General features: G+C 47.7%; 1 protein-coding gene and 3 pseudogenes across 8 annotated transcripts; all 4 read right to left on the bottom strand.

Moving 5' to 3' along the window:
- The window catches only part of Zim2 (zinc finger imprinted 2), a 983-nt pseudogene extending 865 nt beyond the window's left edge, over window positions 1-118 (bottom strand).
- Window positions 119-2,897: 2,779 nt separating this feature from the next.
- LOC110346106 (zinc finger protein 215-like) lies at window positions 2,898-7,451 on the bottom strand (annotated as a pseudogene).
- Window positions 7,452-13,574: 6,123 nt separating this feature from the next.
- Window positions 13,575-42,132, bottom strand: Peg3 (paternally expressed 3). 8 transcript variants are annotated; one of them, XM_087201062.1, is made up of 8 exons: window positions 42,003-42,118; window positions 39,147-39,207; window positions 26,748-26,885; window positions 25,671-25,775; window positions 24,007-24,116; window positions 21,988-22,090; window positions 21,075-21,167; window positions 13,575-20,929 (listed from the first exon to the last, which is right to left on the bottom strand). In XM_087201062.1, exons 3-8 carry the CDS (start codon window positions 26,761-26,763, stop codon window positions 17,184-17,186), a joined length of 4,173 nt encoding a protein of 1,390 aa, XP_087057188.1. In that variant the 5' UTR covers window positions 26,764-26,885; window positions 39,147-39,207; window positions 42,003-42,118; the 3' UTR covers window positions 13,575-17,183. The 8 variants fall into 8 exon arrangements, with proteins under 8 accessions (XP_087057188.1, XP_021101864.2, XP_004866644.2 ...); XM_021246205.2 differs by lacking the exon at window positions 42,003-42,118 and adding an exon at window positions 40,644-41,265; XM_004866587.4 differs by lacking the exon at window positions 42,003-42,118 and adding an exon at window positions 40,499-40,612.
- Window positions 42,133-44,493: 2,361 nt separating this feature from the next.
- On the bottom strand, window positions 44,494-45,533 carry LOC101716480 (CBY1-interacting BAR domain-containing protein 1 pseudogene; annotated as a pseudogene).
- Window positions 45,534-57,839: the final 12,306 nt, after the last annotated feature.

A 57,839-nucleotide genomic window follows, 5' to 3' on the forward strand; every position in this document is an offset into this window, starting at 1 on the left:
CCACTATTCCTGCCCCACAGGATGATTTTTCTTTTCTTTTTCTTTCTTTGTTTTTTTTGGTACCGGGGATCGAACTCAGGACCTTGCGCTTGCGAGGCAGGCACCAGAACCACTGAGCTAAACCCCCGGCCCAGATGATTCTTCTATAAGCAGGCTTTGCTCTCAGCTTGGCTCTTTGGTTTGAGGTCTCTTTTCCTGGTCTAAAAGAAATATAAAAGTTCCTGTACTCTTTTTACTCTGCGAGACATGCCATTGCAACAGAAACAGAAGAAAGAGACAAAAGACAGTTTGAACAGATCTTATGGATGTTTAAGTGCTCTAGAAACAAACCCTCAGAGAAGAAAATCAGAAAAGAATGGAAAGGACAACAGGCAAGAAAGTGTGGGAAGAGCAGAGAAGAAATGGTCCAAGTGGACTTCATGTTGACAAAGATGACAGAGACATAGGGAGTAGAATGAGAAGGAAACCAAAATGAGATTTGAAACTGCGGTTTGACAGCATTTTCCAAACCATGCTTAGTAGATAACTAATATTCTCAAAAACTAATAGCTGTGTGTCAATTTGGGAAACTATACCAGTTAAGCAGGCTGCATTTCTCTAGGATTCTTCAGAACCTTTGATATGTACCTCAAATCTCAAAAGGGGAAGCATTCAAGAATGTCACACTTCTCAAACTGATTTTACAATGGGACATTTTTAAAGAATGCCTATTACCATGGTACTTCAGGACCTTTAAGGCAACAGTGGAATGAGCAGGTCAACAGCTTCTTGCTTACAATAAAGTAGCAGGATTCTAACTTTTTCTTGGATCCCAATCTCTCATTTTATCCAAATCTATACTGCCAACCAACTACTTGTCTTCGATTTGCCATTTAGTAAGCCTATTTTGTGCAAAGCATTATCCAATTTGATGATCCTCAAAAGTCTATAAAAAGGACTCCAATCAGACTAAAATCACTACAGAAGCAGAGACAGAATACCTGATTCCATGAAAAGATTGGAGGAGGGGACACAATTTGGGCTTAGTAAGTAGTGAAGGAGATGGCAACATTAGAAAACAGCCCAAGCAAAGACACTGGATCATAAAAATAGTCCTAGGAAGACAGAAACATGATATTTTAGTTGGGAGATGTGTGGGAAATGAGATTGGTAAATGAATTTCAGTCTAGAATGGAAAGAAATGAAATATTTTGCTGAAAGTTTAATTTTCTTATGAGGGTATTAAGGAACTACTAAAAAATTTGGGATTTACAAAGGCAATTCCCTGAATGGGAAAGAAGCCAAGGAAATCAAGTATAAGATTGTGGATTGGAAGAGGCAGTAATGAACACAGGGGTATATCCCAACAAATACTCGAAATGTGAGCAGCATAGCCAGAATGTAGCTTAGAAAGTTACCAAGCAAAGAGGGACAACTGGACCCATCACAATGGATTAGATCTTTAGGAAATGGTCTTTAACACATTCACATTGGGCCGTAACTCGTGTGTCTTGCTGCCAGGCTGCTCTGATTTGAACATGTAATGTTCCCACTGGCTTGATCCACTGGGTACCCCCAGTGGATCAAGCCAATGGGAATGTGTTAAGGGAAGAGTCAAGGGTGGAACACTAAGAGACAATCCAGTCCTAATTCCTGTTTCCACCACCTGCTGGATATCCATTAATTCACATGTTCTACCTTCAAAGAACACCCTGAATCTCACCATTCTTCAGTCGTAGCACCAGTGTCTATCATGGAGCCAGATGGACTTCAGAAGACCTCTGAACCAGTTTCTCGGTTATCCCACCCATTATCTATAGAACAACCAAATGGATCTTTCTAGGATAGCACTGCCCAGCAGAACTCCCTGCCATGATAAAAAAAAAAAAGTCTGCATTTCTGCTGTCTAATACAGTAGCAATGAGCCACAGCTGGTTATCAAGCTCTTACAATGTGGTTGGTGTGACCAAGACAATATATTTTTTGTTTGTTTGGGGGTTTTTGGTTTTGTTTTGTTTTGGGTACTGGGGATCGAACTTGGGTCCTTGCATTTGCGAGGCAGGCTGCGGAACCACTGAGCTAAATCCCCAGCCCAAGACAATATATTTTTAATTTTATGTAATTTTAACTAGTTTAAGTAGCCACAAGTGATTAGGGACTACCATATTGGACAGCACAGTTCTAAAACGTCGATACTGCCACCTCACTGCTCTGTTCAATACCTTGCACTACCTCTGCAACTCACTCAGAATGAAATCCATGTTCCTTAACTAGCCATTTGTGGGCTGTGCTTGTCTATTCCTGTGGCCTCAACTAGTATCTTTCCCCACCTCACTCAGACTATACAGCCTTTCTCTCTCTTTCTGGGACACTCAAGCTCATTATTGCCACCCTTGTATGTACTGATCCTTCTGCCTATAGCACTCTTCTTCAAAATTTCTATGGGCCAACCCATACAGGGAAGAGAATAAAAGTGAAGGAAGTCCTTGGATGTTCACAAATCTGAGGGACTGGCTGGATGGGGAGGAGGCAGTGGGAAAGAGAGGTGGTATCTTGCCAAGGTTTTTCCTTTATCTCTGTTAAAGAGGAAAGATATTTTATTCTAGCTGCAGGGAAAAAGGCACAAATGAATGCAAGGGTTATGACACTAGAGAAAAGGGAAATCAGCCTCCTTGGAGCTAGGCATGAGAGGAACTCCTGCTGCAGGGAGATGAGCTCTGGAAAGGAAATGAGGGAAAGTACTGAAAAGAGAGAGGCCCTGAAGTGAGAGCTCCTCCCAGCTGTCTCCTCAAGCTAAACGGGCTTTGAGGAATGGCCCTGACTAGCATATCCCAGGCCCCCTCCTAATTAACTGCATGGGGTTACTGACCTCCCATGATGCCTGTCTCCGTAGGCTTTCCCCTCCTTACTCACTTTGACACATCACGTATTGCTGTCCTCTTCTATTGCTCTTGACACCTCTTCTTCCAGGTATGAGATAATGCCAGGTTTAGGGAACTGATACTCTGTTGAAGAAGGGAGACTCATAACTTGGGATTCAAGAACTCTCAATTCTGGGTCCTCACAACTTGGGAATAATTTTTAACTAAGGTTAGTAGATACTAACTAGTTTCTGTTGCCTAAGTATGGCTCAGGTCTGAGGTCTTCTCTCTTTGCCTAAATGGAAGATCAACAAAATTCAGAGACATTCCAATACCAAGCTTACACTTCCTACCTAACATAATCAGAAGGTTTGGGAAAAATTAGTGTCTTTCAGGCAGCACATCAGAGTTTAAGAAGGCAGATTCTAGACTCAGGCCACAAAGGGTCGAATCACAGCTTTAAACAAGTAATCTACCTTTTCCCTGAGTCTGTTTCCTGGTACAGATAAAAAATGGCAATAGGGCTGGGGATTTAGCTCAGTGGTTCCGCCACAAGCACAAGGTCCCAAGTTCGATCCCCAGTACAAAAAAAAAAATGGCAATAATAATAACAATAATTAGTATACCTCCCCCTCATAGAACTTGTATGAGGCTTAGAGTTAAAACCTGTTAAATGCTTAGACTGCTGCCTGACACATGATAAGTACTCAATAAACGTTAGCTACTTTATCATTATCAGTGAACCAGATATTAAAATACTGCCTCTGATCTAGGGGCAATACAATGAGCCACCACTGCAGATGGGGAGATGCAGAAGAGCCACCGTGAATCTAGTGGGCAGAAATGAAGTTCTGTGGAGAGAATCCATTTACCTAGGGAAGCCAGGTTCTGGTAATTCTCCAGCATCACCTCCCCATAGAGCTTCCTCTGAGAAGCAGTAAGGTAGCTTAACTGCTCTAGGGTGAAGGTCACAGCCACATCTTCGAATGTCACTAACTCCTAAAACAGCAGAAACACTCCATTAAAGCCCGGGAATTATCCCAGGGGGAAGACAGCAAGCCTAACGAGAGAGGACTGAACATGAAGCAGGGGCGCAAATCGCCAGGAAGTTCTAAGTGTTCTAACCCCAAGGCCACAGGGACTTAGCACTGCACCTTTCGGAGAGAAGTGATAACACTTCTGACAGTCCCTAAACAATTACTAAAGGTTCGGGTGGGGGAAATAAAGCCTTTCAAGAGACTTTGTGGAGAAAAAGCAAGAATGCATATACTCAACGGCTCAGCAGTACACTCTGTGCCAGGAACCAGGGAGGTACGTTAAGTTCTGGCTTTGGTTCTTATGAACTTAGTGTGAGTAGGTTAAGCCTCCATGTCTTATCTGTAAAACTCAGAGAACTGACAATTATGAAGAGATATTACAATCTTATTAATATGAAAATGCAAATCAAAATGAAAATATTCCATACTCATTCAATTAACAAAAATCAGGAAGCTGACAATAGCAAATGTTATCCACAAGATCTCTTATAAAATGCTAAGGGAAAAATAAATGATAAACCACTTTGAACCCAGACCTTCAATTCCTAGCTATGTTTGCTCCTGTGCACTTGAACACATGTACAGGCCTATTTATAATGGGGCTGTTTGTAACAACTAAAACCTGAGGCACAAGTTCACATGGCCAGACTGGTGGTGACAGCAAGTGACGGACTCTGATACATGCACTGGAGGAAAGCAGAGAAAATCAGAGTCAGGCAAGAAATCAGAAAGAGAAACTCCCTCACTGAAATTCAGCACCAGAGGGTTTGGAAAGGGAAGCGGGGCAGCTCCTGACTGCAGCATGCCTTACACCCCCGCCTGGCACACACTCCATCTTGGGAGAGGATCAGACTCACCGGGACCGGGAGTCAGCATGTCAGTGGTGGCCTGCCTGATGGAATAGGCCCCCAGTCACTCTAACCTCCCCACTGGGAAGAGGAACACAGCCTGTAAGACACTCGAAAACCAAGGCTTCAGATAAACAGAAAGCTGTTTAACATGATCTAACTGAACAGGGAAGGTCCAGAAACAGGTGAGAATCAAGTCCCCAGAAAGCAACCCTTACCTGGGACCCAGCAGAGGGTGGTTTGTCTAATGCCTCTGTATTCTTCTTTTGGTGTTCTTATTTTCTGCGAGGATGGAGTCCTGAGCAGGGGAAGCTACAAAAGAGGAATGACCACAGAGTTGAGTTCTGTCTGTCTGCAAGCACAGACATAGAACTGCCTGCTGCCTCCCACTACCCCATCTTGCCACAACGGGCTTCCTATGGTGAGAGAAAGACCACCAAAGTAAATTCTCTTTTCAACATAGCAAAACCCCAAAAGGGACTCTGGTCTTTTCCCAGCTCTAAATCTTTCAATGGCTCCTCACTGTCTTCCAATAAAGTGAAGGTTCTCCCTATTCAGTATTAGTGATTTACAGTTTCAATTCCCAATCAAAATTATCAGGCAACCTCAGTTTTTCAACTATAAAACATACTTCTACCTATGCCTCCAAGGACTCTTATGAGCCTTGAATATTACAAATGTAAGGCACACAGTAGGTAATTTTTAGTGGCAGCCTTATTGAACCTTTCCTACATCCTTTTCACTTACTGATCTAGAAGACAGCCTTTCTTCCAGAAGTCTGAACCTGGAAGACCCTCCTTGCCTGTAGTCTTTTTTTCAAGTACACTTTTCATTAATCTATTGTTTCTTTCTCATGTAATGGCTACTCTTTAGCACCACCCCCACCCTCCAATCTCCACCCTCAGCTCCAATGGTTCTGGACCTTTGGTCAAGTCTTTAACCACTGGGACATACTCACTAGGTCCACCGGAGGTAGTACAGCACTGTGATTAAGAGTATAGATGGGGAGCAGGCAGCCTGATTACCAGTTAAGAATTGTGGAACCACAGGCAAATTACTCAGCTTTGTGCCTCTGTTTCCTAGTCTGTACAGTGAAAGTAATTTCACAAAGCTGTTAATGAGAGCAAATGAATTCATATGCAAAAAACACCTACAATAATACATTGTAAGTGTTCAATATGTACACTATAAAGCCACACGGGATGGCACATGCCTGTGATCCCAGCACTCTGGGAGGTTAAGGCAGGAGGATCGCAAGTTTGAGCCCAGCCTGGGCAACTTAGTGACTTAGTGAGACCTTGGCACAAAATAAAAAGTAAAAAATAGGCTGGGGATGTAGCTCAGTACAAAGGTCCTGCCTTCAGTTCCCAGTATGGCACCACACACACACACACAGCGTCTTAAAAATTCTTTTAAGGAATGTAGGCATACAGGACTGGACAGAGCACAATCCTTAGTTCATGACACACTATCAGCATTGAGCCAAGCATCATCATGTTTAAGCTCACTCATTTTCATTTCCAAGTGTAAATAAGACCTGTGAATTTACCATTCAACCCCAAAACTAGAACATTCCTAGTAACTTAAACCTCCCTTTGTGCTTCTTTCCTGTGTGCGCCCCAGCCTTCGTCCCAGAGACAGCTATCATCTTTTGTATTTATATTTCCTCTCTCTCTCAACATTATTTTTAGTATTATTTGTATTTAAAGAATTGTAAGAATTGAGCGGCTTTCTTCTTTCCTTCTTGAAATGCTCTCCTTAGTTCCAATCTAATACTTGAGTTACCAAGAGACCGGTAAATTTTGGCAGAGGTTAAACTTCCAAGCCTGCCACATTTTGTGCCCTCTTGCACAGAAAATTTAGCCATCCATTAAAAAAAATTCATTCATGTCCTTGAATGGAACAACCAAATAAAGACCAATTTCCCCAAATTTACACTTATTAGTATCATGGGTAGTCCTAGAAGATTTTTTTCACAGTATGTGTTTTGTTTTTGTTGATACTAGAACAGGCTGGGTAAGTGTGGGAGAAGGGGACAAAGCTGATACTCTCAGAGAAATAATAAATTTTAAAGCCAAAACCAAAGCCCAAATTTCTTCCATTTCATATGAGATTATGCAGATTAGACTGGATGTATAAAATGCATTCTTTTATTCAGCTCCTAATACATACCATGCATACAGCAGACATTCAGCGGACAGAAACAACCAGTTGCTTCCTACCTGTCTCACCTGGATCCTCACATGCCTGAATCAAGTTTGCCACCAGCATGCCTGCCTCGCTGCTGTTCTCCGGCTGCTTTGACCTCACCCATTTCTGAATCTCCTCTGGCAGGGTACTCAGAAACTGCTCCAGCACTAGTCGCTCTATTATCTGTTCCTTTGTGTGGGTCTCTGGCTGCAGCCACCGTCGGCAAAGCACCTGGATCTGGCTCACAGCTTGGTGAGGCCCAGTCAGTGACAAATACTGAAAATGCTTAAACTGTTGATGAGAGTTGTCCAGAACTCCCGGGTTTCTTGTGGGACTAGTTTCTGGATTCTCATCTTGACTGCATAGATGAAAGATGTGGGCTTTCTTCACAACATCCAAAAGCTCTGTCACATGCAGCATCTTCGCACCTTGGTCCTTTATAGGATACAGGCACTCTGCAAGGTAGGATGCTCTAGTATATGGTTTGTGGAAGATGGTGGGCAGAGTTGTATCAGATATAAAGACCCAAGACCTCAGGACCTGCAGATATTACAGAGACAAGTACAAAAGAAGTGCATAATATTTTGTGGACAGTATGGTGGAGGCTGTCTGAAGCAAAAGGAGTTAGTTAGCTCACATCACACAAATCTCTAAATACACCTATATAGAGCTTTGTGCACAGGCACACAGGTGATTTCTCAGCCCTATTCCCAGAAAACCCACAAACAGGCTGGAAGTCTGCCAGAAATGGTCCTCGAGGGAAAAGAGACTTGAATTCCAAGCACGATGAACTAAAGTAAATTGATAAGCCACAAAAGAATGCATTTCATTTAAAAAATGAGTTAGAGGGCCGGGCATTTAGCTCAGTGGTTTCACCACTTGCTGTGCAAGCGCAAGGACTGGAGTTCAATCCCCAATACCAAAAAAACCCCCAAAAAACAAAAAAAAGTGAGTTAGAACAACTGTGTTATATAGAATGAGGAAAGATCCTAACAATATATACATCCCACAAAGAACTGCATTCATATGCAAAATAGATTAAGAACTTATATAAATTAGTAAGAAAAAAGCAGACAAAACAGGAGCAAAAAAGATTTAAAAATTTTAAGAGATACTACATAAAAGTGATAATTAAATGACTAATATACAGTGGGGCACAACTTCACTAATTATCAGAGATATACAAGTTAAAAGTACAATAAGATATCAACAAGTACCCTTCAGAATGTCCAAAAGTAAAAGTCAGAGAATACTAAGTGTTGCCGAGGAGACGGAGCCCTAGTAAAAATACACAGTATATACTGGAAATCTAAATAAAAATGAAAACATGGATGTCCTACTGCTGAAAGAAGAGGCTCAAAAAATACAAATTACACGATTCCGCTGTATAAAATAATTCTAAGATGTTAGAAGCCAGGGAGCAGTGAAGGAGAAACAGGGCTGAGGGGGAAGCCCTACTGAGGCAGGAGGTGGCACAACCAGAGCAAGGCTGAGGGGCTCCAGGACCAGAGGCAGACTGGAGTGGGAGAGAGCATGGGCTGAGGAAGGAAGAGGGGTCAGCTGGGCGGGAACGGGAAGAGGAAGGGGCAGAGCCAGGAGGGGCAGCTAGGGCAGAGGAAGAGGGAGCAGGAGGCGGGAGGAGGGCAGGGCTGACTCAGGGCCGCTGAGCCCGCCCGTTGTTTCCCCTCAGCCTCTCCATCTTTGTCCCTGTCCACCGTAGTCGCTGCCTGGCCCTGCACGGTCACTCTCCACAGCAAGGCCAACACACATCCCCCTGGTGGGGCCCTAAGGCCCTTTCTCCCTCGTCTCGTGCCCGCACGTTCCTTCTTCCCGGATACCTGCAACTTTCCGGCTCTGGTAGCTCACCTCGGCCGCGCGACGCCCTCGTCAGACAGAACTGCTGCTGCGAACTGCTCAGCACACTGGTGGGCACGCACGCGGGAGGGTATGCGACTGCGCACTGAACTGGTCTCCTGCCCATTCCCAGCCCCGCCCCTTAGGGGGAGAAGAGAGGTGGGCGGAAGTGGTGTCTGTAGACTTCCTGCCTCAAAAGAGTGTGTTAAGTCGGTGAAGAAATAAGTGGTTTGAGAATTTTGAAAATAAACATAAGACAGTGATAATGATCCCTCCCCAAATATGCACCATCCACCAAGTATTTACTCTCCTATACACACATACAGGCAACCACTGTGCTTTGAAGTGTCCTTCTGGAGGTGGGGGACCTAAACAAACCTTCAAGCCTTGGCTGCTTTTAGTTATTTGAGGTTGACTTTAAAATAACAAAATTTTTAGGCCAGGCAATAGTCTCTAGCAGAGTACTAGTACTCACTTTGTTGAAAGCACCCACTCTTCACCTGGGTGACCTTTTGATGGCAGCAGATCCAAACTCCACCCTTAGATGACACTGATGCCACCATTTTGTACACGGGTCCGATGAAGAGTTATGAGGTTTGATTATGAATGTGAAAACTGCTGATTAGTTCACCTTCAATCGCCTTTCCCAATGCCTCCAATCACCCTGCTTCTTTGTCTCATAAATGTTCCTAAACTCTATCTTAGGGAAGGTAGATTTGAGACGTGGTCTCCTGGCTCCTTATGCTTGGCCATCTCATGAGTAAATTCTTTAGAGAAAGTACATATATGTATATATGTGTGTTTGTAGTTACATGTGTTGATAAATCTGTATGTGTGCACGTATTTATACATAGGTTGTGCTGCACAGGTGTATATGTACGAACATTATACATATGCATACAAATACATACATCTGTGCAATTACATGTAATCAATATTACTATACTGTATATTAAATGGATAGTTATAAATTTAATCTGAAATATAAAACATTCAAATATTTTAAAACATGGGCTGAGTGTGGTGGCAATGCCTGTAATCTCACCACTCAGGTGGCTGAGGCAGTAGGATCACTCATGAGTTCATGCCAACCTGAGCTACATAGTGAGTTCAAGGCCAGCCCAAACTATATATCGAAAACCTGACCCTGTCTCAAAAAAAAAAAAAAAAAAATATATATATATATATATATATATACATATAGTAGGATATTAAACAGAAGTGTGTATAGTATGTGATATATTACATAAATGACATTATATATATTGCATATTGTGTTCCATTGTGACAAAACACCTGAGATAAATAACTTACAGTAAGAAGAAACGTTTACTTTGGCTTCTGGTTTCAGCAGCTTCAGCCTATGATCATTTGTCTCCATTGCGTTAGGCCTGTGGCCTGGCATATATCAGGGCAGGGAGTGTGCGCTGGAACAGAGCTGCTCACTCATGATGGCCAGGAAGCAGGAAGAGAGGCAGGTGCCAGGGTCGCAACGTCCCCTTCAAGGGCACGTCCCCAAAGACCTAACTTCTTTTCACTAGGCCTCACCCCCTAAAGGTTCCACTGCCTCACACCAGTATCATAGGCTGGCAACCAACCCTTTAGCATGTGGGCTTTTGGGGGACATTTAGGATCCAAATTATATCACACCAGTCCTTTGCTGCTATAACTAGTGCTAAATGCATACTCTTCACTTTCAGTGACTTTGTTTGTATGCAACCTATGGGTAGGAAAAACCCTCTGAAACAGAATTGCCAAGGCAAAGTGGACACACACATGGCACTTTGGCAGATTTTGAAACTGCCTCCCGTATCTAATGCAACCAGCAACTACATGAACATGCCAGCATCCACACTGTTAGATTGAGCTATTTTAATTTTTCCAGAACTTGAGAAATAATAGCAAGGGTGACTCTGGGTCTCTTTTCATAAACAAGATGGAATGTGTTTTTCTGGTTTTAGGAGCCATTTGCAATTTAACTGAAGCACTTTTCAAGGAGTCAAGATGTGCAGGTACGATGTACTGAAACATGCGCAATAAATATGTTTATGTATTGTGTTTATGGTGACATGCTTGTAGGAGTGCAGAGCTTTCTGGAGTCAGTACAAGAAACTGGAAGCACTGCCTCTGGGCAACAAACTAGGTAGCTGAGGCAGGAGAGGCAAGGTTACTTTTAACTATGGAATTTTCTGCACAACATATTCCAACACACAGGCAAGTTGGACCTGCTCAGGGAACTGCCATTACCTGGCTTCTCCCATGGATAGCCTGGTGTCTTCTCTGTGTGTCTCTATCCAGCTGTCCATCCATCTGTTCTTCTGCCACTCCATCTTAGTGTCTGGGCACATTTCATCGTAAATTGCAGGCTTCTATTCATTTCCCTCCTAAGTATTTTCATATGCATGTCCTTAGGCAGAGGGCTATTCATTTAATTCACTGAATTGTTTTTAGGCAAAGTTTACCTGCAGGGACCAGGACACACTCAGTGCATCATGTGAAGGAGTGTTGACATGCACATACCTGTGCAACCAGACACCCACTAAGGTACAGACTGTGGCCATTGCTCATGATATGTCAACTTGGCTAGATTAAGAAACTCCCCGAGAATTAGTAAAGCACACTTCTGAGCATGCCTGAGTGGACCGTGGAGGTATGACCTTGGGGGCTGGATACCCAGCTGGTCCTGGATGTGTGAGCAGTCAGCACCTAGTTTGTGCCAATGAAGCTTTATGGCTGCTCATTATACAGCATTATCACAACAAGTTACCGCTATGTGTGGCATGTAAGTGTTATATGAGGCATGCAGTAAGCTCATAGATGTTGATAAGAAGCTGGCAAGCAGAGGGAAAAAAAGCTAAACCTAGAATGAGTCTCTCCTTCACTGAGAACACAACACTGCCCTATGATGAAAGGGTCTTGGTGCCATCAGCCTGTCACCAGGTGTCTGGCTGGTGGGGGGATGTAGTACTGGCCTTGCCTTCTCATTCATGGCTTCCCAAGGGAGGAGCTGGCTAGCCTGCCAATAGCACAGCTTACTTCTGCCTCACCTTGTAATGTTCCCATCCCTGAGAATTAGCATTTGTTTGTATTCAACATTCAGTAGCTCTTGGAAGTTGTTTCTTTGACCACTAGATGCATTACCCATGTTCCATATGGCTTGGAAGGTCACCTCTACCAATGGCCCATATGGAAAGGTGTGGTCCCCAGAGTGGCACTGTTAGGAGGTGGTGGAATCTTGAGAAATGAGGCCGACTGGGAAGTCTTTATGCCAGCTGTGAAGGGGATTTCGGACCCTGGCCTCTTAGTCTCACTTCTGCTTCCTGGCTCATGTTGAGCAGCTTACTCGGCCACACACTCCTGGCATAAGGTCCTGCTCTAGCCAGAGGCCCAAAGTGATGGGGCCACTTCATCTTGCACTGGAACCTCTAGAACCATAAGCCAAAATAAACCTTTTCTCTGTGTGGGTAAATTGCCTCCAGTGTTTCATCATAGTAATGGGAAGGACAGCAGTGCACTCCACAAGGCACTGCTGTGGATCAGACACCAGGAACTAAGATTCTTTCAGGTCACATGGCCTTATCTCCTCCCAGATCTGCTTGTTCATCAGTACAACCAGCCCTGACCAATCAGCTAGTCTTTAGCGTCTTTTGAGTCTGGCTGAACACTGGAAACCCATGAGCACAAACCAGTTTATGGCAGGGAGAAGTCCAATCTCATGGAATGAACATAGCAGCAGAAGAGTTAGCTGCCTCTTCAAATGAGATGAGTGTGTCCCTCAAGGGGATAAGGGCTGGTCAGGCAGCTCCCCGTCACCTACTTCATCCCCTTTTACTACCTTCTATAATATACTCTGCAAGAAACCAATCTTACCCTCACCTTGACCTAGGCTGATGCCCCTTTACACCAAATGACCATCCAAGCTGTGGCCAAAATAATTCAGATGTCACAAGAGATAATCACAATTCAATGGGCTTTCATTTTAGTGTAAATAAATGTTAAGTTGTAAGTTTGAAAAAATGCAGACTGCTCTCAAATGCCAGAGTGGTTACAACTAAAAGTATGCTTTTATACCTGAAGCGCAAAATCCAACTGTGCCATGTGCAGGGGGACCAGAAAGGAGAGAAGTAGATGATCATTTCCTTTAAGTTCCATGAAATCAGGGCACAGCGGCTGCAGCTGAGTACTGCATCACCCCTGTGGTCACGAGCCGTGTTCCAGTGGGCAACTAGGCTGAAGACCTCTGGTCAACATGGAGTCACAGGTGTGTTTGAAAGTTACCTCCCAAATTGTGGTTATAATCTACTAATTTTTAATGGGATGTTCCTGATGGTGAAGTTGGGTTAAAGTAGGGATGATGAACTGAAATGACTCCCCTGAGGATGAATGCCTTTTCACTGCAGCAAGACTTACGAATAGACACCTCACAGACACTCTAAACCCTAATATTCATATTTTTATGTTAAAAATTCATGAATCTTTATGTTTGAGAGAATCTCATATTTCTAATAAAAAATGCCCAGCCAAGTAACTGAAATACGTTTGTGGTTATTAGCAAATTTAAAAACACTATTGGAATATATTTTTTAATTTTCTAAATGCAGTCAAAAACATGGAGGCAAGTAGTATGAAATGATCCTTTAGGAGTTATTTTTGAAATATGCAAAACTTTAAAAAGAGTGAGACTGGCAAGCCAAACACATTTTTAAGCCTAAGGAGGCTCTGTTTTGGGATTTATAACTTTAACCAGAAAACACATATTCAACAACTCGAAACACTTAAAATGAACAGAAAAAGGGACGGAGAAATATCTTAACTTTTATTTTTATTGTTGACACAATTACACATAAAAATGACCACAACCATATTAACAAATCAAAAACCTGTGCACAGAAACAAGATGAAAAAAAGATGTCAAGATGTTAACCACAGTCTTTGGATGGTGAAAATATGGGTCAATTTCTCTTCTCTATTTCTACAACTTTAAGGTTTCTATAATGAACATGTACTGCACCTATTATGGAAATAGATATAAGAAAAGAGGGCTACCAAAGCACTATGATAAAGACCAAGGAAACCAAGACAAAACATTTAACTATAATCCCACAATGACCACACAACCGCCTCTCTGTCGTTTTCCATATTTCTTCCCATCTTTGACACTTATCATTAACATCCTAATAGTTATAGACCAGCACACAGATCAAGATGTTAACAGTAGTTGTTGGGAAAATGGGTGAAATTTTTTCTTCTGCTTTACTGAATTTCCAAGCTTTTTATGTGTATATACTGTATTTGTAATGAAAAAATACATACATAAAATTCATTACCAAAACACCAAAGAATATTCAAGAAATTTGAGACAAAATATTTTAACCATAATCCCACAATGACAACACTATTTTAATTATTTTTCACATTTCTTTTCATTTTAAACTTTATGCACAGATATTTAACACTGTTATAATCACAAGCTTGTGCACTCAAACAAGATGGAAGAAATAGATCAAGATGTTCACAGTAGTGTCTGGGTGTTGGGAATATGGATAAACTTTTCTTCTCTAGTTTTACTATATTGTCTAATTATTCCTCTGAACACATATTTGCTTTTAATGGAAATATACATAATGAACTTGGTTATCAGGACACCATTACAATGAACACTTGAAAAAATTAAGATGAAAGTATAATTTCACAAGAGTAATCTGATAGTTGTCTTCAATGTACATTCTGACACAGTTATAATCATAACCTGTGCACAGAAACAAAAAAGATACTAAAGAGTTTATATCTTCAGATAGTGGGGATATCGATTGTTTATTATTTTTCCTCCACTTTTATTTTCCAAGTGTTTGATAATGAGTTCAAATTATGTTCACAAAGGAAATGTGGCCATTAACACTACCATGAATATTCAAGAAATTTAAGAAAATAATGCTGAACTATAAGCCCACAACAACACAACAGCTTTTGACTATAAGCATACAATTTTAAAGTTATAATTGTAGTATAAATATAATTTTGTGTCCTGCTTTCTCCACTTAATATTCTGTAAATATTTTTCTTCACTGCTATGTAATTCTTTATGATTATCTTTTTTTTTTTTTTTTGGACCGGGGATCGAAGGCAGGTCCTTGCGCTTGCAAGGCAGGTGACAGAACCACTGAGCTAAATTCCCGGCCCAAGATTATCATTTTTAAACAGCTGCATATGAATCCAAGGATGCTGAATCATTCCTCTATTGTTTGGCATTTAAATTGCTTCCACATGCAGTCAAGGCTGGAAAGACACCCTGTCTTCTGGCAAGCTGCTTTCTGAAAAGGGCCTAATGATTAACAGTGTAACAGTAATGGTCCCCCCAAATAATCTGCCCTGACCACATCGACATGGACTCCCACTCCAAGGGTCCCTTTCTGGTGCACCTCACTGCCCCTCAATTCACTGGATGCCCATTCTAACCTCGGGTTTTGTATGCAGCTGCCCTTTATGAACACCGTGCCATCAAAAAGACACCTTCCTCCCATGACCCAGGACACCCCACTTGACTCATCCTCGCCACCCTAGCCTTACTTCTGGTGCTTCCTTCTGCCTGTCTCCTTGCCCTCCTAGTCTGGTGACAGATAGGTCTCCCTGCTTGGCATATTCGTTTCTGCATCTTCCCCTCAGTCCTGCTCTCCCTGCACCCTGGCATCCCTACAGACTCCCCACGAGCCCCAGACCAGCAGCTCTAGAGAGGAAGATTCAGACAATTTCCCCCGGCAGATATTTTGTTTGCTTGAATGATCTGCCTTCAGCTTTTGCTCACTTCATTGAGAGATTTGCTTTTTTTTTTTTAAGTTTTTAAAAAAATTTTTTCCCCAGCCAACTCAAGACCAAAAACTTCTAGTACTGTATAGCTGTTATGCAATAGGAGGAGGCAAAGGAGCACAAATGGTCCACAGGACAGGACACGGGGCCACCTGGAGCTGTGAGGTCAGCTTGTGATCAGAGGGGATGAGACCAACATGACACGAGTGGACACCTCACAGATAATCGGGGGGCTGAAAAGAAGGGACAGAGGGGAACAAAACAAATTAAGGCTGCTGGGGAACCTGAGTCCATGTTAAGCTTGGGCTGACTGTAAAGAAAACTTTTTGGTTTTTAATATTTTTTAAAATATAAATTAGACAAGGGATGAAAGTCTGACAGGTAAAGAACAGGTAGATGAAGTTTAGGAATGGAAAGATTTAAGGACATGTGCTCCTGGTCACCCAGGGAGCAAACTGACTTGTGCAGCACACAGCGATGCCGCCACGGTGCTGCTTGTCTCTTAAGGCCGGAAGCGCGGGAGGAAGTGACGTACGATCACCGGCCGGCCTCCTTATTTACAGGGATAGGAGAGAGCCTCCCCTAGTTCTCAGCCTCCACCAAGCAAAACTCTGGTCTAGTGGTGGTTGCAGCACATTTTTTGGTTTTTTTGGTACCGGGGATCGAACTCAGGTCCTTGCGTTTGCGCAGCAGGTGGCGAAACCACTGAGCTAAATCCCCAGCCCTGCAGTGCGTTCTTTAAAGGCAAAGGCATAAAATTTACAGGGAAAAGCTTCAGGTTTTATGAATTCACTATTGAACACACACTGAGTTGCTTTAAAAAAAAAAAGTTTAAAAATACCCCAAATTGTAGTATTTCTGCCTGAGAAATACTACAAGGTACAGACAATGTGGCAACAGGTTAGTTTGGGTCACAAAAGCCAATCCACAGATTACAAAGGCTCACACACAAACATTAGGTCCCAAGGCATTGGTACAGACAGACGGCTATAGGAGAAAGCCAAAATTACTTGTCTTTTCAAACAGCAAAGAGTAAAAGACATATTATCCTTTGTCTACACCTTCACAAGACTGAGAATTAGGAATAAAACACAGTTACTAAAAAGATACTGACAGGGCTCGAATAATGCACAATAAACCTTTCTCAGGATCTAAGATACTTACAAATAAATATGAATTTGTTGCTCTCTCCTCCTCCAAGAAAAAGAAAAAGTCAGAGTACCAGGTAAGGTAGCTCCGCGGAGTAAACTGGACCTGTGCATCGTTAGACCCAAGCCTATGCGGTCAGCCTCTGGCTGTGACCTGGTTGTTTCTCCGCCTGGAAGGAAACGACGTGATACATGATACGCAGCGGCACCCCTGACAGTGGCAGGCGGTCTCGGTGTCCGGAATGTTCACAGGGCCTCTCGGTCTGCTCACACAGATGAAGGTACTGTACATGCTACTGCTCTCCCACACGCACATGCCAGTGCTCTGAGGGGGAGCCGGGACTGCAGGGGTCTCCACACTGGACCTGAGCTGCCCATGTCAGCTCAGGTCTACACGCTGTCAGCTCGCCACTCCTGTTCTGACAGCAGCGAAACGTCTCGGGGCCCACTGTGGGCCAGGTCCTAGGTGAAGGCCCTCCATCCCCGACACTCACGCCTGTGCGTGTTCTGGTGCCTAGCGAGGGGCGGGAAGTGGCCAAAGGGCTGGCCACAGACCCCACACCTGAAGGGCTTCTGGCCGGCCTGCCGGGCACGCGCCATGTAGCCGGAGCAGTGGCCCAGGGCATTCGCAGGCTCCAGGATGACCACGCGGGCGTGGATCTGCAGGTGCTCACCGAAGGCCGTGCTGGACAGGAAGATCTCCGCGCACTCGGGGCAGCTGTAGTACGACCCCTCCACCCAGACCTCTGGATCAGCACCTCCTTCTTCTGGGTCCGCTATCCCCGCGCCGTCGGGCTCATCAGCATCTCCCTCTGGCTCTCTGCTGCTTTCTTCTGGGTCTTCAATCCCGGCCCCATCTGGTTCGTCAGCATCCCCAGTGGGCTGGGCCTCGGCCTCCCCGCTGGGCTCAGTGGCCTCTTCATCTGGCCCTTTGGCCTCTCCGCTGGCCTCAGCAGCTTCTACCCCTGGCTCTGCCACCTCCATGCCTGGCTCGGCAGCGTCCGCATTTGAGCCCTGAATCTGCAGAGCTTCTTGTGGAATGAGGACATCAGCTTCAGCCTCCTGGGCAGTGGTAGCTTCCTCAGGATAAAATCCGTGGTGTCCAGTGAGGTCTGTGTCAGGAATAAAGGGCTGCCCACAGTCCTTGCATTCAAAGAATGGTTTGGGTTTTCTGAGGGGCCTGGTGAGAAGCGAGGCCCGCGTGTCAGAGGGCTGGTACTCGTGGGGCTCATCTTTGTGAACCTTCCTGTGGTGATCCCCAAGCTCTCTCGGAGTGAAGACGCTCTCCTCACACAACAGACACTCCATGAGTTTCTCTCTGGTTTCACTCCCCGGAAGTTCAGTGAGGGCGTGGCCCTGACAGAAAATCTCAGGCCTCTCACTCTGCTCCACTGACTTGTCATCCCTGAGATGCCTTGTGTGCATGTCCAGGGTGGAGCTACGGAGGAAGCCTTGTGTGCACTGACTGCATCGAATGGCCAAGCCGGGGTTCCTCCCAATGGCACGGTTCCTCTGTGGCTTCACAGGTGAGAGAGAGATGAAATTGTCATCACATGCCTCCATGGTGCACGACTGGTCTTGTTCATGAATCCTCTGATGCTTGAAGAGGAAGGAGCTGTGAAGAAAAGGCTCCCCACGCTTGGGGCATTCGTCGAGCTGCTCACCGCTGCACACTTTCTCACATTTGCTGACGGAATGCGTGTGAACTTCCGGATGTCCGGACTCACAACTGTCAACATGGCGCTTCCTGCTCTGGACATCCTGGTGGCCCCTGAGGTCTGAGAGGGCTGCGAAGTCCAGCCCACAGTCCTGACGTTCATAGACGGTGCCATCGGGCTCATCCAACTCAGAGGCCTGAGCGGCAGGGTCTCCCCTGGTCTCCTGCCCATGGGGCTCCTCGCCGTGGGGCTTCTCTTGGGCGTCAGCTGTCTGATGTGCATCGAGGTTGCTGCTGGCAGCAGAGCCCGGCCCCAACTCCCTAGGTTTGTTGCATGCTTGCTCCTCAGTACAGTGCTCTTGGGTATAACTTGTCTGAGGGTCAGCAGGGGAGAAGTTGTGAATGGCAGATCGCTCATAGTTCCTGCTTCCACAGGGCTTCTCTCCGTTGTGAATCTTCTGGTGTTCAGCGAGGTCGGAGCTACAAGCAAAGGACTCTCCACACTCCTGACGTCCACAGAGCTTCTCTCTAGCACAAACTGTTGGCAGCTCCCCAGATAGCAGGGAATGAAGTGCAGAGGTCTCGTTGCTCTGGGGCTCAATGTATTTCCTTTTAGCCCGAGCCTTCTGGTGTTCACGAACATTTGAGCTGGGAATGGTCAATTTGCCATCTGGCTTAAATTCACCAGCTCCCCCTCCAGCACGACTTCTTTGAGGCTCAGTGTGGGGTGCACTCTGCATGGTGTAGCCCTTGTAGCTGGTATTCTTATCCCCCTCACATGGGTGCTCTCTGGTGGGAATCCCCTGCCACTTGTTATGAAGGTCTGAGAGATACATGGAGGATTCTCCCTTCTCACCACATTCAACCTGTTCATTCCCTCTGGGACATTTCAGAGGTGTGGGGGCAGCCCAGCCATGGACGATGGGCCTCTTGTAACCTTTGCCTTCACAGGCGTCCCCTGGAGCATAGACTTTCTGACAGTTAATAACATCAGAGCTCTGAAGGGGAGACTCTGCCGGTAGCTTTGGTCTTCTGAGCCCCACTGTGGGCCGTTTCTGAGCATCAGCAGAGGCCGTGCTGAAAACAACAGACTTCTCGTACGGTTTCCCCTGAAGGACATTTTCTTCCAAGGGAAACTTCCGATCTTCATGGGGACTGGAGCTGATGGTGAACGCCTCCTCCTCGTCTTTGTCTTCGTCTTCAGGCGGTCTGCTAAGGGTATGGCTCTTCTGAGACTCTGAGGAGGGCCCTCTGTGAGTGACGGGTTTCTCGTAACCCTTGCCTTTGAAGAAGTTCTTTCGAGAATGAATTTTCTGACCCTCACCAAGGTCCGGGCTCTGCACCAAGGCAACCCTGCCCTCGGTAAAGTCGAAGAGGCTGTCCTGAGGGGAGGTGTTCTGCCGCCTTCTAAGGGACTGCCCAGGAACGGGGGTTTCCTCACACAATTCACTCTTATTTTCAAATGGATTTCCTCCCAAGTGTATTTTCTGATGCTCTTTCAGGGGTGAGCTGTGAAGGAACGACTCCCCACACACCTCACATTTGTGGATTTTCTCTTTGCCATCCATCTTCTGAAACCCATGCAGGCTCGAGCAGGGCAGAAGTGATTCCCTGCGCTGGCCTTCACGCTCGGGCCAGCATTCGCCATCTCTGTCATCGGTGACGTCTCCTCTCCCATGGGTTTTCTGGTGCTCCATCAGGGCCGAGCTGTGAAGGAAGGTTTCCTTACACACCTTGCACTCGTAGAATTTGTTTTGCCCGTATATCTTCTGAAGCGCACTGAAGGTCGGGCTGAGCACTTGGGTCCCCTCACTGTCCTGACCCTTGCACTCCTTGAAGTACTCTCTGGCGTGGGTCTTGCAATGCTCGGCCAGGGCAGAGCTCGTAGCGCAGGCCTCCCCGCACTCCTTGCACTCCAAGCACTCCCCTCCACTGCTCCGAACCTCGCTGACAGCCACGCTGTGCATGAAGGACTCACCATACTCATAAAGATTCTCCCTAGTGTGCAGGATCTGGTGCTCCACAAATTCTGAGACGACAGCGAACGACCTCCCGCACTCTTCGCACAGATACGGCATCACCCCCAAATCGACGGGCTGTGACTCCGAGGCGGGGGCGCAGCTGAGGCTGCTCAGGTTGCTCACGCTCACGGCTTCCCTCGTCTCACCCCCACACTCCAAGGGCTTCTTCCTGGCACAGCCTCTGTGATCGCGAACTGGGGCCTTCCCATCAGCGTCAAAATGACAGCACCTCTTTCTTTCCAGGACTTTCTTTCTGGAGACAAGGTTTGAGGTGAACCTGAAGCCTCCCCTGAATGAATTCCCTTCAAAACCCCTCCCCTGGATCGCCGAGTCTGTCTTGCCACACGAAGCGTCCTTCCAGTCATCACCGAACTCCTGAAGCCCCTCACTGGACTCCCTCGCTCTTCCTGCCTTGGGGCCATGGGACATTTCTTTGATGAGGTTTTCCATGATCATTCCACAGGAAGATTCGTCTTTGCAGACTCCCTGCTGCTGGGCTGACTTTATGGCTTCCGGCACAATGTGGAGACCTGGAAAGAAACCGCACAGGTAAATACCCCAGCCCCAGACATGTGCAAGAGGCAGAGGGCCTTGGCAGGGTCGGGACAGTGCAGGCGACTTCTCCGGTGGGTCTCATGGGTGGTTGGCTCCTTGTAGGATCCGCCTGGTGCTCACCTTGGCTGGTGCTGGGGTAGGCATCTCTGTTGCCCCACAATGAGTGGCCCTGTGTCATGTGGGAGTGCCGGTAGTCTTCGGCAAGCTGCATCCCTGGTCACAAGAACAACACAACAGCTCACATTCAGACTGGAGACAGAGCCATCTGCACACGCTGATCTCCACCTTCCTGAGCCACTAAACAGGAAGCAGCCCATATCCAGTTCCCTGGATGTCTTTAATTTCCTACTCTCCGTTCCTTAACCCATTCCCAGCTACATTTTAATTAATCCTCTCGACTGCACCTGGAAATCTGTTCAGAGACCTGCGTGTTCATGAGCTCACCTTCTCCTCCTCTTTGGCCTTCATCTTCTTGCAACCGCCCCTTTCTCTACGGCCTCCGTGGTCTTCCTCCAGCTTCCTGATGCCCTTTCCCGACCTGCTCTCCAAACACCAGAGCTCTTGGAGGGCAAGAGTCTCACAGACCAACACAGCCAAAGAGCAGCTCAGGCTGAGGTCTTCAGGGAAGTCCATGTGAGAACTCAAGATCCCATTCTACATGTGCTTAAAAATCTGCTTTCGGGCCGGGGATTTAGCTCAGTGGTTCTGCCGCCTGTCTGGCAAGCACCAAGTCCCGAGTTTGATCCCCAGTACCAAAAAAAAAAATGCTTTCACTACGCTAGGAAAAGTGTCAACTTTGTGGCAAGAGCCAGCCCTGTTCACCCCACTGCACAATGTACTCCTCAACCTAAGCCAGGCAAGTTTCTTTGAAAAACAAATCCCATCATTTATTTCCCCACTTGAAAATTTTCTAAGGCTCCTTATTAAAGTCGAATTCTGTCAACCTGGACTCATCGTCCTGCAGCCTGAAACAAGCAGGGGACCGCACGCTCCACAGCTGGTCGGAGGGTGGCTGGGGGAAGCAGCTGCTTACCCAGGGAGAGCAGCTTCCTGTAGCTCTCCATGTTGTCCTGGATCGTGTTCTGCGGTTTCCTGTCCTCATACAGGCTCATGACATGCTGGTAGAACTGGGCATTCTAGAAGAACAAACACAGACCTCTGGAGCTTGAGAGAAGCTATAGGTGAAGTGCTCACGGCGCTTGGGGTCTGAGTGAGCCAAGCATTACTAGGCCCGACATTGTACCTACCTTGGTGCTGCACTCTGAGGCAGATCCCAAAGCCACATGACACATATTCCTTGCCCTCATGCAGCTTACAATTTGGCTGGAGGGGAAATGACTGATGAAACAATTAGAGAGCAGCAGTAAACAGTATGCTGGGATGCAGAGAGCAAAGGCTCAACGGCCGTCACAGAGGGGTGGCTCGGGTGGCCTGAACAGTGGGCAGAGGTTGGGGATAAGACCTCGGGTGGGCCCTGTGCAGGGTAGGATTGCAATACGCACAGGCAGGCTGGCAGGAAAGCTACCCAGTGTGGCTGACGGGGAGCTCCCAGGTGCAGGGTTTCCAAACAACACAGCAATGGCAAAGCCCAGGGGCCTTTATGTTAGAAATGCCTTTTCCATCTTAACACATTTCCCCAAAAGAGGACTTAAAACTTCACATCACTCAGGAGAATCTGAGGTCTGCCGACCACAGAGGCTGTGCTGAAACTTCCTGGGCACGGCAGGTGCTGGTTCCAGGACAGAACAGCACTGAGGCCTGCAGAGCTGGACGGGGCTGTGGCGAGACCACGGGCTCTGGCGCTGGAGAGAACTGGCAGTGGAAGGGGTGGCGTGACTACCAAGGGTGCGAAGCTGTGGCCTTGCACGGCTGCGGGGGAGGAGTTTCTGCTTCTGTGGGCTGGTGAGTGTTTACATAGGAAGACAAATTACGAAGGAAGAGACAGGTCTTTGACATTAAGTGCGTTGCAGTTCTGCTGGGAAGCGGTACAAATACTGTGGCAACATGAAAAATGTAGCACCAAAAAAGGCAGCGGTTTTTTTTCGGAGTGGGGTGCATCTCCTGGGGGGCTCCCTCAAGCACCCTGGGGTGCAGGCATTGAAACACAAAGCACTCTGAGGGAATGAAGAAGCCAAGCTGCAGAAACCAATCTCTTTCTAGCTCACACCTGAGAGTTTCCAGGACAACAAACAAAAACGCAGGAGGCACTGGGAACTGAATGAACGAACACAGCCCCAGCCCCGTGACCACCTATCTTTGCTGGGTCCCGGTGCCTGCTGGCCAGTGGGTTTCTCGGGCAGCGGGGGCTCGTTTGTATCACACTGGGCACAGAGGGTGTCCGTGGTGACACAGGGAGGGAGCCAGAGCTCCAAGCAGGGAGGCTGGCAGAGAGCGCAGAGTGGAGAGAGAGGCAGAGGGGTCACTGCTGGGTGGGGGTGCAGAGCCCCCCCCAGCAATAGCAGAAAGGTCGCTCTTCCCATCTTATGGCCACCTGTCCAGTCTGAATAAAGTAAGTGCGGTTGATTGTGTGTGTACTACACTGCTCCTATGAGACCAAGGGCACTCGGACTTCGACTCGAGCTCACCAGCGCCGTGGCAGTGCCCAGACAGCCGTGCCCTTGGTGCTGCCCAGGCTGTGGGCAGAGAGGCCTGGCGACTGCTGACCAGCCTGACACGCTGCCCCCGTGGCCTGCCCAGGAGCATGCCAGATACCGACAGGGATCTCAGAAGAGGGAACTGCGGCCCCGAGCCTCAGAGGCCACCTGCACAGCCTCCCCACCACGCCAGTCCGGGCGGGAGCAGCCGGTGACTCTGCGGGTGAGGGGCGTGGGCCCCAGCTCTTTGCCCACAGCTAGGAAGGGCTCTTAATGACACCAAACGCGACCGAGTCCGATGACCAGGACACCGGTGACCAGGCCACTGCACCTCAGCCACCTCCCGGGAGTGACTGGGGGCTCGTGACCACTGCAGGGCTTGGGGGCAGATGGGGACAGAAGGGCATCTCTGCGGACAGGAAGACAGCTTTCTGACAAGAGTGGAAGCCTGCACGTACCTGCAGTTGGGCCTCCCAGTCCATGCCCATGGTGTCCCTGCCGTCGCTGCTGTCCACCTCAAAGCTTGTGTCTGCCATTTCAGGAAGGGACAGGTCCTGCGGGGGCAGCCCTGGGAAGGAACAGTGGTCAGGAGGGAGCAGCCCAGGCCAGCAGCGCCCACACCGCCCGCAGTCAGGGAGCCCCAGGCTTGACCACGAGGTTAACCTGAGGCAGTGGCCACAACACGAGTCCCAGGAGGGCACTGCCAGCCTTGCTCTGCCCCTCGGGGGACCAGACAACCTTCTCCAGGTCGTTAAGGTAGAGCTCCCGGTGCCCTGTGGCATCCTCCATGTCCAGGAGGAGCAGACACTGATACGTCCAACACGTGGTGTTGGTCAGCTCCTAACTCTCACCAGTGCAGAAGCCTCAGGCCTGGCCTTCCCACACCTGCTCCCGGGTTGAAGGCCACTCCTAACTAGTTACCACGGTTAAAATTCACTCACTGTGCATGACTACATCTTCTCTGTGGCACTTTGTACAGGATTTTAATTTTGTAGCAGCATGGTCTTTTATACAGAAACTTCAAGTTTAAAAAAAAGCACCAGTGTAAGAAACATCTTCAGTAAATGAGTGGTGAAGATGGCGGAAAACACACAGGTGGCCCTACTGAGAGGGCTGAGGAGGAGGAACCTTGAACTAAGCTCTGGAAAAACTGGAGCACAGCCCACTGAGTGCTAGGGGCCCTGAGCACACAGCAGGTGTGTGGGGTCCAGGTGCATGAGGGCCAGGTGCGTGGGGTGCAGGTACATGAGGTCCAGGTGGGTGAGATGCAGGTGTATGAGGTCCGGGTGCGTGGGGTGCAGGTGTTGGAGCTCCAGGTGTGTGAGGTCCAGGTGTATGGGTTGCAAGTATACAGGGCACAGGCGTGTGGGTGTGGGCCGGCAGACAACTTATTTCTGCCAGAACTCCTGGAATGCAACTGGCAGCCTTGAGACTCCTCGTCTCTGCTTCAGATTCTCTGGACCCAGTCCCAGCTTCAACCTTGGTCCCAGTGTCCCAGGCAGGTCAGACAGTGGAGGAGTGAAGGAAGTGCTCCCCTCATGGGCACACGCCCTCCTCCGAGGGGAGGCACCCTTGCTCCTCAGTGGAGACAGATTCCCACCCCGTCCTGCAGCACGGTTTCTGGAGGCTTTGCCCAATGGGCCTTGTTTCAGAGAAGTCCCAAAGGTCTGTCCAAAGCCAGCTCCCCATCAGTCCAAACTCCGGAAGTGGAGCCCAGCCCCCGAGTCTGGCTCAGACCAGCCAATCCCGAGGCCCACATCATTCCACCCCAACCAAACAGGACCCAGTGAGACAAAACACGTGCCCTCCCTAGGAGCAACACACACTTGTGAAGGTCACTGAAGAACCTTTAAGGACCTTTCCTAGGGAGGCAGGGCACATCTTGAAGCAGACGCCCAATAGCTTCACCTATGTTAGGGCTTGAAAAGCCCTGCATTTCACTCTCTATTGGGGTCTAGTTCTCACATAAAAATGTCTCCGTCAGTTTACTCTCCTCTCAGATCTGAGTGACGCCACACATGCTGCAGGTGGTGCACCATCTCCAAAGAGGCCTCGTCCACCTGGCGCCAGAAGCGCCCTCCCCTGCACGGGCGGTGCCTGGTGGGGCTGGCGGGCTACTCACTGCTGAAGGAGCCGACTGGCTGAGGTGACGGCGCTCCTTCTCCGTTGGGGCTCACGTCGTTGTCGTCCTCGTCATCATCACTGGTCATGTCACTGCTGGTGTCGTCTGAGAGGTCAGCAGATACCAGCTTGATGCTTTATCGGCTCCAACAACAGCTCCCCCCACCCTGTTCTCCTCCCCGGGGTAGCTGAGTGATCTGATCCTTCATTCTCACCTCAAAGCCCTTCAGTGGCTTCCAGCCGCTCCTGCCTCTCTAAGGCTGGGTGCGGCCATGCCCACAGCCACCTATGCTTGACCCTCAAGAAGAATGGCCCAAAGGGGCCATGGGGGTGCACACCTGTAATCCCAGCACTCAGGAGGTTGATGCAGGAGACAGCCTGGGCTACATAGCAAGTTCAAAGCCAGCCTGGACTAAGCAACGAGATCCAGTCTCAAACAAAACAAAACAGCCAAGAGATAGTTCACTTCCTGTGGGTCGTGGGGTTCCCTCCCCATGGGACCCCTCTCACAGACAGTCTCCTTTCCCATGCAGACTCAAGTGGCATCCTCAGCCCGGGATGCTTGTCCCCCAGGGGTCATCTGGCCCAGACAGACATCCCAGTGCTCAGGGCAGCCCCAGCCCCTGCCCCCGACAGAGAGACCCGCGTGTGTCTGGATGTCCCCAAGCCGCATGTGGTCATAAGCGGGCCATTCAGAAGTGGCTGGACTGGGGCGTGTGGCGCTGGGATTAAGGTGGCCCACCCTGGGTGGGGGGGCAACCTGGATAAGCTATAAGGGACAGAAAGAAGGCTGCTTGTTGTTTGCTGCTTGCTACTTCATTGCCTTGCTGCCTTCTGCCTTCCGCTTCTCCTCTGCGATGCCCCTCTGCCGCGCCACCCTGCCTTCGAGCCAGTCAGCTATGGACTGAAACCTCTACAGACTTGAGCCACATAAACCTTTCCCCTTCTAACTCTGGGCATCGGGTATTTTGTCTCAGCAATGAGAAAAGTAACGAAGGCGGGCCCCGGACAGCAGCATGGCGGCCAAGACTCTGGGCTGCTCTGCTGGCCCAGCTGGCATTGGCCTCCCAGGTCTCACCTTCCCGCGGGCACATCCCTGCTGTCCTCTTGCTTTTTCACTTGCACCCAAGGCTTGAGCTGCAACCAGTCGAGGCAGAGGTCCCAGAGTCTGGGCAGGGTCCCCCAAGGGCCAACACAGGGACTGGGCTCCCAAAGCCTTGAGGAAAGAATTCTGAGTCAGCTGGGGCCTGGTGTTTGGTGTGGACTCCTGCATGGCGCCAGCACTGCCCTCACACAGCTGTTCCTGAGCACCCAGCTGGGAGGCAGCAGGACAGAGACAGTGGCCTGCGACGGTCGGGACCGTGGGGCCCGGGGATCATCCTGGGGCTGGGGCCAGGCAGCAGCGCAGGGCCGCCCTGCTGGGACATCAGCAATGCTCAGGACGTGAAGCGCCCTGAGCACAGACACAAACAAGGCCCCACACAGCCGGCCTCAGTTGCTGCCTTTGCATGGCCTTCACCCCAAGGCGAAGCACAGGCTGCAACAATGAGGTGCAGACACACGGAATGGTAAAAGGGCTCCAGACAGCAGCCAACGCGTTCTCTCCTCACCAGTGAGCTGTCCACTCCCACGCCAGGGCGTAACCCAGCCGCATGGACATTCCATTCCCCGTGCAGTGACAACACTCAGCCCCTCAGGAGAACCAGCCCATTTCGCAGCCCTGGGTACACGTGGCTGGTGGCAGCCACACGAGACAACGAGGGACATTTCTGTCAGGGGAGGTGTGCAGTGGCCAGGGTCCCTCTCGGACCCCTGCGGGCGGCCCGGGCTCACATGAGCACCACTTCCTCCTCCCGACCCGACACCACTAGGGCTCCCACCCTAGTCCCGTTCGGTCCCAATCTCTTAAATACTCACCTGGCTCCACTTGCCTGTCTCCAGGGGTAACGTGTAAACCCCAGTAAGGAATAGACCAGACCGACCCCGGGATCCCTGCCTGACCTCTGGCTGCACCCCGTGCCTGACACCCACACGACACTCTGAACAGCATGTGAGCAAACCTGCTGCGAGCTGCTTTGGGGCTGGACACACAGCAGGGGCCGGTGGCAGCACAGCAGCTTCTGGGGGAGGGGCCCTCCTGGTTTACTCAGGTCTGCACTGCAGCTTCCAAAGCCACCCTCAGGGTGACAGCTCGGCGGGCGTCCTCTACCTCTTCTTGGTCCTCGAACACAAGGGAAGCGCTGCCGGGTGTGTGTGGCGCTGGGCCTCGCACCCTGGGCAAACGACTCAGGAGCCGTGCAGCCTGACAGGTCACCATCAAGCCTCGGCGCTGCGAGCCTTCCCATGCCCGAGACTGTCTGACACACAATCCTCTCTTTCTGTCCTGTCTTTTCACCACCAGAAATCTAACCCAGGGGTGTTCAGCCATGAGCAGCACCCCTAGCACTTCTTATCATTTATGTGAGACAGCGTTCACTGAGTTGCCCAAGTTGGCCTTGAACTTCCCTTAAACTACTTTCCCTGCATTTTTATTGCTGGCCACCACAGCGGGAGCGAGAAAGCAGAGCAATGCGGGTGAGAAGCCTCGGCTCAGAAGTTGGAGCTAACCACACCACAGTCCTGCAAGCTGCATGAACTTCCAGAGAAGAACAGAACATCCATAGCAGGGCTTCTCTACCTTTGCTTTAAGGAGAAAGCCAGTGTGTTTAAAATAACAGGTTTTTATTTAAAAAGGCCTTGTAGCCAATCTCCCTAATGAACATAGATGAAAAAATCCTCAACAAGATACTGGCAAACAGAATACAGAGGGTCATCAAGAAGACCATACACCCTGACCAAGTTGGATTTATGGTTCAGCATACGTAAATCAATAAATGTAATATACTATATAAACAGAGTCAAGGACAAAAACCATATGATCATCTCAATAGATGCAGAAAAGGCATTTGACAAAATCCAACACCGATTCATGATAAAAATCCTACAGAAAATTGGAATAGAAGGTCTTTATCTCAACCTGATTAAGGCTATCTATGAAAAACCAACAGCCAACATCATACTAAATGGTCAAAAACTGAAAACCTTCACGCTAAAATGAGGAACAAGACAAGGATGTCCACTATCACCACTCCTGTTCAATATAGTTCTGGAAACATTAGCAATTAGACAAAAGAAAGAAATAAAAGGAATAAAGATAGGAAACGAAGAAGTTAAACTGTCACTATTTGCTGACAATATGATACTTTACATAGAAGACCCAAAAAACTCTACCAAGACTTCTAGACTTAATTGACAGATTCTGTAGAGTAGCAGGATACAAGGTCAACACTCAAAAAACAATAGCATTCTTATGCACAAATAGCAGACCCACTGAGAGAGGAATTCGGGAAATAATTCCTTTTACAATAGCATCTTAAAAAATGAAATATCTAGGAATCAATCTAACAAAGGAAGCAAAAGACCTCTACACTGAAAACTACAGCTCTCTGAAAGAAGAGATTGAAAAGGATACAGGAAAATGGAAAGATATTCCTTGCTCCTGGGTAGGAAGAATCAATATAGTGAAAATGGCCATACTTCCAAAACTGCTATATAGATTTAATGCAATGCCGATTGAAATTCCAACAATATACTTCACAGAACTAGAGAAAACAATCCAAAAATTCATTTGGAACCAGAAGACACCTAGAAGAGCAAAAGCAATTCTAGGCAACAGAGACATGGCAAGGGGTATCACAATGCCCAACTTGAAACTATACTACAAAGCTACTGTGATAAAAACAGCATGGTAAAAACAGCATGATAAAAAACAGACCCGAGGATCAGTGGAATAGATTAGAAGATGCAGAAACAACTGTAGACATACTCAGCTACCTCATCTTTGACAAAGGAGCCAACCACCCTCATTGGAGGAAAGACAGGCTATTTAACAAATCCTACCTTATTTTTGCACTGTCCCATCTGAAATACATACTTTGTGGTGAGAGGAATATTTCTAGTCTATTTCCTCATTGCACTTTGCCAGCTTCTGAAATATTGCTGGTGTGTAGTTTGCATTTAATAAATATGTTTTGAAAGAATAAACTTATTTCAATGAAAAAATACTGTGGACTTGGCTGTTTGAATGAAAAAGTTCCAAGTTGAATCAGTTCCTCTAATTTTGAACATAGATATATGTAATAATATATGTCATCCACTAAAGAAAATCATCGTGAACTCTGTGCTGCTCCTGTCACTCAATACAAATATTTCTCCAAACACTGGAAATGAATAAAAATTTATTTGGCCACAGAATAAAATGCACAAAAATATATTTTATTTATCTATGGCTCAAAGTGATTTGTATTCTGAATTTCCATTGCACTTGAGAGTAGAAAAAATAAAATCTCAATTCTACTTAAATTGATTAGCATCATTTAAATTTCAGGTAATTCAGAATTTCCCCCTGGTTTTCTTTCTTCCTTGAAACATCTATAGTCCTGTAAACTTATGGAATTTTATAAAGCCTGGTGCTGCATTGGCATCTTTCCATACTGAATTCTCCAAGGTCAGCCAGTCTGGTTCTTGGCTATCATTACTCTTCCACCTTGGCATGTGTCAAGATGTCTTCATTCTCATATAATCCACACACCTCCATATAGTGTTCCCTTGTTTCAACTATAATACTCCTTCAGGTCAACTTGTTCTTTTCTTTCAGCTATCTTCAGGTATCATGAACTTGGCCTCTCTCCTTCCAATTTAGGTTTGAGGAAATCTCAGGTGCTGTCTTATCATGTACCAGTCTTCTGACCTCCTTATCAGATGTCGATCAATCCTCTGACTGCCTAGAAAAGGGGAAGGTGAGGCCTAAAAATAAAAAAGTTAATAGAAACTTGCATAATTTCAAAGTATACGGGGTGCCAAGAGGTCAGTGCCTCAGAGCAGGCAAAAACAAAGACACTCCAAGCTCCCCATTATTTACTGGGTTCAGTGGGAAAATCAGATGGCTCAGAGGACAGCAATAATCCTAAATTGATGAGTATCTCATGATTGAGAAAGTATCAGGTAACTAGGAGGGTGGCGTATTACTTTTTGGAAAAACTGGATTTCAACCTGCCAAAGATTAAAACTAGACCCATACCTATCACCATGCACTAAACTAAGATCAAAGTGGATTAAAGATCTAGCTATTAAAACAGAAACCCTAAATGTACTGGAAGAGAAGTTAGGTAGAACTCTTGAAGACATTGGCATAGGAAAAAACTTTATGAACAAGACCTCAGTAGCACGGGAACTAGCACAAAGAATCAACAACTGTGATCTCATCTTATTACAAAGCTTCTGCACTGCAAGAGAAACCACCAACAGAGCTAAGAGACAACCTACAATCTGGGAAAACATTTTTAGCAGCTGTACCTTAGACAAAGGACTACTATCTAGAATATATAAAGAACTGAAAAAATCAGACCCCCCAAATTCAAAGACCCAATTCATAAATGGGCATCTGAAATGAACAGAAATTTCTCAGAGAAAGAAGTAAAAGCAGCAAATTGATATATGAAAAAATGTTCAACATCACTCATCATTCGAGAGATGGAGATGAAAACAACACTGAGATTCCACCTCACCCCAGAAAGAATGGCTGCTATCAAGAAATCAACCAAGAACAAATGCTGGCAGGGGTGTGGGGAGAAAGGAACCCTTCTCCACTGTTGGTGGGAGTGCAGACTGGTGCAGCCACTGTGGAAATCAGTGTGGAGATACCTCAAAGAACTAGGACTAGAGGTCCCATTTGACCCAGCTATTCCTCTGCTGGGGATCTTCCCAAAAGAATTAAAAGAATCATACCACAGCGATATATCCACACCCATGTTTATAGTGGCACAGTTTGTAATAGCTAAAGCTTGGAAACAGCCCAAGTGCCCATGAACTGGTGACTGGATAAAGAAGATGTGGGGTTTTTTATAAAATGGAGAACTACTCAGCCATAAAGAATGAGAAACTAGACATTTAAAGCTAAATGGATGCATACTGAGGCCATCCTCTTCGGTGAAATAAATACATGTGTAAATACCGAATAGTTTCTCTGGTGTGAGAAAGTGAAAGTGTGAATAAGGATTAAAATGATTAAAACGAATAATTGATAATTTGAAATAAGAAGAAAAGTTCCAAAGGGGTAGGGGAAGTGGGAGGGGAAGCGGAAAGGAAAGAAGGGAAAGGAAAAATTATGAGAAAAGGAAAAAATGGAAACAAAGTCTACGTAAATAGGGAAGGGTGGAGGGGTGAAGGGAGGACAGGGAATGGGGAAAAAATAAGAACTAAGATACACCGTGTACAAGTAAAAGCACCCAATGGTAAATGTAAACGCATTGTATACCTAAAATGTACCAATAAAGAACTTAAGCAGAAAAATAAGTAAATACATAAAAAGGCCCTGCACCCCACAAAGATGTCTGCGTCATCTGCCTCCATAAAACACGGAGCACGGCCTGCAGGAGGCCAAGCGTCTCCGGCTGCACCTTGCAGGCTGCCGGCCACCCTCCCGCGCCTTTGGCACCAGCCCACAGAAGCCTGGCCGAAGCTGACGCAATGGGACTCAATCCTGAAGTCCTTGGTGACCCGGCCACCCGCTCTGCCCTCCTGCACTGGGCACACTGGAGGGGTGACACACCCCGAGGGCCAGAGGCGCCCCAGGGACAGGGGAGAGGCAGGCCAGCGTTCAGCTCCACGGGCTGGTGCAGCACCTGACGCCCAGGGCCTGGTGACTGTGGCCACCTCAGGGAAGGGCAGGGAGAGGAGCACAGAGGGCGCCGGGCTCTGAGGCAGCCAGACGGAGGTCACCGCCCTTGCTCTTGGGAAGGAGACGCCTGCGGTGTAAAATCACCTGTGTGGGAGCAGCGGCCTCTCAGGAAGTTTTCGCAGGAAGTGAGTCAAGACCCAGGCACCTGCGGCCATCTTAGGGACTCGGACGCATGGACTAAGAAGCGGCAAGAAAAGAAATACAGGAGGCGTGGCGGGGAATGGGCTCCCTAGAGGCCGGCCTTAAGAGTCTTCAGGAAAAGGCCCTTCCCGTGCCATCTAACCAAGCCACTCACGAAGAACAGAAAGCTTTCAAACTGAAAGTAGAATAATTAAAAGACTTAAAACAAAGACTAATATACCACAGACCAAACTCATTTATACAGGCAGAAATCAAAGTCTTAATGCTGTTATTACTGAACATTTGACAGAGTTCCATCCAATTATGAGACGAGAAAAATCTGAAGCACAAAGAGAGAAAGACGTGTAAGACTGCAGTATATGCTTCTGTATTACAGGGATTTCTCTCTCCATTAAATGTGCATTTGATGCACAAAGCATTATGGTAAGGGAAAACTGTCTATAAGAACTACAGAATCCAAAAGTCTGATAGGAAATCGACAATTTTTAAGGAAAATATACAGTCAAAACTTATCAACAAAAAGAAAATAAAAGATGAGGGAAGAAATCTACAAACCTAAAATGCTTTAAGCAGCAACTCCCTGAATAAATTTCTGATGAAGAAAGTGTCTTCCACATGGGAACAAAGTTTCCCAGGTACAGAAAAGAGGCGAAGGATTCCTCCTCCTGAGTGACGTGGCCACAGGAGGCCTGTGAGGCCCTCACAAGGCAGTGCCAACTTCGGGCCAAAACTTACCCTCTGCTCCTCTCAAGGGAGTCAAGAGGGACACAAGTGGCCTTCATTCGACATGCTCAAAATGTTCTGACCACAAGATAGCCGCTGGTCAACAAGAGCATGGGAACATGGAAGATTTTATAATAAAAACCTTAAAAAAGAAAACAAAAAGTAAAAATCAGGGGGCCGGGGATTTAGCTCAGTGGTTTCGCCGCCTGCTGCGCAAGCACAAGGACCCAAGTTTGATCTCTGGTACCAAAAAAAAAAAGTGTTTACATGGACAATTTCTAGAATGCATAAGAAATTAATGATGACTAAGGGCGACTGCCACTGGGGGCCAGGGAAGAGAGGAAAATGTATTTTCCATTGTATATTCTCTCATTTTGTTTTAAACCATGAGCAAGTATTACCTAGTCAAAAAGTTAAAACAATTTGAAAAGGCACTACATCAACTGATAAATGGGTAAAAAAAAATGTTTTGTTTTGTTTTAATACAGTGGAGTACTGCTCTGCCAAGGATAAGCTTGAAACATTTCTAGGTACATGGATCCACCTGGAGACCATACTCTCGAGTGAAATAAATCAGACACACATGCTTAAATACCTCCTTGTTTCTCTGGTGTGAGAAACCAAACATGGAAATAAGGACTACAATGTATAATAGACATTGGGAAATGGGAAGAAAATGTTCAAATGATAAGGGGAACAAGGGAAGGGGAGGAGGGAAGGAAAGAAGGGACCAAAAAAGAGAATAGAAGGAAAAATAGAAACAAAGCTTTTGTAAATAAGGAGGGGAGGAGGGGTTGAAGGGAGAGGGCGATGGGAAGAGAAGACGCAAGCTACATCGTGTACAGACACAAATTCCCTGCGATGAATGTGACCACTATGTGTGTCTAAAATGCACCCATAAATGTTTTGCTTCAAACAAAGTGTGACAAGGCCCTAGAAAGGCCATCAGGGGTTCGGGCAGCACTAACGTCTTCACCTGGACGATGCTTTTGGACGCAGTAAACCCTTACAAGCTCGCAGCTGCGGGGTCAGGGGACCCCTCCCCAGGAGTGACCCAGCAATGACGGGCACTGGCGGGCCCAGGACACAGGGTTGGAAACCCAACTCCTTGCTCACAGCAGAGGGCAGCGCAGGTGGAGGAGAACCTGGGAACGGCACCTGGGAGGGTCCCGGCAAACACGGCCCTGGTTCCCTGCACTGCTACCGCTGCTCACAAGCCAGCCAGGAGTGAGGAGTGGAGGGAACAGAGTATTTGGCAACATCGGTGCCAGTTACCATGTGAACCGCATGAGGCTCTTAGCATTAAGAGAGAGGTAAAGAGCCCAGCATGAAAATAGAGGAAACTAATGTACAGTTCATAAATTAGTTATAATAAAGCCAGTGTTTAGCAACAGTCATCAAAGAAATGTAAAATATTACAAAGAAAGCCTTTTTGACCTATCAAACGGGCAAAGATTTAAAACCTAAAACCTGACGCTACGGAGGGCATGCACAGGCTGGCAGGTGCGAACCTCTTTTCTGGATGTAACCTCGCCTCTATTTAAAGACATTAAGTCATCTACTCTTTTTTTTGGGTACCAGGGATCAAACTCAGGTCCTTGTGCTTACAGGGCAGGTGGAGGAACCACTGAGCTAAATCCCTGGCCCCTAGAATCGTCTACTCTTGATGAACCAGTGAGTCACTGTTTAAAGACGAGGGCAAGTAGGTAAAATACTAGTGAGAAGAGACCCTAAAACGCCAGGTGCAAACTACAGTGAAACCCTTGTATGTACGTACACCAAGCTTCCAGTTTGTAGAAGGCAAAACCCTGCGTGGTGGACAACAGCAGGTGGCACCAACTCCACCTGGAAGGGTGTGGTCCTCACTCAGGTTACAGCAGAGTGGCTGGGGGCCAAACCGAAGAGCCAGAGGTGTTGGGTGACATCCTCCTGCAGGGCCACGTGACCCCCGTGGCCCCATCCTTACACCGCTCACCTCGCTCTTCATCCGCAGCCCAGAGGCGGCAGCAGTGCCAGGCCCGGCTCACCAAGCTCTGGGAGAAGCCCAGTGCCGCCCACTGTGACCGAGTCTGGCCAGTCAAAAGCATCACTGCGGCACTATGTGGCCCCCGCTTCCCCAGGCAACGGCCGCTGCAGAACCAGGAGCCCACATTCGCAGGCGGCTGAGGAGCAGGCAGATCAGCAGGTCTGTCTAACATATCGAGGCTGAGGAGCAAGTCTGCCCAGGGACAGTCCAGACAGCAAGGGATCAGAGTGCAGGGAGGGGCTGCACTGTGCCCGACCACAGGGCCCAAGAGAAAGAGTTCTTCAGCTTTTCATCACCATATTTTTATAGAAGGCATTCAATAAAGTTTTTTGGACATACTGTAAATGCAAAACACGATATAGCCAAGCCAGCCAAGTCTCAGGAGGAGAGCCCAGGCCCATGACAGGCTGGCCTGGGTGCACAAGGACGGCCCTGCGAGGGTGAACCACACCTGCAAAGGGGAGAGGCGGGAAGCAGCACTGCCAACTTCAACAGCTTCTCTCTATGAATCCCCAGCAAGGGAAAGACCAGGAGACCGCAGAAGCACAGAAGGTGAAATGCAAGTGAGCAAATGACTGAACCTCTGGAGTGGCGCAAGAAGAAGTGGAGCCGCTAACCCAGCCGCCAGCCAGGATCACCTCGGAGCTCGGAGCTGTGCAGCTGAAGTTTAAAGCAAGGCAGAGACGGGGGAAAGCATTCTTCTGAACTGAAAAAGTTTATTGGTAAACACAGCAAGGGGGGAAATCCCATTCAGAGCAAAGTAAACAATCCTTATAAATATGGTTAACAAAGTTTCTAAAACTAAAGAAGAAAACAAGTCTAAATAAATGAATATAAATGTTAACTACAAAACAGCTTTTTTTCTTCCTAGTGCAGAGTTTTGACAAACTCATAATGAAGTTCCTCTGAAAGAATACATAGGCAGGAATATCAAGGCCACTGTGTAAGAAGGTGGATGTGGGGTAGGGCACTATCTGTTTGCGAAGTTGTTCTTTGCAAGGGAGGGTTATGGGTGCAAAGACAAAAGCAGCCCAGGATAGAAAAGACCCGAGACACTGACACCACGCACACACACGCACACACACACGCACGCACGCACGCACCCACGCACAGACTTAATTTGTAGTGAAGAAGTTTACATGACAAAAGGAATTTACTACTTAAATGCAAACTAAGAACTTTCCTAGGACTAAGCGGTAAAGGGTAACCTAACCAAAAAAAGTGGAAAACCAACATTTTGGAGTGCTTGACCTGCTGCTCCACCCTGCATTTCCAAAGGAGTTTGTGGGCCCTGAACAGTGAGTCAGCACTGTGTGAAATCCCCCTGGAGGAATCATGTGGTTCAACCACACATCTCCAGAAGGCTAGAGCTGCTGTAGAGAAGGACAGATACACTTTATCCTAACTAAAAAGTAAGTCATTGCACTCAAAATGCAGCATTCCTAAATTTTTACTAAACAAAAATGAGAACAAAGACTTCAACATAATGCTATCTAGTTATTAAGTCATTTTTCAGGAAATTTTACAACTTTATTTCCTGACTATAAGCATAAAATACGGTACCACATTCAGGCACTTCAAAATGTTGAATGTAGAAAGTGCAAGCCACACCTACCAGTCAAATGTGTCCCTTGTAAAAGTTACACGTGTTCTTACTAGATACGTTGATCTATGTGCCTACAGGAAATGAGATATTCACACCGTCAATCAGAATGCAGTTGTCAAATTGCAAAGCTGTAGATGAGAAGCTTGAGTTTGAAATGTGCAAGGAATTGAAGGATCTCACGTAACAACTGATAGTTACTTTAATGAGTGGAAATAAATACAAACGAAATGAGAAGAAAACTCCATGTAAACACATGTAAAAACTTCCGACAATGAGGGATTTGATTAGAAAACAATGGTTAATAGAAGAAAACTTTTTCCATTGCTATTTACAAGGTTAAGTTCACAATTAGGAAAAAATATCAATATAAAAGTTTGGAAGCAAATTCAGCTGCTGTTGTGCTTCTTCTCGTTATTCTCGGAGCCCTCCTTCCCCCGAGGGCCCCACGACAGGGCCCCTCCTGTCCACTCCTTCACCTCCCCTGGCACTGCTCATCCCCCTGCAGGAGTTGAGGAGGGGCCAAGGGCAAGGCGGTGGCCCAAGGGCCTGGCCTGACTTGGCCAGGAGGCTGGGGAGGCCGCCAAAGGCCCAGGGCGGGAAGGAGAGAGCCAGTGGTGTGGGCCAACAGCCAGCCGCCTGCTCCAAGCCTGGGGCACCAGTCTGTGCCTCAGCCCTGCTGGCCCGTTCCAGGAGTGAGGCCGGAAGCAGCCTTCCGTACACAAAGCGCCTCCTCCCTGCTGCCCCTGCTAGAGTTACTGCGCACTGGGTGGCACTGTTGCCACTGAGGTCTGGGCTGCAACGCTGACACCGGGGAGACTTTGGATACTTTACTCCCATCTCATAGAAATGAGTAGAAAATAAGACGATGCATCTGAAATTAGCATAATGAATACTAAAGATGGAATCCGTCAGGCGCCTGTCACCACAAGTGGGGGGATCTTTGCTCTCAAGCAGGGAAGCCACGGGGCGGGCACAGCGGGGACACAGCTCAGACCAGGTGCAAGGGGACAGGAAAATGTCCCGGGCGACTCTGAGCGGGGCCTCCCACAGCCCCTCAGAGCAAGAGAAGCGCTACCTCTCCCTGGCCCCATTTCTGCAGCTGACTGCGTCCCTCAGCATGATACAGCCAGCAGCGCTAAGCTCCTACCTCAGGCCCCATCTGCAAGTCCTTACCTGACCTGCTGCAGCCGTCGCCTGCCACTCCACCCTGGAGCACAACCTCACTGCCGCCACCCTTGAGCACTGTCCCCTGACATCCAGATGAGAAGAAGTAATGCCTAAGTGTTCACACTTATCATCAACACAAAAGTTGCTTGAGACTACAGCCGACACAGCTACTTTCCAGGGACAAGATGTCTTCCACAGCTGTGTGACTCCGTGGACCACACTCTGATAACCACTGGAGCCTACCTTTTTCAGACAGACCTCCAGGTGTGGCCCATCACCCATCTGCATGGGTGACAGGGCCGCTCCCACGGGTGAGGAGTGCCTGGTCTTCTGCTACCCCTCAAGTAGCGCCCCAGGCTGCCTTGCACCGGGCTCTGCTCTCAGACACTCGCACGCGCGCGCGCACACACACACACCCACACCCCAGTGATCCCGCTGCTGCCGTGTGCAACCATGAACCGGACCTGAAGGAGAGGCACGTCTTAGCATCTCAAATCATGTGTCAGTGTGGTTTTAATTAAGTCTCCTGGGCTTCATTGAACAGAGACCTACAGACATAAGCCCTTTGGCCAGGGCAGGTTTCGAACTCTCCGGATGGCCGCAGTGTGCACTGGGCCAGCCCTACCCAGCGCTGCTGCAGTGGGCATCAACCCTGCTGCCCTCACCCCATCAGGCACTGCTCCCTGCGCCCTGCTTTTCAGCGCCTCTCTGTCCCGCGCATCCCAGGGCCCAGAAACAGGCTCCTGGCCGGCCACAGCCCCTGGGGAGCCCCTGGGGAGCCTTCCGGGTAAACCAGCTGCCCGGGGACACCACCTCGCTAACTCACGAGGGCACCGTGCCCGGGATTCGCCTCCTCTCTGGCGCACGCTGGATCTCTCCTGCTTCTGAACCATCCAAGGAGAGAAACAGGAGGCCAGAAGGAGCAGCTGGGTGCCAGGTAAAGAGGCTGGGCACCAGAGACGGGGCAGGCTGGGCCTCCTGCTCCTCTGACAGCGCAGCTCACAGTGCTGAGGCCATCCCTTGCCAGGCAGCTCACCTGGAGCAGCCGCCTCTTCTCCTGCCAGCGTCTCCAACAAGGGCACCAGGCCCCGGCACAGCTGTGGAAGGAGAAGGAAGCATGAGCCCAAGTTTTATGGTCCCTGGGCTCTTCAGGTGGGAAACAGCCCATGGCGGCTCCGGCTCCACCTCCACCTCCTGGACAGCAGAGGCCCAGCGAGGCAGAAGAGCGGGCAGCCGCCTGCCCAGGCATAGGAGTTTTGAGGCTCAAGGACCCAAGTGACAGCTTCCCCGCCGTGTGGCACCGACCTCTCCTCCAGAGGCAAGGGTGGGCCACACTCAACATGAAGGAATTTCTCTAGGGCTAACTAGGCTCCACACACTGTGCTCCACACTATTCTCAGGTCTTTCTCAATCTTCACGATGCTATTAATTTTCAGGGCAAATCATCACAAATCAGCATAAGGACATTCAAAAAACAGAAAATCTGCTGTTCTGCACAGGACCCTATTACAATACAGGTGCCCGTTAGGAAGAGTGGAGCCGAGTGTGGTGGTCCATGCTTATAATTCTAGCACCTGGGAGGCTGAAGCAGGAGGATCGTCACAAGTTTGAGGCCAGCCAGGGCCATACAGTGAGACCAAGGCCAGGCTGAAATGCAGAGCGAGGCCCTTTCTCAGAAAGAAAAAGAAGAGTGGAGACTCCAGTGCTTTCAGCCGTTTGATATCGGAGCAGGACTGGAAACTGGCCCTTGCCATGGACCTAATGCTGTACTTAGAAACCCCGGTGCTACCACCTCTCCTAGGTACCAGAGTACCACTTCCTGCGCTAGTGTGCAGTGTCAGTGCTTATCCACCTGCTGCCAGTGGGTGGCGCACCGCCGCCACCTGTTCAGTAGCCCCGAGGCTGCGGGAAGCAGCTTAGCGATTGCAGCTGAGGCCTGTGCACCCGTGAGGGTGCCTCGCCGAGGGTAGAGACTGGGGGTTAAACACGACTTGGTATTTACTGACACTCCGTAGACTACCACTCTACAGTCATCTGCAAATGCACGCCTTGGGACTAACCGGGCAGCAGGAATCCTGCGTCACACTCCTCGCCCTCCGCGAAAGGGGGTGGGGCAGGGCCCTGAACCTCGCGTGCAGACGGACGGGGTGTCCAGCCGCGCAGCTCGCTGCCTCCCGCCCAGCCGGGCTCTCTCCTCCTGCCGCCCGCCCGCTCCCTCCCCACAGCTCTGCACTCCCGACCTCCCACAACTCCCCGTCAGGACCACCCCTGGCTCTGAGTCTGCAGGGTTTCGATTAAAATCCCTTTTTCCAGAGTCCCCCAAGTTACTGAGACCCCAAGTCTTACACCCACAGCCAGCCTCCTCCAGTTTCTCCCCCAATGCATTACCCCCTGAATTCCGCTGTCACAGAGCTGGCCGGCCGAGCCCCACCCTCAGCCGCTGGACCGCAGGGACTGAAAGAATACGGCTCTGCGGCCCGCCCGCCCACCAGCCCTGGGCCTGCGCACAAGGCTTCAACTGCCAGCGCCGCACCTGGGTGGGCGGGGTTCGCAGTCCCGTCGCTCAGGTCCGGGCAGAGCCCTCCCGTGGGGCCCGTCCTGAAGCCAGCTGTGCAGCCGTTCAACACAGAGGATACAGAGGCCAGCAAAAGAGTGAGAGCGGTCAGGGCTCCCGTCACTCAAACCACAGCCCGCCCTCGGGCCCGCCCCTGCACCATCCTCTGCCCCAGCCCCTCTGTCACTCAAAACAGCGCCTGCGCAGTAGGCTCAAACCCCGGGACCAGAGAGACCTGGTCCTCACGCCCGACTAGAGATTCTCGCAAGCAAACAGGCGGCTTTCAGCCAGTGACAGGCTGTTTCTCGGTAAACAGGAGACAGTCTCCCTGGCCTGGGAAAGCCAGGGACTGTCTACACACCGGCGCGCTGCCCCGGATTTAATCACAAACATTTCAGCCCAGATCACGTAGCCCCAGTGCCCACCTGGGCCCAGTACCAGCACCCCTAAAACAGGGCCGACGGTCGGGGTGAAAAGCCCCGGGCCGGACAGCTCCTCGGCGGCCGGGGGACTGTGCCAAGCCCCGCCTCAGGCCCGAGCCTCACAGGACGCGGACGCGATCGGCCAGGCGGGTGGGCCCCACGCGGACACCGCGGCCCCCCCACCGCCCCGTGGCAGCCGCCGCAACAGCGCCTGCACGGCGGGAAGCGGGCTCGGGCTCGCGTCCAGAGGCCCCCCAGGCCCGGCTTTCCCCGGGCGGCGGCATAGAGACTGGGCGACGCTGGGGTCGACTCGGGATGCAGAGCTAGGCTCGGGGGCAGCAGGACTGAGGGTGAGTGCCGCCGCACTGAGCAGTGCGGAAAAGGGCCAGAAAGACGCGGCTTTGGTCGCTTCTCCACCTCGTGGGCGCCGTGAAGGGTCGCCCTCTAAGACTCGCCCTCCGAGCAGCGCTACGGACTCAACTGCTACGAGCTGACGGCCGAGCAAACCCTTTCTCCTTTACTTGGGGCGGCGGCTATTTTGTCTCGGCAAAGACAACAGTAACAGCCGGCGCCAGGAGGGCAGGCCCGGGACCGGCAGTCCAGACTTGGGATGCAGCCCGCTTGGCCCCGCCCCGGCCGCCGCTGGCCAATGGGGAGCCCCGCCCCGCCCCGCCCCGGCCGAGGGCAGAGCCGGCGCTGGACCCGCGGCCCACACCCGCCCGCTGTCCCCTAGGGCAGCTCCGCGTCCGCCGGCCAGCCCAGCCCTCGGGAGGGCGCCCGCAGCGCGGCAACCCGGCCGAGCCGACGCGGCCGCACCGGGGTCCCGGCGTCCCGGACGCTCGAGCCGAGCCGTGCGTACCGTGGACCACGCTGTCCCGCGGGCACCGGCCGCTCCCTTCCGCGCTCGCACACGCACCTGGCGGCGCCAGCTGCCTAGGGTGGACTCGTCCGTCGCCCGCCCTCCGTCCTCCGACCTCGCCACCCTAGTCCTCCCGGCTCCGTGGGCGCTGCCCGACGCCCAGTCGAGCTGCTTTCCAAAGGCGGGGCTTCCGCGCCGGCCAATCAGCGGCCGTGCCGCCCTCCCTGGGCCCTCGCCACGCCCCCACGCCATGCTAATCAGGCCGTGGTTGCCGCGGTTGCCGCGGCGACGGCTTGGTGTGAAGGCTGGGGTTTAGGTCAAGGGAGCTGTGGTGAGGGGCCCTGAAGCAGGTCTGCAAAAAGGGGTGGGGAGGAGGAGAGAAGGGGCAGCCCCCAAAGAAAGAAATGGGGCTCAAGGCAGATGTGCCCACTGACGATCCACAAATGCAAAATCTGGAAAGACAAGAGGGGGAAGGAGCACGTTTGTCTAAATGGAGGCAAAAAGAAATCAGCAGGAAGAAATATACATTAAGGTCTAAAGAAGAAGGACAAATATGGAAGACAGGACTTTTCCGCTTGGGACACCTGAAAGACACGAGTTAATTTCTGTAATAAATGAAGCGCTCTTGGAAACTCGCAAAATGAAGACCAAACCAACCAGAGAAACGGGCGAAGGGGACGGCAGGCGATTCGCAGGGGAATGCAAGTGACCCGCGGGCGGCACTGGAGGAAACCCAACCCCGCCTGACAGACGCGAGCCACACCGCGCGGACCCCACCCGAGTCCCGCTGCACCGGGGCGAGGCTGGGGACCCCAGCCGTCTGGCGGCGGAAGGGCCCGGTAACCGGAAGTACGGAGGCGCTCTGCAGAGTTAGTTCACCTAAGAGCACACAGTTTATCACCTGAAATTAAAATTTACACTCAAGAAAGAATGATCGTGGATGCGTGCCACAGTGACAGATTGTGGGCTTGGGGTGGAGTAGATTTTGGACTGCCCTACTGTGTCACTGGTAATTTCTAATTGGCTTTTAAAATTTTTGGTTATACAGAAAAGCTGCAAAAATAATAGAAAGATTCCTTACTCCCTTTCCCTTAATGTTATCATCTTGGCATCAGATACCGTGAAAAGGAAATTAATACTAGCCCAGAACTGTGATGGCTCCCATCTGCCCATCCTGCCCTGCGCCTTTCAGAACCGGGTCTGGAAGCCGCCCCACACCAAGTGTCTGGTCCTCCAGCCTCGGCCTCTCCACATGGGCAGTTGTGAGGTGCACAAGTGGAGTGTTTTGTAGAACATTCTTCAACTCGCATTTGTCTGATACTTTTCATGACCTGACGGCCTATGGGTTTTTTGTGTGTTTTGTTTTTGTGTTGGTTTTTTTTTTTTTTTTTTTGGTACCAGGGAATCGAACTTGGGTCCTTGCGCTTGCTCAGCAGACGGCGAAACCACGAGCTAAATCCCCCGCCCAGGGCTATGAGTTTTTTAGAAGAGTATCTGCTAATGCCATTTTGATAAGTTGATTTTTGATTCAGTGAACTTGCTGGTTCTAGCAGTCTGTCCATTTTCCTCCATTTCTAAAATGTCAACATCTTCAGTTTTAAAACTTCATTGACCGGCAGGGCCGGGGGTTTAGTTCAGCGGTTTCGCCACCTGCTGCGCAAGCGCAAGGACCCGAGTTCGATCTCCGATACCAAAAAAAAAAAACTTCATTGACCGCCATACCCTTTTGCTGACCATTTCACTGTCACACTGCACTGGCCAGGATCCTGGAGGTGCCTGTCCCGTGGGCGGGGGACATGGCGGGGGGACATACGCTCATTACCGTCACTGTCAAGTAAAAATGCTTGCTGTGTTTACTGCTACTGCTAATAAAAGGTTGTAGCTCTGGACCAAAAAAAATGCTTTGTAGAGCTTCCTTAATGGGAATTAAGGAATTTCCTTCTAGTTGTTTTTTTGGGGTTTTTTAAACTTTTATGGTTAGGTTTCTCTTTCTACTGAGATGCTAGCTCATCTCGCCTTAGCTGATAACATAGTGAATTCTCTGTACGTTGAAGCTTGTTTGCATTACTAAGCCCTACTCAACGGTGACAAGAAGGGTCTGGTCTACAGATGTGCATGGCCAGATACTACTGGGTTATATTTTACTTTAGTTTTTTGCATCTAAGTTTGTATTTTTTTATTATACTATCCTTGCCTGGTTTTGATATCAAGGTTACACCAGCCCACAAAATGATTTGAGGTTTATCTCACTGCTTATACTCTCCACAACAGTTTGTAATCTTTTCTCCAATGGGTGCTATGATCCTTTTTATTACTAATATTATTGTTTCTTTCATCAGTTTTGCTACGACTTTAAGAACCTTTGTTTTTTTAGAGAGGATATTGAAATGTAATTTTTTTTAAACCTTAATTTTTAGTCAGCATAAATTTCCTTTATTTTTGCATTTATGGTAGGATTTTGTTTTGTTTTGAGGTTTTCCTTATCAAGTGAGTATAAAGTTTTTAAGTCATTTAAGAAGAAAATGGACATGTGGAAATTAATTTAAAATTAATTTTCTTCTTCTGTAAAGTCTACCTCTTCATCTTCATCATCTTCTGCATGTTGATCCTTTCTTAATTGACAGGTAGATACCTGTCCTGTTCCAGATACACCCTTAGCTGACAGTGATCTTGAAGAGGTGGCTTTGAATTTGCTTTTACAATATCTAAATGAGATGGATAATCTAGTGGATACAGAGAATTTCAGAAAACCTCTAAATCTTCATCCTCATCAATCTTTTGTATATTTTGGTAGGCAGCAGTGTAGACCTCTTAAGCTTTGCCATGAAATAACACTTCGATTGTGATAAATTCTGAAAATATATTCTTGATATCCTTTATTTTCTGCTTTTTGAAATTGTCAATAGTTTCCTCCAGATGACGAGTTGTTTGGGTAATATCTTTTGAAGCTATGTGTAATTCGGCTTCTGCCTGTGAAATTACATGTCGATCAGATGGGTTTCGTTGCTGGGTTCTTTCTAACTGAGTTAACTGCTTAGCTTCTCTATTCCTTGCTGTTAGTGCTGCTTTGAGATCATCTCGTTTCAGTTTTACAATTGCTCCATAAGCTTTCAAAGGTTCAACCACGTTGGCTTCAGGTCTTTCAACCTCTGCTTGTCTATAATCCTGAAGTTTGGCACTTATCAGTGAAATTTTTCAGACCTTGCTTTAAATTTGGGGTCTCTGTAGAGGCATGCATGTTAATTTCATTCACCAGGAGGTCTGCTTTGTCTCGCAGTCTGGCAGTTTTCCACACATAAACAGCAAAGATTTGTCACAGCTCCCCAAAATGCTTCTCCACATTTGTGACAGCATCTTGCAGTTGTCCAGTTTGAGTGTCCCGGCTTTCCAGGGTGCGCCTTAACATCTTGCCTCGCAAACGGCCAGGAGCCAGGGGCTGGAGCCCAACGACTGGGGCTCCCAGGCGCCTGATGCGCGCTGGGCACAAGCCACACACACCACTTTGAGAACTTTTTTAAAGTCACTTGATTTTGCTGGTCATTTCCTTGCTTCTTTTTCGTTTAATTTGCTTTTTATTTCTTTCCTACTTTCTTGGGCTTCTTTTCCTCACTTCCTGAATTCCATACAATGTACTGTTCCATTCAAGTCTGTATTTGATTTCCATTAATGACCTTGAGAAACATCTTTAGGATTCTGGATTCTTTAAAAAAAAACAAAAAAACTATCCTTTAATGTAGATTTCTAAAATAGTACATTATACTCAAACAGTATGATCTAATATATATTTTTGTTATTGTTCCCAGGGATTGAACTCAGGACCTTTCCCTTGTGAGGCAGACACCGGAACCACTGAGCTCAATCCCCGGCACTGATCTAATATATATTTATTTGATATTTGTTAAAACTTCCTTCAGTGGGGCCCGGGGATTTAGCTCAGGGGTTCCGCTTCATGCCTCACAAGCACAAGAACCTGAGTTCAATCCCCGGTACCAAAAAAAAAATTCCTTCAGTGCCTGCCTCGCAAGCGCAAGATCCCAAGTTCTATCTCCAGTAACAACAACAACAACAAAAAAAACTTCCTTTATCCTAAGATATGATTAATTTTTAATTGTTTATGTGCTATAAAAGAATGAATACTCTCTATTTCCTCCAAATGTTAGGTGGTCATTTCTATTTATGTCTGTAGGATCAAGATTGTTATTTTTACTTATATTTTTCATACTTACTCTTTTTACTTGCTTGTTCTGTTCTAAATAGTTAGAGTAAATCTCCCAGAATGAATATGGTTTTACTACTGCTCCTTGTAATTCTTTTATTTTCTTCTCTGCTTTATGGATTTCAAAGCTACATATGTATGTGCAAACAAATCCAGATTTCCTCTACTGATGGTATAGGAAGCTAATCTATGTATTTATATTTGTAATTACTGATATATTTCTTTGCTTACTGTTCCTTTTTCTTTTTTATTTTCTTCTCTCCAACTCTTTCACAATCGAGTTTTCTTTCCTACTTTTCTTCTTCTACTTATTTAGGTTCCAATTATATTTCAATTACATCTTTTTCTGTCTTTAAATTCTTGATTTACAGATAAGCATTGTTTTAGAATAAGAATATGAAGAACCGAAGTAATGACCCTGGCACGTCTTAGCAATGCAGTCAATGTCCCATTCTCCAGTTCCTTAACCTTACCTAGAATTTCAGTTATAATTTTTTAAAACAGGGGAGGGGAAGAAGGGAAAAGGATTGAAAAAAGAGAATTGAAGAGAAAATGGAAATAGAACTTTTTCAAATGGGAAGACCATAGAGAGTTGGAGGGCGGGGGATTTAGCTCAGGGGTTCCACCGCCTGCCTCGCAAGTGCAAGGTTGTGAGTTTGATCCTCAGTACCCAAAGAAAAAAAAAGAGTTGGAGGGAGCAATGGGGTGTAAGGGGATGAAAAGAAGGTGTGTTACATACATGTACCAACTCCTCAAGACAAATGGAACCCTTAGGTATTGGAGTAAAAATACAGAATAAAAATATTTTACAACAAACAAAAAAATCCTTTTTTTTTTTTTGTACCAGGGATTGAACTCAGGACCTTGCGCTGGTGAGGCAGGTGTGGTGCTACTGAGCTAAATCCCTGGTCCAAAAATCCATTTTTATAGTCAGCAATAAGTTACACAGTCAATGATATTTGCAGAATGTATTCATTCATTCTTGTTTCTCAAATGTCACTGTTTCCTTCCAGGCCCGTGTGTGTGTGTGTGTGTGTGTGTGTGTGTGTGTGTGTATACACGTGCATGTCACTAGGGATTAAACAAAGGCCCTTGCTCTTGCTAGGGAAACATTCTGCCACTGAGCTACATCCCCAGCCCTAGTTTTACTTTGAGATAGGATCTCAATAAGTTGCCCAGGCTGGCCTAAAACTTGCGATCCTCCTGCCTCAGCCTCCTGAGTAGCTGGGATGACAGGCATGTGCTACCACACCCAGCCTTTTCAGGTTCATTTTTCTCATTGCAATAAATTCTTAAATAAGTTTTTCAGTAAGGGTATGAAGTGGCCTATCTGATTTTCTATGTGTATTCCTTTAAATGACTTTGCAAGACATTTTGACTGACAGTTTAGCCAGCTCTGGAATGTAAGGATGACCCTTACCCTCTCCCCTCACCTTGCAAGTGTTACTCCACTGTCTCCTCGGGTTGCCGATGAGGTCTGCTGTCAGTGCAATGTTACTTTCTTCAACACTGGTTTCTCCCGAGGCATCTTTTAGGATGGATGTTACATATGGATGTTTACCCTGCTTAGGACTGCATGACCGGGGAGGCCTTTCTTCCATGCTGGGGAATTCTTGGCCAGCAGGTCTTTAAATACAGCTTTTCATGGGCCGGGGATTTAGCTCAGTGGTTTCAACGCCTGCTGTGCAAGCGCCAGGACCTGAGTTCAATCCCCAGTACCAAAAATAAATAAATAAATACATACAGCTTTTCTGCCATTCCACTTCTGTGCCGCTCCACATCTTAGAGTATGGTGACCTGTCTTAGCCTAGGCTACAGTTCTCTTAATTTCTCTTTTATATTTTTCATATTGTTTTCTGCACTGTTTTCTTTTTTTTTTTTTTTTAAGTACCGGGGCTTGAACTCAGGTCCTTGTGCTTACGAGGCCGACTTCGGAACCACTGAGCTAAATCCCCAGCCCTTCTGTACTGTTTTCTAAGTAGCTCCTCTTTATAACTGCATCTAGTGTAGTTGCCCAAGTGCTTTTCATTACAATGGCTATATTTTTCAATTCTAATCTTAAAAATCACGATGAAACTGTTTGATTTGAACTACATTGTGTCAGGAGTGAATTCACGTTGTCATGTTTGACACACATTTTCCTAAGTTTAACTTGGTTCTTTCCAAGTTCCTAAGTGTTTTCCTTCATGACATTTCCTTCTGCCCTGAACTCCTTTTCCTTCCCCATTTAGTAATTTTTTTAAAAATCTGTGCATTGCTGCTAAGGAACACAGTCCAGGCCCCAGTCTTGGACTGCCAGTGGGGCGCTGTGCTGTTCGGTTAAGGCCTATCTCTCAGTCACTCACCGGGACCAAAGCTTGGGCTCTGTATGGCACTGTGCTCATCCTGCCCCGTCATGGTAGCTGGAGCCCCAGCAGGCCTGGGACTCATTATTAGCTCTTCTAATCAAAATGATTAAATAGTTCAAAAAAAATTAAAGACTATTATTTCATGACATGAAAAGAATCAAATGAAATTCAAAATTCAATATTCATAAAATTTTACAGGACATGGCCTCTCTTGCCTGTTTACACAATGTCTACGGCTGCTTTCCTACTACAAGGACAGAGCTGAGAAATTCCAACAGACACCTTCTCTCCCATAAAACCTAAAATGTTTGCTCCGTGGCCTTTCACAGAAAAGGCCTGCCAACCCCCATTCTTTGGTACCAAATTTAAAACTTTTATTGAAGTGGATTGGGAGTATACAAAAAGCATCCTCCCAAAAGAGGGGAAAGCATGGCTTAAAGGCTGAGTGGTAAGAGATTTCCTTCTGGCCGGGGCTTTAGCTCAGTGGTTCTGCTGCCTGCCTCTCAAGCACAAGGACCTAAGTTCAATCCCCGGTACCAAAAAAAAAAGAGATTTCCTTCTAACTTTCAAGGAACAAATGACTTCTATGTTTCATAAAGAGCACCTAGGCAACAGAGGAGAGCTTCCCAGGCCATTGGATGGTTCACAGAGGTTCACCGTTCCCGAGTTCTTCTGACTGAAAAGAACTCTGCAAAATGAAAGTAACAGCTGACAGCTATGGAACGTTCCCCATGCAGCCAGGTGCTGTGCTAAGTAAGATTCCTACCTAATCCACCTGACCACCAGGGAAGGAAGATTGCGCGTCACTGTGATCCAATTCTGTGGACCTAACAGGGCACCAGGAAGTTCAGCAAATTTTCCAGTGCCTCCACCTGGTAGGAACACAGGTCTCTAACCTTTTTCTGCCTCCAGAGTCTACACTCTCAGCTCATTTAATTTAAATGTAATAAATCTGCAAATATTAAGGAAATGCATAGTTTCCTGAAAACACATAAAGCATCAAAACTATTAGAGTAATCTTGGCAGAGGTTATAAATTTCCAACCAACTGCTAGAAAGCAAATAATTATGTGCCACAAATTGACTTGGACCCTGAAAAATGGGCTTCTAACAAACTGTGATATCCTAGTTCAGTGCATTGCAATTGCGCTCTTCTTTTTGGTACCAGGGATTGAAATCTGGACCTTGCGCTTGCAAGGCAGGCGGCGGAACCACTGAGCTAAATCCCCAACCCAACACTCATCTCTTCTTGAATCCACCACGATACTCCCCAAGAATCCCTGCAGGACAACAGCTGACATTTCTAGCTGGACTATGTGCCAGACACTATTCCAAGCACTCTCCATACAAGGACCATTTAATCCAGAAACAAATATTCCCTGCAAACGGAAACACAAGAGGAGGAATGGTCCAGCCACACACCTAGAAAGCAAGAGGGTCTGGGTCCACAGCAAAGCCAGGCAGTCAACAAAGTCAGCATCCTCAACAGGCTTTCAGCTAATCAATCTGAAAACTCTAAACACGATCAATTCCAGGAAAACAAACTAGCAAAACAGCCAAACTTGGAGGGGTGGGGACAGCAGCATACCTAGTTTCCAAACTGTAATGTTCCATTTTCATGAATCATCCAGAAAGGGGAAGCCTAAAGAGACATAAAGTAGGTGAGTGGTTGCCTGGGGCTGGGAGTCACAACCTACCCAGTGGCATGGAGGGGATCTGGCAGAAGAGTGCAATGGAAATGTTCTAACAGTGGACTGTGGGAGGGTAAGCGGGGAAACGGATGTGACCAAAGTACACTATTGTGTATGCATGAAACATCACGTTGAAACCCAGCATTTTGTAAAATCAATAGGCAATATTAAAACACAGTTTGAGGGCCAGGGGTTTAACTCAGTGGTTTCGCCGCCTGCCTCGCAAGCACAAGGTCCCAAGTTCAATCTCTGGTACCAAAAAACAAAACTTTATAAAATATAGTTTTTGTGAGACCAAAGTGAACCTAAGAAATGCCATCTTGGCCTGTGAATAAACTCCCCTCATACCCCTCCCCTTATAGAGTGCTGGAATTCCCCACAAGATAGCTGTTTTTCTGACCGCTCGCTCTGCTTCTGTAACATGCTTTATCGCTCCCCAGGAACAGATGGTGTCTGGTACTTCCCTGTAACCGCCAAACCCTGTAGCCACAGAAGGTCCTATCTTGACAAGATAGGTGGGTTGAAAAAACTGGGTTGTGAAAAATATTTTGCAGCTGGCTGAAGGACATGTTGACCTCTCCCTGAACTTCTTTGTTTGAGTTACCTATAAAAGCTGTGCTGTTCCCTCCTTCTGGGCTTCACTTCTCCTAGAGGGTGGAGTCCACACATGTGAATAAACTCCTTTTAGTCTTTGTCTCAGTGTTTGGTGATTTCCTGGCTCGCTTGACGTAACAATTTTGGAGGCCCCAGCAAGATCACCATCACTCGGTGACTTCTGTCCGGCGGACGGCCCCTGTCTCAGGCTGCTGTGGCCCAAGATAGGCCCAGGGAGGCCACCCTGACCATTTGATCAGGGCACTGGGAGCTCGGGCCCCGAGCGGAGGATTCCAGTCGTTCCAGCCATCCTGAAGGGAGTTTATCTGAAAAACCTCCAGAGGTCAGGTAAGAATCTCATGATTCTCAGTCAGTGGATCCTACAGAGGGCGAAAAGGAAGTCGGATTCATTGCTAATTCCCATGCCCCGGACTTTGCCACAATGGCAGGAAGTCTCTCAGTCAGTTTATCCCTTTGGTAAAGAAGGCTATAGTCTGTGTAAATATCTGTGTATCTGTTGTTTGTTGTATGTTGGCTTGCTCTGTGTGCCTTTTGCTTTCAGTTTTGTTCTACAGCGGGCCATGGGAACAAGACAATCTACCCCTTCTGCCCCCCCCTTAAATGTGTTTTACAACGTTTCTCTCAAATTTGTACCCCACAGAAAGCAGAGGAATTTGGCATCAAGTTCTCAAAAAGAAAACTCTGGACCCTGTGTCAATTAGAGTGGCCATTGTTCAGGGTGGGATGGCCGAGTGTGGGAAGTTTTAGCATTCAGACTACCCGACAGGTTTGGAATCGGGTCACAGGAAAGGGAGGGCCCCGTCACCCTGATCAGTTCCCTTATATTGATGTGTAAATGGACCTGGTGGAGGACGCCCCCTCCTTTCTTGCCTGTCTGAGAGTTGCCCGGTCATCTAGGTTTGGTAAAAATAAGGTCCACTGTCATTTCCTCCACTGGCAGAGTTCCCGAGAGATGGTGGATGTGTTTGTTGCTAAGCCTCTTTTAAAATGTAAGGTTTTCCAGGCTCCATGGGATGAGGATGACTTCCAACCTCATCTGGCCCCATATCAGGCCCAGGAGGAAGGAACTGAAGAAGACCCTGACTCCCCTTCTGATTCCACCCCCACTAATCCCTCTGCCCCAGCTGCACCATCTGACCCCCTGTCTCTCCCTCATACCCAATTGGGACAAGCTTATGAGTCACAAGGGACAACTAGTCAGGTAACGTCCACATTCCTTCCTTTAAAACAGGTAGAGCCAGGTGGTGGATTAGTGTACGTTCCCTTTACTACCAGTGACCTTTATAATTGAAAGAAATCAAGTTCCCCCCTTTTCAGAAAAACCTCAGGCCTTGATTCACCTCCTAGAATCTGTTTTCCATACTCATCAGCCTACCTGGGACCACTGCCAGCAGCTGCTCCACACCTCTTCACTACAGAGGAGTGGGACTGGATTTTCCAAGAGGCCATTAAGGCAGCTCTGGGACCAAACCCAGGCCTCGGTCCCGGCACTCCGGCTCATCTGCATTGAGCAGAGGCTGAGGTGCAGACCCGCCGACCTGACTGGGACCCCAACACCGATGCAGGCAGTAGAGACCTGGCCAGTTACTGCCAGCACCTTTTACAGGGACTCCACCAAGTGGCTAGAAAGCCGACTGATTTGACCAAGGTGAGTGAGGTAAAACAGGATAAGATGGAGTCCCCCGCGACTTTCCTGGAGTGCCTCCTAGAGGCTTATCGGGTCTATACACCCATTAACCCTGATGCTCCAGAAAACGCAGCCGTGATCAATCTGGCCTTTGTGTCACAGTCAGCCCCAGATATTAGAAAGAAGCTCCAGAGATTGGAAGGATTTGAGGGAAAAAACAGGTCCGAGCTCCTGATTATAGCACAAAAGGTTTTTGACAACCGGGACTCCCCAGAAGAGGCATTTGTCAAGCGGCTAGGAGAAGTTACTACTGCTGCTCTCAAAAACTATGAGACAAGTAAACAGACCAGGAGACCTAAGCCAGGAGATCCTCCAGGACATAACCATGACCAGGCCTGATTTGCAGGATGTGCCCCTGGAGGACCCTGAGGAGACATTCTTCACGGATGGGAGCAGCATTGTCAAACAAGAAGTCAGGTATGCAGGGGCAACAATAATAGATGGCCAGGGAGTAATAAGATGGGCCACTACCCTAGGCCATGGAACTTCAGCCCAATGAGCAGAGTTGATAGCCCTCAGTCAACCCTTAAACCTGGGTGAGGGAAAGGTTGTTAATATCTATACGGACAGTCGGTATGCCTTTGCAACTGTGCATGTTCATGGAGAGATATATAAACAATGGAGCCTACTCATGTCAGGAGGAAAGGACATCAAAAATAAATGAGATCCTAACTTTACTAGAAGCCGTATGGAAGCCTAAATCAGTGGCTATAATACACTGCAAGGGTCATCAGAGGCCCGACACACCAGAGGCCATAGGAAATCAAAAGGCTGATCTATCTAGCTGCTAAACTGGCTGCCAGAAAACCAGTGGGGATGGCCCCCACCCTGCACCTTGAAGGCTTTTCCGAGCTGCTGACTAAGCCACATTATTCATCAGAGGAAGAGAAACAAAATGCCCCGGTGGGAGCTATAAAAGATAAAAATGGATGGTGGAGTCATCCTGATGGCCGAGTCTGCTTGCCTCAGGCTCTTGGCCAACAGCTAATTCAACAAATACATCAGTTTACTCACCTAGGAGAAAAGAAACTCAGACAATTGATAAGTTCCAGGTTCTTAACTCCTAAGCTGGCTGCCATGGTCCAGGATGTTTGCGCCCGGTGCCAGACATGTGCCCAGGTAAATGCCAAGGCAACACCCAGAGGCAAAGGAACCTGACGCTGAGGTGAGCATCCTGGGGAATTTTGGGAATTGGATTTTACTGAAGTCAAGCCCAGCCGCAGATATAGGTACCTGTTGGTTTGGGTAGATACTTACCTGGATGGGTAGAAGCCTTCTCTACTAAAGGAGAGACAGCTACAATAGTCAGTAAAAAGTTGTTACAGGAGCTCATCCCCCGATTTGGCCTCCCCCATATTCTGGGGTCTGACAATGGCCCAGCCTTCACGGCTAAGTTATCTCAATTGATGGCCAAGACCCTTAACGTTGATTGGAAACTTCATTGTGCCTATCGGCCACAAAGTTCAGGGCAAGTGGAAAGGATGAATCGAACCTTAAAAAAAAAATTAACTAAGTTTGTTTTAAAAACTGGAAAAAGCTGGCCAGACCTCCTCCCACTGGCCCTCTTGCGGGCTAGGTGCACTCCTTATATAGAAAAGTTAACTCCTTATAAAATCATGTTTGGGAGACCACCTCCCTTACTGCCCAGGATAAATTTTAAAAATCTGTCAGAATGTGAAAATCATACTTTGTTAAATTCTTTATAAGCCCTCCAGGTAATCCAACAGGGACTGTGGAATTGAGTTCGGGAGGCCAGGCCGGCCCCTCAACCTGATGTCACCCACCATAAATTTCAGCCTGGACATCTGGTGCTAATAAAGAGACATTCGTCTAAGACTCTGTAGCCACATTGAGAGGGACCTCTCCAGGTGATTTTAACAACACCATCTGCCATAAAGGTCACAGGGAAAACACCGTGGATACATCCCTGTCACATCAAAGTGGATCCTGAGGACACCCTGGAGGACAAATGGAGGATCATCAGTCAACCAGGCAACAAAAAGTTAAGACTAGGATGGGTTGGAAATACATCCCCTTCTTGTTAATATTTTCTGGGACATTGGCAATATTACCCCCAAAATAATTGGACCATACTGGTAATGTTTGGATTCAGCTGGCACAATCACTTAATTTGTCTGAGTTCTGTTTAAATGTAGATATAAATTTACATTATGTATTAGGGAGCTGTCTCGTCCCAGTATGTACTCCCTTGAGTCTGATACAACCTTATACTCTGTTTAAAGACATCCCAGGAAAAAATCTTATGTTTAAAGATAGTTATAATTCTGGGACCCCCAGTTATTCTAAACCAAAAAAATGCAATTAAGTTATATACACCTCAGATGATTATGTTATATACACCTCAGATGATTATGTTAAATAATACACAATGTGCTATATATAAAAATAGTACTACAACATGTCTAAGATTAAAAAGGTTAAAAAAAATAACCTGTTATGAGAAAATACATAATAAAAAATTAGGATGGGATTTGTTTCAATGATTAACTCAATGGTTGCCTAATATGCAATGGTTAAAACAGCTTTTTCTTGTAGTCATAATTGTAATCATATGTTTGTTATTGTGTTGCGGCATACAATGCCTACCTTACTGTATGGGATGCTCTCAGTGGTTCATAGATTACTAAATTTGACTATTATGCTGCTGAATCAAATGTATAAACCCTTGCCTGAGAAAAAATGACAGGCATAAATCAAAGGTTTGACTTTGTACAAAAACCAGTGGGGAATGTGAGACCAAAGTGAACCTAAGAAATGCCATCTTGGCCTGTGAATAAACTCCCCTCATACCCCTCCCCTTATAGAGTGCTGGAATTCCCCACAAGATAGCTGTTTTTCTGACCGCTCGCTCTGCTTCTGTAACATGCTTTATCGCTCCCCAGGAACAGATGGTGTCTGGTGCCTCCCTGTAACCACCGAACGCTCTAGCCACAGAAGGTCCTATCTTGACAAGATAGGTGGGTTGAAAAAACTGGGTTGTGAAAAATATTTTGCAGCTGGCTGAAGGACATGTTGACCTCTCCCTGAACTTCTTTGTTTGAGTTACCTATAAAAGCTGTGCTGTTCCCTCCTTCTGGGCTTCACTTCTTCTAGAGGGTGGAGTCCACACATGTGAATAAACTCCTTTTAGTCTTTGTCTCAGTGTTTGGTGATTTCCTGGCTCACTTGGCATAACAGTTTGAAAAGTTGATTCTGGCAATGCTCGCACAACTCCATAAATTCACTAAAAACCACCGAGTTGTACCCTGGGTATCTTTTGACAAATCTAAATGACACCACAATAAAGCTAATTCAAAGAAAAGAGGCTGGGTAGCTCGCCAACCTGTTCGTAGGCCCATGCTAGGCAACTCCCAGGGTTTTGCCTCATCAATCCTAAGACCCAAAAATACCCAGCTTGGAAGAGGCACCATAGAAAAGACACCTGGTGGGTAGGGAGTGACACAGGGCTGTCTTACCACTGTCTTGGAAAGGCTTGGGGCTCTTTTAAAGATCCCAGAGCTGGCTGTATGCCAAACACCTGTAATCTCAGCACTCTGGGAGGCTGAGGCAAAAGGATTTCCAAGTTCCAGCCCAGCCTGGGCAATTTAGAAACTTAGTGAGACCCTATCTCAAAATAAAATATAAAATAATGGCAGGGGATGTAGCTCAGTGTTAAGGCCCTGGGTCCAATCTGAAGTACAATAAATAAATAAATAAATAAACATGTGAAGCCCCTAGAGGAATGACTAGAAGACTTCCGACCCTTCCATGGGGTCAGGCTGAAAGGAATTGTGTTGTACAGTGACCAGCAGATTGCCTGACTCCCACCTACGGGCAAGAACAGGGTCCCAGAAGCATCAGAAGCCTCATCCTGGGACCCTCTGGGACCCCAAGGAGACCCACAGATGCAGCCCACAATGGCCCAATGGGCCAGGCCCCCTACCCATGCGCCCTGCCTCTTTGTGGCAGCCCGAGCCAGGCAGGGTTTTGCACCTGCTCATGGCTGCTGGCTGGCCACCGGCTTCCCTGAAAAGTTCAGTCAGCAGGATTTGGGCCTTTATTTACTATACACTCTCAGGGGAACCGGTGCCTTCAGAGGTCCCACTTACTGAGGTTAAGGGGGAAACCCAGGAAGAGGCGCTTGCTGGTCAGCGAGGTCATCTGTGGTGTGCATGCACACTCTGTGGGGCACAGCACACAGTGCCTGGGGAGCCATCAGTATAACGCGTGGCCCTGTCCGCCAGTGCTCACAGCTGACCCAGAAGCAGATGGAGAGCAAGGTGCAAACAGGGAAAACCTATCAGCCATGCTTCCAGTCCATGATGGACATAGTGACATGTGTTTGGATCCAAGGCAATGAGCTAATCCTTTTAAAATAAATTTCAGTTTGGGAATTATATGTAATCATATTTTAAAGAGATTTTATTATATTGTAGGGGAAAGATGCATGATTGTATGGCTAGAACGACATTTGTCAGTTCAGTATCTGCATCATTTGGAACAACAACTGCCTCCATGAATATTTTCTCAAGTGAGCAAACGAAGTCCTTGAAAAAGGCACACTGTGTAGAGTTAAGTGAACCATCTGATGGATTAACTGACAAAATCAGCTCTTCTCACAAAGAAGCCTAGTGTGAGTAGTGCTGCCAGACTCAACAAATCAAAACTATAAGCTAACCAATTAAATTGAATTTCAGAGAAACACTTTGATTAGCATAAGCATGCCCCATTTGGCTGTCCTATATTTTGTCTGGCATCCTAGGGAGAGAAGGCAAGCATTAAAGTGAGAAGGAAATATGATTTGGTTCCTTTTAGAAAAAGAACTGGAGGAGGGAGAAATAATGGTACCGGGAATTTATAAGTTTCACCAAACAATTATGAAGGTCAGAGGAGCATGCTTGAGAAACCGTGATTTATAGAGCTGTGCTAACAATTGCATTTATATCATCTTAATTGAAACCTCATACACAGTAACATGACTATTAATTCTTATCTTTCATTTATTTTCATTAAGCCATCCCCAAAATATTTATTGAAAACTGTGTGCTGGTCAGGGATTTTGATCCCATGGTGTGTGGCCAGAGCTGGGAAATGGGTTTTGTCCATTCCTCAGCCTTGCTCTCCTTCCCCACTCCAGCTGCAGTTTCCATGGTAACAGACTGAACCTGACTCTAGCTAACAACTGAGAGCTCCGGGGAAGAAGCCAGAACAATTGACGCCAGCCTAGCTTAGCTGGGGGATGGGAGGGCCACCTGAAGCCCTACAGCCCGCCACTCCTTTATTAGTGATTTATGCAAGAATTTTGTTTGTTGAAATGTCCTGTTGGATGGGGCCTCTG

Source organism: Heterocephalus glaber, unplaced genomic scaffold, assembly GCF_053883595.1.
Source record: "Heterocephalus glaber isolate CG9 unplaced genomic scaffold, H.glaber_assembly_v1.0 deba00001745, whole genome shotgun sequence".
NCBI lineage: Eukaryota > Metazoa > Chordata > Mammalia > Rodentia > Bathyergidae > Heterocephalus > Heterocephalus glaber.

What these genes read in the sequence shown, in the direction of transcription:
- Peg3 (XM_004866585.3), bottom strand. An exon ending in ACTGGGAGGCCCAACTGCAG is followed by an intron (nt 22,091 to 24,006) that starts GTACGTGCAGGC and finishes TTGTTCTTCTAG; the next exon opens with AATGCCCAGTTCTACCAGCA. An exon ending in CAGGAAGCTGCTCTCCCTGG is followed by an intron (nt 21,168 to 21,987) that starts GTAAGCAGCTGC and finishes TCTTGTGACCAG; the next exon opens with GGATGCAGCTTGCCGAAGAC.